General features: G+C 41.4%; 6 protein-coding genes across 8 annotated transcripts; 1 reads left to right on the top strand and 5 right to left on the bottom strand.

Moving 5' to 3' along the window:
• Window positions 1-1329: 1329 nt before the first annotated feature.
• On the bottom strand, window positions 1330-14804 carry RB195_009671 (uncharacterized protein; the record flags this gene model as incomplete). 2 transcript variants are annotated; one of them, XM_064190322.1, is made up of 14 exons in its annotated part: window positions 1330-1383; window positions 1971-2060; window positions 2120-2216; window positions 4438-4588; window positions 4648-4738; window positions 4803-4863; window positions 5338-5427; window positions 5482-5565; window positions 5637-5702; window positions 9244-9339; window positions 9392-9543; window positions 9596-9653; window positions 9718-9750; window positions 14704-14804. In XM_064190322.1, 14 exons carry the CDS (start codon window positions 14802-14804, stop codon window positions 1330-1332), a joined length of 1224 nt encoding a protein of 407 aa, XP_064047904.1. The 2 variants fall into 2 exon arrangements, with proteins under 2 accessions (XP_064047904.1, XP_064047905.1); XM_064190321.1 differs by lacking the exons at window positions 9718-9750; window positions 14704-14804 and having other exon boundaries at window positions 1977-2060; window positions 9596-9634.
• On the bottom strand, window positions 14200-22877 carry RB195_009670 (uncharacterized protein; the record flags this gene model as incomplete). Of its 2 annotated transcripts, XM_064190319.1 has the most annotated exons (12): window positions 14200-14325; window positions 14443-14551; window positions 14704-14806; window positions 15439-15649; window positions 15975-16037; window positions 17700-17816; window positions 21336-21428; window positions 21908-22024; window positions 22079-22203; window positions 22266-22350; window positions 22657-22697; window positions 22823-22877. In XM_064190319.1, the coding sequence occupies 12 exons, from the start codon at window positions 22875-22877 to the stop codon at window positions 14200-14202; spliced, it is 1245 nt and encodes a 414-aa protein (XP_064047902.1). The 2 variants fall into 2 exon arrangements, with proteins under 2 accessions (XP_064047902.1, XP_064047903.1); XM_064190320.1 differs by lacking the exons at window positions 14200-14325; window positions 14443-14551; window positions 14704-14806; ... (1 more) ...; window positions 15975-16037; window positions 17700-17816 and having other exon boundaries at window positions 21324-21428.
• Window positions 22878-37311: 14434 nt separating this feature from the next.
• Window positions 37312-42521, bottom strand: RB195_009669 (uncharacterized protein; the record flags this gene model as incomplete). Its single annotated transcript, XM_064190318.1, has 16 exons — window positions 37312-37488; window positions 37594-37704; window positions 37769-37878; window positions 37933-38163; window positions 38219-38272; window positions 39873-40004; window positions 40289-40405; window positions 40465-40561; window positions 40633-40716; window positions 40780-40912; window positions 41003-41163; window positions 41580-41693; window positions 41756-41890; window positions 42209-42307; window positions 42363-42419; window positions 42480-42521. The coding sequence occupies 16 exons, from the start codon at window positions 42519-42521 to the stop codon at window positions 37312-37314; spliced, it is 1854 nt and encodes a 617-aa protein (XP_064047901.1).
• A 3449-nt stretch (window positions 42522-45970) lies between these two features.
• Window positions 45971-49772, bottom strand: RB195_009668 (uncharacterized protein; the record flags this gene model as incomplete). The annotated part of the gene is made up of 6 exons (XM_064190317.1): window positions 45971-46013; window positions 46084-46196; window positions 47431-47571; window positions 47782-47906; window positions 48151-48263; window positions 49630-49772. The coding sequence occupies 6 exons, from the start codon at window positions 49770-49772 to the stop codon at window positions 45971-45973; spliced, it is 678 nt and encodes a 225-aa protein (XP_064047900.1).
• A 3675-nt stretch (window positions 49773-53447) lies between these two features.
• RB195_009667 (uncharacterized protein) lies at window positions 53448-53717 on the bottom strand (the record flags this gene model as incomplete). The annotated part of the gene is made up of 1 exon (XM_064190316.1): window positions 53448-53717. The coding sequence occupies one exon, from the start codon at window positions 53715-53717 to the stop codon at window positions 53448-53450; it is 270 nt and encodes an 89-aa protein (XP_064047899.1).
• Window positions 53718-57882: 4165 nt separating this feature from the next.
• On the top strand, window positions 57883-71865 carry RB195_009666 (uncharacterized protein; the record flags this gene model as incomplete). Its single annotated transcript, XM_064190315.1, has 17 exons — window positions 57883-58002; window positions 58680-58751; window positions 58847-58948; window positions 60897-60961; window positions 61156-61243; window positions 61874-62016; window positions 63524-63640; window positions 64455-64545; window positions 64597-64710; window positions 64767-64850; window positions 65251-65328; window positions 65408-65479; window positions 65592-65663; window positions 65732-65868; window positions 69670-69803; window positions 71575-71693; window positions 71761-71865. The coding sequence occupies 17 exons, from the start codon at window positions 57883-57885 to the stop codon at window positions 71863-71865; spliced, it is 1713 nt and encodes a 570-aa protein (XP_064047898.1).
• Window positions 71866-72089: the final 224 nt, after the last annotated feature.

Here is a 72089-nt window from a genome sequence, read left to right as displayed (position 1 = left end):
ACATTATTGTCTCTCTGTGGCGCCGAATCGCCAGAGGACTCAACTATCGAAGGTGTGAGATGCCTGGCAGACCGTGCCTGGGCCGCGATAACCATTCCAGCTATAGAATATCGCCTGCTCTATAAGAGGGCGGAGTCAGTGTTGAAATTTTGAAGTTTGTAAATAAAAGTGAATTCAACATCATTCGAAAGAGCGTCTCTTTGTGAGAAGAACTGGGTATTTGATGTATTGAAAAAATTCATAGAGGCTGCAAAAATTTCTGTTTTGTGAAAACAGACGAAAATTTCTCCAATTTGGTCACTCGAAAACCATGACCAACTGTCATCCAATGCTGGCGCCTAATTCATTTCTCGAAAAAGAAAGGAGAGTTCTAAGCAAGTACTGAATCGCGAGACTTAAACGTCAATTCTAAGCCGTTGACAGCTGCTCAAAAATTGGACCAAATAACGAAATAGAGTAATGTTGTAAGTTTGACACTGGAAAAACTAGACATTTTCAAAGCTAGAAGCTTACAATATAAACTATTGTCAAGTGCAAGTTGTTTGCTGAAAAATTTCCGAGGAGATTTTTCACAGTTTGGAAAGTATGGCTTTTTATTAATCTTCGATGGAACACTTTCGTGAATTTCTTAAGAGAATGGAAATTTCGAACCAACATATGATGTGAGGTATCAAAATGCTCTAAATAACCTCCTGATTACGGATGTAATAAACATTTTGTCCAATTTCGAGAAATAAGCGGAAACCCTCTGAACATCCCTTCCTTCCATGCAGATGTATCCGCGAGATATGCCAATGGCAGGATTGCGGAGGTGTGAAAGTAATTAACGAGACTTGAGGAAACTTTGCCCGTTTTCAGGCCACACATTTGTCAAAGGTAAATTCTCGAGGTATATTTGAAATCAGCAGCTCATTTACTTTCGAATAGTACTTTCAAAATTTAATTTTGACCCCTTCCAAGAATTCCGACGGTTTGCGACGGATTTTGGGACACAAGTTAGTAGCGGTGTTGTACTCCGAAGCCAGTCTTTTCAATTTCAAATGGAATCACTCAGCTTGTCTTTTGCTATGTTTACCTTACTGCAAATAATAGTTGCTAAGGCCCAAAATTTTATATACTTCGAGTCGAAAATCGAAAATGTCTTATCACCCAGGAAAACTTGGATTTTCTAGGACTCGCTACGGACTTAGTGGATCGAAGTGAGGAATTAAGAACAGAATGTGGGGAGATTGCTATGCACTTGTTATACATTCAGATATTGATTTTTAATGCAACAGAGTCATAAAAACTTTGAGAATTGTATTTCGTTTCCTTCTTCTAACCAGACTCTTAGCCCATCGCCAAGAGATTCCCTTCAAAAGACTTCACTTCGTCAAGCGAACTCTGAAATCTTTGGAGATTATTATGTATGCATTTCTATAGACGTGTGGGTCAAAGTAGCATTTTTCTAAGGACCGATTTGCCGATTAGCTGTCTAAGAAACATCATTTTCTTCTTTGAAGACTTCACTCAACGTTCCTGCCCCCTTTTTCAGTGCTGAAAATTAGGTGTTCTCTGAATGGGCAGTATTTTAAGTCAGCTTATGCTCTCAACTTTTTCTCTCGTTCTTAGTTGCCACTCCTTCAATTCCCTATTCCTCTGTAAGCTTCAGAACTCCAGAACTCTTCAGAACTATTCTTATATAACAAATAAAAACTGCTTTAAAAAATATTTCGAACTAAACGTCAGTAACTCCTAGTGCTCAATTTCCATATTAAATGATCCTAAATACGGTTGGCGCGAAATATGTTGAACCGCATGACCGCGTTACGTTCCCCACAACATTTCCCCCCTTCACACCCCCCCCCCTCAACCAAAAAAAAAAAAAACGTTTCGTTATTCTTTCTTAGAATCCGTCTGCATGTACTGCTATGTTCAACATAATCCAAGTTAATAGATTTTAATTAATGGCTAAGTACGGAATCATCCACATCTACTTCCTCCTCCATTTTCATTGACGCCAGGTTTGATTCGCCAAGTTCACCCACATATTGTGCCTTTCTCATTACTCGAGTATTTTGCTGGAAAATTTTGATAATGATGTTCTGGAAATGTTGACTTGAAAAGAGTAACTCCGTACCTGCCAATCAAAAGGCTCGTGCAGAGTTATACCAAGTTTTTCGGCGGCTTGATCTATTAGGGCATTGAAGACGTGATATTGCGGTCTTTCAGAAAATCTAAAAGTGTTGGGACACGTCCTTGCTTGAATGTTGGAATGGAGAGCCTCTCGAAGCCAGGCGCAAAGCAAGCAACTATCTTTTTTTTCAGATATTGTATACTATGTTATGCTATGCTTCGATGACATGCTTCGTTTCGGCATCGCTAAGCTTGTCAGACCCTCGGAAGTCAAAGGGTAATCTTGTTTTCTTCTTTATTTCTTTTCCTAGTTTTTCTAACGCCTCATCCACAATAAGTTGTAACCTAATAAGGGAATCATTTCTGAAGCAGGAAAAAAGAGACTATAATCTTCTATTGTTACCTAAAAACCCTTTCCGTGATGGATGAATGGATGTAGAATTACTTCATCAATATGTAGCAGTTAGGCTCCTCTATTCTAGTCCTACAAATCGAAACCCACCATGTGCTTCATCCAGAGCTACCACCGTCGTCACAGCTATGTACTCTAACTTTCTATCCATTTTTGGATTCTCAGGATTTCTCAACACCGTCTGCGAATAGTTTGAGGTTTATTAATGTGTGTAACGCCTTAAAATGACATACGGGGCACAACGATGCCAAGTTTCTGATCTCGGAGTCTGTTGCACCGGAAAGATGAGGGACTTGGTTAACACTGGTACGGCAGCGTACCACCGATCATGCAGTCACAATTGAACCTCTTACCGACCGCGCTACACACACCCAGAAGGAAGCATGTCGTGTCCGGCACGACTTACCCAGCCAACCGGCCGCATTCTCGCGCGCCGCTTAGGAAACATTGCCAATGGCAATGTATTACGGTAGCGTTCCCACGCGGCCGCCATACATAAGGACTGGCACCGAGCAGTCAGGGTTCCTGTTTTCCTTTCGCCACTCTTCCGATCTCGGTCCAGTCTCTTATCCGCATTGATCGTGGTGTCGTGTTGCATCGTGTTGTATTCCGCCTCGTTCGATAACTGCACCACACCACCGCAACCACTTAAACCCTCTGACTGACTGCTCCCGGGGTCCAAACCGCAACCCTTATCCATTCGCCGCCGAGAACCACTTAACCATCTAGCCATGAGTGGCCCCTTTGTTGATCCACCGTATGTCGTGTATATTATTGCCAGCCCGTGTCGTGTATTGGTGTCTTAAGGATAAACCCTATTGTATAACCCTTTAGCCACATTGCACCTTAGGGAATAGGATGGTGTCATGGGGCAGCCCCGAGGGCCCCAAAAGGGGGAATCGGGGCAGGGGGGAAGGGGCCCTCGAAGCGAGCCAGCAGGGTTCGGAGGGGCTAGTCCAGCGCAGGGCCCCTCCGGATCCGGGCAGTCGGCCCTGGGCCCCCCCACCGATGCCCGCCGCTCCTCTTCGGAGCGGACCCGGGGCACGACAGAGCACTAAGGCGTATCTCCACTGGGATTAATCAATGTACACCATTTCTGCCCATTCCATTGCTGTCGATTGTTCGAAACCGCCATAGAACCAACCAAGACTTTCATCTCATAGAGATAAATTGACTAAATCGATAGATAAATCGTTGGTATACCTCAGCTAGCCTCCGCAAGTCATTGTAATGGCCAGTGAACCAACGGAAGGGTGTAGTGTAGCTGTTAGAGGCTCCGTTTCCTGCGCGATAGATCGGAGGTTCGAATCCGCCCTAGTGCTCATCAAGCCTTTTATCGACCTCTAGGGTCGATATATTGGTGCCAGACTTGCCTGGGAGGATAAAAACACTGACAACACCGCAAGTCATTGTATGGGCTAGTTACACGTTCGTAAACTTCAAACGATTATGAATTGAAGTGAACGTGGGGCGCATTCCAAGCGGATTGATTAACGACAGACACTTTATCCTTTTATCCTTTATGAACCCCAACATTTCCGAAATGCACTCGAATGCGCCGGCGCATCTGAGGGGGACTGATATGCCAGGGAATTTACCCCCTATTCTTCCATTGCCTACAGCAAATTCCTAAAAAGACTCGTTGCACTCCTATTGGTTTTGTTATACATTGCAGAACCTCTCTTTTCTAACGGCACAATTGGTAGTCCCCACGTCTGAATTTGGGCCCTTCTGATCCTTCTTCAGAGCAAGATAGACATCTCCCAAGATTTCCCAGGTCCTGATAAAGACAGCAACGCCGATACCCCAATCTTAACATTTGAGTCGGGATGTCAAACAGAAAAGGTCACCACAGAGGCGGGGATTTGAGAGGATTTTGTGAATCGATGAAGAATACGGTAGTCGCATACGTCATTCCATCAATCTTCGACAAAATGAGATCGAATTCAGATGGCATTCCTTCCATGAACGCTGCACGATGTTCAGTACGGATCAAACGCTTTTGCTCGGCGATTTTTTGATGTTCCTTGTGACCGTCTATTTTGCACCAAGGAAGTGGACCTAAGCACGTAATATTTCACATGGCTCACTCGAATTCCAAGAAATTTCGGCAAACTAACCTTTTAACAGTTCTGCCGCCATGTAGAACCAGCTTTCTAGGTCGTCCTTTGGCGCTTGATCCTTGTGCTCATGACTTGCAAGTGAGGTATACTGAGGAACAGGTTTTTTCTAAGTATACTATTTAGTCTAACATATCCAAAAAGGACGATTCTACCTGAAATGTCCCAAGTAGAGCAGCTGCCTCTCGAGCAGGGATAATCGCTCCATTGGTCTCTCTGAAAAGCTGTGGGACTAGCAAGAAATTGACATTTTGGGAACTTCGATTGAAGCGCTTGGAAAACAAGGATCCCAGGTAGAGTTGGGAAATCCCGAAAAAAACTCTTTGTTCTTAGGTGTTTTCCTAATTCACAGCGTGAGCACGTTTAATGTTTTCAACACATCTACGTTAACGAGCCCACAAAAACCACGACCACGACCTTGACGTAAACATTAAATGGTCGTTGTGAGAAACATCGTCGACATACCCGCAAATGTTTACGCCATAAAAGTTACTATAAGATGCTCGTTAGTTTCGCCAACATCGTTTTCGAACGTTCGCTAGGACCCAGTTTTCAGAAAGAGGAAAGAGGGATCGAAAAAAGTGGCTGTAGAGCAGACTATTCTACAAGACGTTCTACACTAGGTTGCACTCTCTACCGCTGAAAATAACATTTCGAAGGAAACACCGAGAAAAAGATTGGTAAGCTCACTTGAATTTCCTGGCAAAACCAAAATCAAGCATATATATTACACCGCTTTCGTTCCCAAGACCAATACAAAAATTAGGAGCCTTCACATCACTGAAATTAATAGTAACAATAAGTTCGTCCTATAAATTCTGTGGCAATCCTAACCGGCACAGCCATCCTGCATCGTGTAGAACTTCTAGTCTCCGCAGAGTTTGCTGTAGAACTCGTAATGCAGTAGGAACCGAAAACCTAGAATATTGATCGAAAAAAAACTTGATAAATTGCTCTTCCCTTGTTAGAAAAAAACAACAAAGATTAACCTTTTATCGATCAGGCTCCGTCTCAATTTTCCCAAGTCAGGACCGACTAATTGCATTACGCAATATCTGAAGGATTATAATTTAAACAAGGGGAACACACAAGCGTCGTTCACTTCCAAACACATATGCCTTCCTCATGAATCTCATCTGCACCTGATGTAATTTCATTTATTTGGGGCTCTGCGTTTCTTTCTCGCCACATATTTTGATGAGAACAGCATGGTGACTTCTGTGTGATGAAAACGTTGTTGGCAACCGGTGAATCTCACTTCATACGGCTTTACGAACTACATAAGGAGTTCATGACAATCGTCCCGTTCTAGGAATTCATCAGTCCTCTTCGTTGCTGAGTTTTGCCATTGAAGGCATGAAAATGGATACGGAGTAGACAAGAAGAGAGCACTTTCTTCTACTGAATGTGATTATTTATTGGCCACTTGCATCCATACGGTCACCGGCCATCTTACTCAGTTAATCGGCTTCTTCAAAGCAAGCGAATGTGCCGGGAATAATTTGCAGAACTTACTAGCAAGCAGAGGATGTACCATGCAGATGGATGCGCGCTTCTTCGCCCAACTGGACTCATTCTAAATCCCGAGCACTTCAGTCCCCTGAATAAAGTATCTGGCGTATGACCATCTTTTTAAGATGCACCAACACATTCGACTCCAAGTTGGAATTATTTGAGGTTCATGAACGCGTATAAAAAGGATAAAGGATAAAGTCGCTGGCATATCAATCCCTTCGGGATGCACCAACGCGTTTTACTGCAATTCGTAATCGTTGAGGTTTTGGAACGTCTGTTGGCTATACAATGACTTGCGGGGGCCAGCCGATGATCAAGTCAGTGTTTCTATCCCTCAGGCAAGTTTGGTACCAATTTATAGACCTTGGAGGGATGAAAGGTTGGTTTGCACTAGGGCAGTTTCGAACTCTGGACCGTGTAGCTACAACGGACCTCTAACCGACTGCGCTACACCCCGTATATGTCTTCACAAAGATTTGCAGAGCAGCCATTGCGTGAAGTCAGTTATTTCATCTTCTTTGGCAGCAATTCATGGACACCAGGGATGAACCTGCCGCGTAACAAATTGTATCTCAGATACTCGGTTGTAGATTTGTTTTTCTCTTTTTTTAGGACTTCTGGGCGTGATCACGCTCATGCTCGTAAACAACACCTCTTGGTCTAATTTGACTTGAACGGCTGGGACACGTTATGGTCTAACGTAGTTTATCCACGTCTTCGCCAAACTTAGTCGTCCTCGAACATACTTGGTTGCATCCTGTATTCTCTCTTCCGCTAGAGCTCGCACAGAATCTGTCTATCGCATCAAGAAGGCTTATAGGCGTCACCCCACGAATCTGAGGTGGTACGGATTTGAGGTGGAGCATTCGTATACGGGATCGTAGATTATGGAGAGAGGGCTGATTCCATCCATTTCTTCTTAATTGCCGTAAAAAACGGTCCGGAAAATACGACGCCGAGCGTTCCGGCGCGCTATTTTCTACAAGGAGTTGGACTGGAGCGCGCCAGCCTTGTGCGTCTTCCGGGCCGTTTTTTTACGGCAATTAGAGAGAAATGGACGGAATCACCCTCTTCTCCATAATCTACTATCCCGTATAAGAATACTCCATCTGAAATCTGCACCACCTCAGATTCGTAAAGTGATGCCTTTATGATTTGAGAAGGCGAGCGCGTCTATTCGCAGATCTCCTCTGCACTAAACAGAAATTGAATTTTTTGTAGTCACTTGTGAGGGATGTGTTTGATTTTTGATTCAAAAAATTATCTCCTGGTAAAATATTCTTAGTTCTACCTTGTTTTGTAGGGTTCAGCCTTCCATTGCCATGGGAATTGTTCCCAATGTACGTATTCATTGGAGATATAGCGCTAGACTGAATTTCTTTCAGTTATGACTGGCTCAAAGTATATCAAGTTGAGTAAAAGATAGGTGGTTTCCGATGAACTTCACTTTTTTAAGAGTACGGTCAATTGCTACCTTTCTTCCTGATGTTTGCCGTTGTGCTATTTCCTTTGTTATGTTTGTTAGTTTTTAAATTCTCATCTTAGCGTACTTTTTAATTTTTAATCCTCTAGTGTTTGTTGCCGTAACAATAATATTGTTGTTACAATAACATAACCTGATCAATAAATGTGTATCAATTGAATGATCAATATCATTATATGATCAATAACTGCTCAGAATAGAGCTCCAAGGATGTCTGAGTCATTTATGGAATCAGAATCGATTGCGCTGTGGGCTGTACCAGAACGATTTGGTATTGATGAGTTTTTCATCTCAAGCGTTAGTTAGGCAGTGATAATCCCAATCACACATCAAAATTTTCGAATTCGACTGCAGTTGAGATGTATGCATATAATATTGGAACTAGTCTTCGTCATTCTAATCATTTCATTAATTTTTCCTTTCACACTTGTGCCGATCTCGTGTTTATCTTTATTCCCGTCGCTCACTGCTCTTGAGCGGTGCTCTCGTTGGTCGCTGTGGTTGAATATTCATAGAAATGTTACATTCCGTTGTCTGCGGTGGCTTCTCGCACCATCCAAATGACGCCAGTTTCGTTTTATAGTCGGGTCAAAACGATCTGAAGTTTTGTGCAGTCGCATAAACAGCGAGGATCGAAGAGGTGCGCTGGAGCATAGAGGTTGGGACCGAGGTGCGAAGATCGTCAACTGCAGCAATGACTGTGCTAACAAGGGTCCCTCGAAACTGTATCACCCCCTGAAATTGATGATTTCGTAAGTTAAGTAAGTTGGCTCAACAGAAGTAAGAAAAGTGCAGGTTATTTAGGTTAGCAGTACTCATAGTAATCTGTCCCACTTCGACTGCAACCGCTAGCCCCATTGCTCCCGCTTTGAGCGCAGCGGCTTGCGGAACTGCGCCAAACGTCGTGTCGTCTTGACCCGACTACAACGCCTGCAACCTGTCCGTATTCGAAAAAGCCACTGTCAGATAATGACTCTTTGCTATCAACACAGTAACCTCATAATACAGAAGTTAATAAGCTACTTGCTCATGGGAAATGCTCTTTGATATTGTTAAATGATGTTGTGTGCTTTGAGAAACATAGTCACAGCCACAGAGAAGTCAAAGTCTTGAAAAGATGATTTCGTGTTCATTCCTTTTCGCGCGATGTCGTTGGCGGTGATGACTGGATGCTGATAGCGATTTTATTTTTGAGAGGTTTGGTTTGTGAGCAGGTCATTCATGCAGGTTGCTACTATTGTGACATCAAGTAACTGTAGCTACTAAGCGCCTTCGCCAACGTCGCAATCAATTGTTAAAGTGCTCAGATCACCTGTAACAACTGCAGCAGTACGAACTGCTCGTCCATTAAATCATATAAATACAAAGTTACATCCATCTGCAAGTCCCAACAAGAAAATTTTGCTTTGATCGAATTCACATGTGGTTAGTGCAGTCAGAGGTATACGTTGTAGAAGTCGCCAAAAGTTTAGTATTTTATCTCCATTGTGACACTTTATAACGATAAGTTAGGCATTCCGTAACTAGCTTGACTTCATTTTGTCATTAACTATTGTAAGCGAAAAAGAGAAAGAGGACAGGACCCTTGGATACCTTACCTATATGTCCTCGTCCTTCCTGCAGCTATGAAAAGCGGGAATCCTACAGAACCTTTCACTGACATTAAAACAAGAACATCGAGCTTCAACACGGGTCTGAACATAGGTCTCAGATGTTCCCAATTACGTTTCATTCAATAAGGCTTACCTGATGTTTCCTTCTTGTCTCTCGCATTTCATGGCGTATTTTTGATTGGAATTTTCGACATCAGCGATTATAAATACATCTGAGAATGGCCCTGACGCAATGTTCCTCATCACTTTCCACCTCCCCACCTTATGTGTTACAATCATGCCAACCTGCAAACAACCTTCACCGTACACCTTAAAGTCAATTCTGTAATGAAATAACCTGTGGCATATCTGGATCATTTTTACACTTTGAACCCATTGAAGTAGTGAAAAATAATCTGAAAATGAGGAGTTCACGCAGATACTGAGCCTAGCGTAGTTCCCCGAAGAAAGCCGACTTACTTCTGTTCTACGAAAAGTAAAAAATGACCACACCTTAGTCCTCAACACACATTATGCCATATTTCTCATGGATAATGTGTGATAAAATGTTTTGGGTGACTACGTTGGCTAAATACATTTGGATAAGCCCTCTGTTTTTGCAAAAATTCTCACTGTATAGGTAGAATACTCTTTGTTCTGTAGTTTCTGTACGAGCGGGTTTTTGCAAATTTTTCATCGAATTTACTCTAATAATATTCAAGATTTCTCCCGTTCCAGAAAGGTTTCTTCTTCAATTACTTTATCTCGTAGTCCCCACTCGCTAGAGGGGTTCACCCGGTCAGTCGCGAGGCTACGTGCTTCCTACCCAGTTGGGAATAGAAGAGTAACCGTAAAAAAAAAACGGCAATGTACTTGCTTGAGACGTAAGTGGATTTAGGAGATAGACTCTCTGTTTCTACTGTGTCAGGATCGACATCGTATCGCCCACGCCGGTTTTACCAAAAACCTGGAATCAAGTGAATGGGCGGTGCAAGGGAGGCGGATTGGAGTCACCTCCAACAAATAACCTCCACCCGTCCACTCCGGAAGGGCTAAACGTTCTTCCAAAAATTAGAAACTGCAAACTGCCCATATGTTTTACAATTATATGCAAGTTACGGTAATAAGAAAGACTCTCCTGAATAAGAATGTCTTCGGAAGAAAGTCTGGTGTTATTTCGTCAGGAAAGACGGGGGTAAAAGAAGAGTCATTTAGGCTACCGAAACAAAAAAGGAGTAGGATGACGATCTGTACTTGCAGCTGACATAAGGCTGTATCGGAAGCGGCCTTTGAAGATCTGTTGATGCATGCCAAGAAGATTAAGTACGACGTCATCGGACTGACCGAGAAGTACTGTTCTTAGGAACCTGCGACGGCAGAAAAGTTATTGGAGTTGGTGTTCTCGTCAACACGAGTACGGCAAACAACATACATATACTACCCGAATTGAGCATCCATGGATAAGAAGATGTGGTCCAATTCCAGCTTTGAATATCTTACTATCCGCTTAAACCCCAACATCAGCAACGAGAAAAAAAAAGAAAAAGAAAAAAAAAGTCGAAGCTCGAAGAAGTAAGTCCTATGCACAACTAGAGAAGTCCTACAAAGAAGAACATACTTTCTGTAAGGTCAGTGTTGGTGATTTCAACGACAAAATTGATCCTAGAAGAAACCCTGAGGAACTTCTCATCGGAACCCACGCCCTAAATGGAACGGGGAGAAAGAGAAAAGCAGGATGAGAGGTATTTCGACTTTATCATTGCAGCAAAGAACATCTACGGAAACTATCAATTTTAAAAACCTGAAGTCCTAAAACTACCATTAACTGGTATTTCTTCGCAACGGTAGCCTTTGGGAAGATACCACAATAGACAACATCGACAAAAAATACTATCGGTTCCTCAAACACCTTCATGAGTGCACGAGAAAGGCTAGTTTTAAAACCGCTAAGAGACGCCCATATTCAGAAATGTTTCAACTAGAGCGTAGATCTGCACGAGTCGCAGGCAACCAGACACTCGCGTTCAAGCTCGCAAGACTTTGCTGAGAGGCGATAAAAGATTACTCACGGATAGAAGAGCAGTAATGTTAGCTGAGGGAGAGACGAGAAAGAGCATTCATTGTCCCTGTGGAAACTTCGCCAACCTAAGGCGAAGATGACTGTTCTCCGGGACCCAAATGGAACAGCCACTGTATTGTAAAGAGGAACGGAGAAAATCATCTACGACTTCTACTCTGATCTTTTGATAGACACGTCCACTTGCCCCTCACCATATGAAGGAAGACGAACATGTCATTCCAGAGGTTCTCCCGCCAAATGTACAGTACATGCTCTCACGACAACAAGAAATCGTACGGTACCCGGTCCCCAGAGGACACGATCTAAGCATCTGAAGAATCTTCCTAAAGTTCTTATCAACACTCTCTTTAAACGTTACCTGTCAGAGTGCAAAGTTCCCAAACAGTGGGAGACCAGGAAAACCGTGTTGTTGTATATGAGAGAGTACCAACATGACATCGGCAAATATCGCTCAATCCACCTACTACTCGTTATCTACAACTTTTTTTTACGGGAATGATCCATAACGGGATTGAAAATTAGATGAAGGACAATCATCTAAGAAGGAGGGTTTTGAAAAAGATTTACCATCACTGACTACATCTACACTGTTTCAAAACTCATCGGGGTATCGTGGGAGTACAAGATATCGATATTTCTCACCTTCATCGACTCAGTAGAGAGGGACGCGATCATGTAATCCTTGAACACCAAAAGCGTCCCTACCCTGTACATAAGGCGAAATCGAGAGGACATCGACGTGAGGGGAGTCCGACAGAATGATTCAATCTCACTTAAAATATTAAGGGCCGCTCTCGATTGCGCTTTGCTGTTTGCATCGTTCTGGTAACATCGAAAACCGGCCAAGCAGAACGAATCGTGACCGAGTTCGACGAAACATGTGAATGAACTTGCAAAAGACAGTGTTCATGAGTAAGGGAGGGGTCTAGGGTGCCCATACCCGCTCAACGGAACGAACATATCCGAATGCACCAGCTATTTTTATCTGGGTTGGAAAATAAATATGAAGAACGACCGGACCCCGACTTGGAGAGAAGGAAACGAGCGGCTTGCGGAACATATAAAAAGCATCGAGAATATAGAGAAGAGGACTAAGGACAACAGCTTCGTCCTCATATGTTTGGTACCACTCACTTCTTGCTTTAACCTATGCCTCAGAAACCTGGGTACTTCGCAAGCAGGAAGAAAATGCTGTGAGTGTCATTGAATGCACAATTGAAGGAGTGATGCTAGGAGTATCCTGCTTCACGAAATTGAGTGATGAGACGGAGGTTCTGTCCCACATTAGCGATCGAAGACTAAGAATGCTCCGCATTTGCCAAGTAAAGCAAAATAAAGTGGTCATAAGTGGCCTGAAACGTCGTAACGACAACCGTTGGACCAGAGACGTGAGCGATTGGATTCCACTCGATATTGAACACAGTACAGGAAAACTGCCGACCTGATGTTTCTGGCTCTCTAGGAAGTCCTTCAAAGAAAGATGTGATCCTCTTCGTGTTCCTCACGAAGGGAGAAACCACTGGGCGACTCTCGCACGTAATCGGGACAAATGGAGTTATTACCTGCGCCCGCCCGAGCAGATCGACCAACTATGAGACTCAATGTGATCTAGCTTCTTGTTTGAAATGAATTATTTGAAATGTTTGGAACAGAATAAACTACGCCAACATACTAAAGGCAGAGATGCCGCAGCTACAGCTTTCTCTAGAGCAAATACAATAAAGAGGGTATTCGACCAAATTCGGTCTTTTCGAGATCTTCTTCTGTGAAAATCATTGGAACTTTTCTATTCCTTAAGCTAACAAATACACTCAGCTTCAAACTAGCTGAAGGGGCAATGATGTAAACAGTAGCGGTCGAACTGGGACTCTTGCTTGTCGGACCGAGTTATGGCCCTTCCACGACACTGCGAGCGCAAGGGCTTCTGCAGTTCTATCACACTTCAGGTCTTCTTGATCAGACCGTACCATTAAGAAAGTCTCGCACGTAGTAGAGGTAAAGAAAAACATAAGTAGTAGCCACTCTTTCGTTTTATGCAGTCAAAAATAATAGGAGATTGTGGTAATCCAGATAATTTGCATTAATACTAAGACTATTACACATTAATTCTTCTGCCACTCCTACGCAGCTGAGCCAATTTTTCTGCACCGACTAAACCGAAAGATAGATACGTGATCAGTCTGGGAGGATAGGAACGCTGACCTGTTTTTTCAAATCTTTTTGTAGATTACGCACGCGTTCCTAAGCCTCTACAATCCCGATTAAGTTGGTTGAATTGGTGCATCCTGAGCGGATTAATTAATACCCTCTGTCCTTATTCACATACTGCGCATTGGCATGACCGATGTAGGGTCTCAAAAAAAAACTTCTCGCTTTGTTATGCTCTCTCCATCTGGTCGACCACGCATGCTACACTGTGAAGTTGACTTCAGTGCCGAGATCTGAAACTTATTCTTCTCCCATATTTCTAGATTTCAATTTCTATAGTGTTTCTTCCAGACATTTCTGGTCCATCGCAAACAATAGTGGTAATCAATGGATTATTTATTCGGAATGTGAAAAATCACTGAACGAAACCTGTACAAAAACAAGCAATTGCAGCATAAAATTGCATGAAAGTGAAAGTGGATTGGAATGAGGTGGTATAGAAATATGGTAAAGTGAAGGTAGTAAGTGCAGTGACTGATCCTGACGGAAAAAGGTTAAGCACGCAGCGGTCAACACTGTGAAAAAGCCATCCAATGATGTGTTAATTGAATATGCGTTCAATCATGGAAGCAGTAAATAATTCTCATTCAATCCTGAAGCTGTTTCACAGACGTATGGACATGGAGTTTGCCTCTCCAGTGCCATATACAACTATATTTTCGATTGCAAAAGCTTCACTGGAAGTCCTTATCATCGTAAGGTACGGTAACAGATTCGTCGATAGTAGGAGCCCTTCCGCCTCCACTCAGATTATTCTTCGTCTTTTCGGACAACTTCGCCATTTCCTCTTTTTTCAACTGCTTAAATGAAGAAATTTTTTTTTAAAAAGTGCAAATGAGCTGACAATTCTATCATTGCGAAAAGTTTTCTTTTATGAATCAACAACTGAGCAAAAATCAAAAAAAAAACAAGCAAACTTTTGTAGGAGAAATTAGTGGAAGAGCTGTATCTTCTTTTGTATTTCCACCTCTTTTAGTTCTCCTCGAGCCATTTTGAGCGAACTTCACCGTAGCAGAGCCCCTAACTCTGAAGTACCTCATCCTTAATTTTACTCAGAAGATCTCTTCTTCGTGATTCATCTTTTGAACAAGTTTCACGTTGAGACGCAACTTATACTTCCCGAAATTACTAGTTGCTTGTTACAAAACTATTAATTTGTTTTAGTAGTTGAATCAAACCTTTGCCTTAGACCAGTTGTTCCCTCAGCCTTCTCTACTACTTGAGATTCTTCGTCAAACTGGAATTCATGCATTGATCGAGATGGAGCTACACGAACCATTTCTAAACGAATAGTACATAGTTCCTAGTCTATCACTCGTTTGTGTATAGTAGGGTCAAAACGACATGAAGCACGCACGCAATTGCGTACGTTGCCTCTCTCAAGGCGCATCGGTGGAGCGTAGCGGCGAGGAGCGTGGTGAAACCCTTGCTGGCACCACCCATCGCTGCAGTTTGCGACGGTCTCAACTCTCAACTTCCAGCTGCTACCTACACCGCGTCGTTTCGAGCGCGTATGCAAACGCACCGCAACCACACTCGCGATTCATGTCGCCGTGACCCGACTATACACATGCGTTATATGTGCATTCAGTCATAGTGTTCTTCTCCATTTCATAATCGCTTGAAAATAAATTGCAGTAAACCATGTCATGGCTATTTTAAATTATTTGTCATATATTAGCGGGACTAACAGCACTGCTATTTTTAGCTTTTTTTTCCAAATAGTCTGAATTGTGACTGGAACTGTTTACTTATTCGTTTTCTCTCTTAAATCCTATGTGCATTCTATACGAATTACAGGCATACATCGAACTTTGCGCTAGTGCTGATGAATGAGTGAATAAATGAATGTTTGAATGAATGGGCGAATAAACGAGCAGCTATGTAAATGTAAATAAATAAAAATTAGAAACCTTGAGCAGTGTTTCTTTTGCTCCTTATTTGGACAACAACTGAAGTCGAAACCGTGGACGACGATAAATTTTCCGAAGATGTGGATTCCGTAGCCTTTGAGGTGCCCTCTTTTGTGGAATCCATTATACTTTCCTCTGAGTTTTGTCGACTTCTCGAAATTGGAGGGGAGCCCATGTGCAATGTTATTGGCAAAGACTCCAAATTATTTCCCTAAAAAAAGTAAAAATAGTGGTCACCTGGAAAATTTGCTAATTAAAAGATAAATAGTACTTCTTCCTTAGTAATTAATGTGACAGCTTAGCCGCTCTATCTAATTGCTGAGAAGATAGCACGTAAGGAAGAACAGCGCCTTTAAACCTACATGAAAAAACCACCCAACCTAAACCAGATGAACACAAGTTCGGCTCTGTCCACGTCTCTCAACTTTTCTTTGAGGAATTAGATCAGGCGCTACTTCAAACTTGGATAAATGACGAACTTATACTCGCTATTTCCTAGGGATACCTTACACAAAGAGTACATTTTGAAGAATTACCTTTTTCTTAAGTTCCAACTCATTCAGAAGCGTCAGATACTCATGTACGGTGAGATGGTAATCCTGAAATAGAAGACTTCACTCAGAAGAACGCATTCTTTGTTTTCTTTCACTTTGTAAAAAAAACAGTTGTACAAATGTTTCTTCTTCGTTTTCCTTGTCTTGTTTTTCTTCAGACTACTAACACATCGGTTTAACACAAGGGCAACATAATTTTACTGTGCTGGCGAAAAAAAGTGGAAAGTATAGACGAGATGGCGGTTTCCGAGCATTACTAATGAATGCACTCTTTTTTTTTTCTTTGAAAAGTAAACCCTTTTATTGCTGAGAAGAAAATACACAAGGAAGAGTGAACTTTACAAAACCACCAGTAAATATCTTTAATTTAAAAAGGCGTTCAAGATCTGGACAAATCTTCTGGAGGATATAAGAGTTACAGCGACACTTTAATACTACCCCAGTAGGTTCGCATCAGGTCCAGGAACGAAAAAAGCTAATCGCTAAGGGAACAAATACTAGTTAAAAGTGAAAATGATGAACTCAGAATTCACCCTACTTGTTTTTCAACTGAAATGCTTCTACTTCTGTTTTAAAGGCAGCGCATCACGAAACTAACGTAGTTGACAAACTTGTGAGAAAATACAGAGCTAGGTGTGTAGATTACGAATTTGGGTGTGTTCTTCTACTCAATTCCTACTACTCGTCTCGAAACACAGCGTGAGAGCGTCCTTTGTTCCTAAGAAGTCAGTTGGGACCCGCTCCTTGTACGCACTCCGGTCCCCTCAGGTTTACTAGGATACACGCCGAGGAAAACTTATTGATTGTCGACGTTCACGGACGCGGGCCGTGCATAAGGGTGAAGCGTTTACGCTTACCTCCTAAGAATAAATGCAATTTTCCACATCGCCGGTTTTAGGATGATTACGGAGAATTGAGGAGGGGGTAACCTGGTACTCGTAACCTACGCTCCAAGCTACATTTTCGCACACTCTTTCCTACTATGTCATTTTCGTGATATAATACCAGTTTATGCTGCTTGGCTGCTCACAAAAAAGACAGACTGTAATCATTCGAAACTCTGCGCTTAAATCTCCGAACACAAACCAGGATAGACTAGAAGTGTGAGAGCAAAAATGCTCTTTGAAGTTGTAACTGTGTTGATCTCCCTCTATTTACAAGAGAACACTCGCGGAAACTTCTGATGCCGTCCCTATCCTCCGTAATAGGTAGTGTTCATGACGTAGCTCCCGAGTATCGCAGCTAAAACGCGGAACACCCCTCCCGAATACAAAAAGTAGTAGATCAGTGGATCAACAGTGGACTGAGAGATGCCATTGAAAGTTCTGCTGTTAGTAGTTACCTGTTCGCTGGATTTCACTTGCACTTTAGCCTTATTCGGGTAGTCAATTCTATGCGTGTGACTAGTTGCCTCATCGGGAAAACTGATCATTTCTTCGCTCCTCATCCATTTATACTTGCTTGGGGTGTTTCACGATTTCCCTGTGGCACTTGTGAGCTACGTTCTGAACTTTACCAATTGGCTGATGAAACCCAGCAGCGAAAATTTCCGAATGCTGCCTTTGATCTTCTCCATCTTCATCAATCTACTAGGTATTTCTTACCGGCAAATACCGAAAACAACGCAATGTTTACATTGTTCTCTTGTTCTTTCTAAACGCCGATAGCCTTATGTAGTGTTTTCAGACAAATGCTAATTTTTTGCACCTTATCGAAGTCAACACCCTTGAAGATTTGTTTCAAGGTGAATCCGTCAGTGCTGCGTAGAATTTCGTGTTTGATCTCTTCGTAACTCACTTTCCCATCATGATTTGTGTCGAAAGCCTGTAAATGTTTACGTTTGTATGGGAATTACAGCTGCACATTATCAAACACCTCCACCGCATCCACGAGATGAGCGTATTAATGTGGATTTTTGTAGTAGTTTCACTGCTGATAATATTCGACGCATGGATGGGTAGTCCGCGATGAAAACAGTTTTTTTTTACTTGTAATTAATTGCTGACGTTCGGCATCGAAATGGAACCTCCTCGACATGAAATACGTCCATGATGAAGAGAAATCATTTTGAAGATAGTAAAAAGTAACTAAATTGCAACAACGAAATGTTGCATTACAATAAAACTGTAAACTGTTGAAAAGTTGAAATCGAAACCCCCTCTGTCAGATATATGTATAGAGAAGCTCTACAGAGAATTTCTTTATTGTGCATAACCGCAATAAGTGAATTTTTCTTCTTCTTTTTTCTTCGCAGATTGTCCGAGGTAAAGGTTTTTTTCTGAATTCGTTGCACAACCTTTACGCCACTACCAAGGAGGAAATCATCACTAATATATATTTAGTTCCGTAGTAAGCTTAGTTTAATATTTCGATGGATGCTATGGACGACTCTACATACAATGAGAAGCAGGGAAAGGTAAAATGTGCCGGATCAAGGTACCTATCGGTTGAACAACAACTAAAGTTATCTCTTTATCCTTATTTTGCGCAACAAAACAATCCACATTAAAGGCATCACTCCACGAATCTGATGTGGTACGGATTTCAGGTGGAGTATTCGTTTACGGGATAGTAGATTAGTGATGTGTAAGAAGTGAGAAGTGGTGATTCCGTCCATCTCTTTCTAATTGCCGTAGAAAACGGCCCAGAAGATACGGCTTCAGGCGTTCTGGCGCACTATTTCCTACAAGGAGTTCGACTGGAGCGCGCCAGCCTTGTGCGGCGCCGCCTCTTCCTGGCCATTTTCTACGGCAATTAGGAAGAAATGGACAGAATCACCCCTTCTCCATGATCTACTATCCCGTATACGAATACTCCACCTGAAATCTGCACCACCTCAGATTTGTGGGGTGATGCCTTTAAGATAGAATAGTAGCGTATGGGGAGAAGCGAGTAACCATCGATTATCATCGACAACTAGGTCAGAGGTTGAAAATACATTTCTAAACCCGATCTACGCCAAAGAAAGGTAAAGTTAAGGCAGACAAATGTTGTGAAGAAATTACCAAAATATACCAAGATTCAAGCAGTACTGTCAAAAAAGGAACAAACCTTTTTTCACGACAACGCGAAAGCTCACATTCTCACAAATTGAAGCATCTTTCGACTACTTGTTATCATTTTTTCACGCATCTCGCCAATTTTCTGCAGTTCCGCGTTTTTAGAAACAGTGTAGATACTTGAAGCGCTTTCGAAAAATTGACCAAACTATTTGGAAGCTCAGATTTTAACCATAATGGAGTAATCAATCTTGTTTTTTTGTTAGTAGAAGAACGTTGATTCCGGTGGTTTTTGTTGGATAAAGATCATGCGATAGTTGAGATACCTTATAACTTGATATATGCAATATTGTAGGCGAATTAGAGGCTTGGCAATGAGACACGGACTTGCTCCTACACTAGCTGTTGTTTCCATACATAAAAGGGGAAACCCCTACTTGAAAGCAAACTTCTTGCTTACTGTAGATATAAAGATGATTGTTGCATTGTATATTCAACGCAACCCAAAATGGAAACTTGCTTCGATCTCTTGAATGAGCAATCTCAGTACATTAGATTCACAAGGGAAAAACCTGAAGACAATTGTCTCCCGTTTCTCAATGTCTGTTTATTGGCACAGGGAAAATTGCAAAACAAAGTGCTGAGCATCATATGAAAACATTTTGCGCAAATCTGGAAAATCAAAAAATCAGTAATTGAAAATATGCTTAAGACAGCCGTAATGGTTTCATATGAAGCTCAAGTGCGCATTGCCTCCGCGTTAAAGTCATCACCTCACGAATCTGAGGTGGTACGGATTTCAGGTAGAGTATTCGTATAAGGGATCGTAGATTATGGAGAGAAGGGTGATCCCGTCCATTCCTTCTTAATCCTAATAAAAAACGGCCCGGACGATACGGTTTCGAGCGATCCGGCGCGCTATTTTCTACAACGAGTTCGATTGGAGCGCGCCAGCCTTGTGCACGCCCGCATCTTCCGGACGGTTTTTTGCGCCAATTAGAAAGAAATGGAAGGAATCACCTCTTCTCCATAATCTACTATCCCGCATAAGAATACTCCACTTGAAATCCGTACCACCTCAGATTCGTGGGGTTATGCCTTTAAATGTCTAGCCACGCCACAATAGTCAGTCTGATGGGTACCCAGCAAAAGGTTTCCATCCAAAACGGAGTCATGTAACAGAGCCCCGGTGCCTCACAGTAGAACAGACGGAAAGATCCCCTTCTGCCTTCGGATGATGACAACAATGCAGCGCGAGCAAGATTACCACAACTTATGTGAGAACCTGACTCCATCGTTTGTCCGAATGGAAGGCAAGGACTTTGTAGTATTGGAAGGTATTTATCTGATCACCTGTCAACTATGAGAGGCTGTGTACATTGGCGAAACAAGAAGAGCACTATGTACTTGAGCTTTTAGATGGGCTCGTAAAATCAAAAGCGTCAACGCCTTGAGGTCCTCATTGCAACATTGTCATGACAACACTCCATTCAGTATAGCAGTCACCGAACCCGAACCCGATGTTACAGACACTGGAAGCGTGTTACAAAACAGCCAAAAGTTCGATCATGAATCGTAAAGAACGTATCGCAGCGACCGACGAGCTGGAGCCTTACCAAGGTCTCCGCGAGTTTTCACCTGGGGGATCAGATGCAAGAAGCGTACCCATTTGTTATTACTAGCGCCGGAACTCTAACAAGCGGTGGTTCACTAACATCACTCCACGGCTATCAAGGTGAGCGCTATTGTGGTCTGCTGCTCCGGCGTTTTCTATGATATCTGCTGTCTGTTTGCTACTACACATACAACTACACATTATATGCTTGTGGGCTGAAGAGGCATTTTAGCAGATAGATTACACCTGTCTTTGGCTTTTTAGGCACTGAAAAAGGTGACGACGCCGAAGCGTTAGCCGGAATGAAGATCGATAACAATCTTAGTTTCGTAAAGATTAAATTCTTTACATGTAGTACAGAATTCAATCTAACAACAATTCAGTAACCTCACAAAGTAAAATTGACGAGAGAATTCTAGACTAGTAAGGTTGATGTACAATTACAAGCAATTAATTGATTTTGATAGAAATAAATCCACGGCCTAATTTCGCAGAGGAATCCATGTTACTAAAGTTAAGGAAGAATAGTAATTGCGAGATACCCTTTAGGAACAAAGCCATTCAACCATCAACATTTAGGAACAAAATGTCAACATGCAGTCTTCCATCACCATGTTGTCGTCTAATAGATATTTATGTTAGAGTTAGTTCTTTTTAAATAATTTATTTAACTGAATCCTGTTAGTACACCACAACCAACAACTCCACTAAAAAATTCTATTTTCCCACTGATAATCTCGTTCCTCCATTGGTGACTTGTCGAGTTCTCAGGTTAAGCATCAGTTCGGACATCTCATCTCCGCTTATCAAGCGATCTCCATTCTAAAGGCATGTCAGGGAATATTGGATGTATTCGTCTCTGGACGCGTTCAACTCGGCCGATGCGACGCGTTCGCGGCGAAGACGCATGACTGGTGGTCTGCGTCACTAGAGAAAGCGTCGATCGATGGGCCCCGCAGAGCATCAGCGTCCGCCTTCGCCGCATCGCGTCGCGTCAGTTTCGTTGAGTGCGCTCTGGGCGGCAATGAACAGTCGGATCAAAACGACACGAATCACGGTGCATTTGTGTACGCGCTCGAAACGGCGCGGTGGAGGCAGCAGTTGGAACCGTAATGGGACCATCCCAACCGCACCGATGGGTGGCGCCAGCAGGGGCTCCAGTGCGCTCCTAAGCGCTACGCTCTACCGCGCCGCCTCGATAGAAGCCGCGCACGCAATTGCACCGTGCTTCATGTCTTTCTGACCTTACTATGTCTAGTAACATACCCTATCATCGTTCTAGACAGAGAAACAAGGGATACCTGGTCAGATAAGGTGAACTCCTTAGAGCCTTCGTCCTTAAGGACTCCAAACTCGTTCTTTGCCAGCTGAAGAGCTTCATCCTCTGTTAGTTTTCCATCTTTGTTCACATCGTATTTCTATAAGAATTATCATATTAAATTCAGAAAAATAACGGAGAATTTGTATTTCACCTGTCGCAGTAAATCACCCTTCTTTTGAAGTGTCGATTTAAGAAGACCTCTCATCGGAATGCATTCATCTCCATCTAGCTCACTGTTGCGATCGACATCACCGGTCAAGAAGAGACGTTCCATTTCTATATTATTCTTGCTCCAAAGATGTTTAGTTGTGATTCGCGATACTAATTCGTAATCCTACCTGCTCTATCCAGATTCATCAAATTCAGCGCAAACACCGTGAATTCGCGGAAGTTAATCCCGCCATTGCTGTTGAGGTCATTGTCCTGAAGTTACATGAAGCTTCGAACAAGCCTTTTTCTTCACTTTTTGAAAAAAAAGAACGTTTGATAGAAAGTTTTTCAGAAACTAAACTATACAATACAAGGTTTTCGATTGCCAAAAAGCTTTTTTCTTTTTTTTCTACTTCGAAAAAAAGAGGAGATTAGAACGTAACCAGTTAAAGAATTCTTGTAATGTCGTATTACCTAAGTGAAAACAAAAATAAATTTGCTTCAGGAAAGCATGAACATGACGCTACGAACTTATCAAATAACACATTAAGAAAGCCCGAGGATGGTTCCTCGACTCACCTGGCAGCAAACTTGCAACCATGTGTCACCGGCTTCAGCAGCTGCAAATATGGTTTTAATAGAGGTATAGGGAAGATTGCAAAAGAATTTGTTTTCTTGTACCTTACAATAACCAAGGTAAAAAAGGAAATATGATAGGCTTTTTCTCAAGAGCATCTCAACTCACGAGGAAGCGGAGAAGCAAAGACAGTTGCCGCCAAACTTAGAAGAAGAAGGATCATTCTATCCAATTTGCACAAGGATAATGAATTGATGAGCAGTATACTGTAGATTACCTGAAGAACGCAAATAAAAATGTCATGCTTAAAACACACCGCCTTGACATGACAGCGCCAAACACAACGCAAAACAAGAGTCACAAAAAAAAACGAGTTCCTGCGAAGGTTGCGACACCGCAATAAACCTTCTGAAGTTGACTGCACAACGCAAATCACCGCTTGTGACTTCGTCGCACTAGCAATAAAAAAAGCACTGTTGCAGCGTTGGTTTCACTGAGAATGCACGGCCTTGATCTGATTGTTATATCAAACTTCAATTGCTGATGGCAAGAACAAGTGTAACCGAAGCAGCACGAGTCATCAGTATAAAAAAAACGGGTTACAGAAATAAATATGAACATTAATAACTAATATTATCATGATTATAGGGATGAGACTTTTGGCTGGGATTGCTGGTTGGTCGAACGGTTCGAAACTGCCCCAGGCTAACCAAGCACTTCATCCTCCGGTGTTGATAAATTGGCAGCATTCTTTACCAAGGCAAAAACACTGACTTGATACATCGCTCCTTTATTGGCTCTTTGATTACTTTTGGATGCATAAATAGCGTTCTAAGAACTGGAACACAAGGGAAAAAGGGAGAAAACCGATCTAGGCTCTAAAGCGCTTTCGTACAATACACCGAGCAATCGCAGCTAAACCTCCTACCACTGCGCTATGCCCAACGACCAACAATGGAATCAGCGAAGGATTCAATTCTGAGAGGTTCCATTTTTGCAGTGAAAGAACCGGACTATTACTTGAAATACGCATTTGCTTTCGAGATACAACTGAGCCTTCTTCACGCATGACAAATCTCTTCACGCTAACTGCAACCCTAGTTTCTTCCTTGACAAATGGAGCAAATAAAAGATACCGTATCACAAAGTTGACGATGTTAAGATCTTGTCACGACTAGATCAAAATAACGGTATAGTTTGTGAGTATAAGCGTGATCACGCGCAGTTCCATTTAGTTGGTCACAAAAAGCGTGAGAAACAACCTTGATTGCACCTGTGCCCCTTACTATGCAACTTGTTACACAATAGACAAATCTCGAAGAATTCTGCCGTCGATGAACTCTCGCAGTCCCACTAATATAACTCTAAAGAACGTGTGAAATCGGTCCACCTCCACAGGACGGATTGCGGCGGATTCTCATCGCCCCTACTACTCGTAATAAGTTGCATCGTAGCGGGAACTAGCGCAACCAAGGATCTTTCACCCGTCTTTTTGTAGATTTCATCTCATCTCTTTGGGAAAAAAGATTAGCAACTGTGAATACAATGTTAACGAAAATTATAACGTGGATTTGCAACAGATCTTTGCGTAACGCAGCAGTAATAATCCTGGTTGGAATGATTTGATGATACGTGATACTCTCTGTAGAAGGACCTGAGAGTTGTTTTACCACTAATTTACATTGAGTAAAATATTTTACTAGTGAGGAACTTCTTAGAGAAGCATTTGAAATTTTCGCATTATGGCGTCGAATTGACTCGAAACAGAAAAGTTCCTCATAATTTTTTCCGAATGAAATTAAAATAGATTGAAGGATTTTTGAGTTAAAGGCATCACCCCACGAATCTGAGGTGGTGCAGATTTCAGGTGGAGTATTCGTATACGGGATGGGAGACTACGGAGAGGGAGGTGGTTGTGAGCGGCGCCGCACAAGACTAGCGCGCTCCAATCGAACCTCTTGTACAAAATGGTGCGCCAAAACGAATGAAGCCGTATCTTCCGGGCCGTTTTTTACGGCAATTAGGAAGAAATGGACGGAATCACCCTCCTGTCCGTAGTCTCCCATCCTTTATACGAATACTCCACCTGAAATCTGCACCACCTCAGATTCGTGGGGTGATGCCTTTAACTCTGCACAAGTCCATATTTTATACTATTGTGTAGCTCTTACTCCACTATTATGTGGCAAACTGTCAAAAATGAAGATTTCGTCTGGCTGTAGTATTTGAAACGTTGAGCTACTGCGCTACACCCTACCCTTTTAAAATGGATGCATTTTTGCCGAAGCAAGGCCTGTCCATTCGACATTACAGTCAAGTCAAAGATTTGAGATATACACTTGCAAAATCTATGCTAATATAGGAATACATTGCTATCTACTGAAAAACGCCGAACTAGAGAGATTGACCACAAGGTAATTCCTTCAATAAACATCACAATTTTTCAGATCAACTGAACTCTGAGCAATTTTTTATTGTAGGTTTAGTGATGGGGTAGATTGTAGCGTAGTGGTGAGAGGAACCGAATGCAACTGCTGTGAGTGAGGTCAATGGGTCAAAGTTGTCGTAGTCCAGCCAACCGTTTCATCACTCCACGGTCAACAAATTTGTAGCAGGCGAGCAGGAGAGGGTAAAAGCATAGGTTTTACACATCGTTTGTCCCCCTCAAATCACTGCACACTATATACATGTACGCAAATCCCAAATAATTCTGGATTGAACTTGAACGTGTCGATAAATTCCAAATGGACTGATTAATCTCTACAACTCTTCATTTGTATACCTTAAGCAATAGTAAGTGAATATTGCATCTAAAATAGAGTAGAGAATTAGGCATCTACGCGTTAGTGATGAGCGTTTCGCTGCCAAAACAGCAATAAGCTTGCTTTCGCAAGGTTTTACAGCAAGCACTCTAATAGGAAAAACATGCACACCACGAAAGGGCATAACAAGCGACTGCGTAGGAAAATCGGGAATCGCTGCGAGATGATATCACTTCGCCGGGATCAAAACTGGAGCATATAGGCCGATATGCTTCAATCGAACTGAACTGGGTCAGATTACGTGGCGAAGAACAGTGAAGTATGTAGGTCTACGCTCGAAAACAAATCCACCTTTACGTTTGTGGTGTTTGAGAGCACTTGTTTACAACAAAGAGAAATTAGTATTCTAGAAAATAGACACTTCTCTTCTTTCTGATTAAGTAATATTCGACAGGCTATTTGTCAAGGGAGCAAACTGGAGTCTAAACAAGAAAATGGTGTTAAATGTGAGACCATGCACAAGCCTTTCCTCTGTTCACTCTGTTCACTTTCTCAAATCAATTCGAAAAATCAACTTAAAAATTTCAGAGTAGAGTAACACTGACCGTTTTAAAACAATGTAACAGTATGTAACAAGATTATCAACTGAATCGCAACAATAATTGTTTGCTTCTGCTTATTTCGGTGAGATATCGGAAATCTCAAAGTGGAAAATGTAAATGTGAATTTCAAGCAATCTTTTTTTACACTTGGAATTCGCCGAGTTTTCGATATCAGCTTTTACACATGCGCTATACTGCATCATGGGAAACTCCTCACTTAAATGAAATACTTCTTTGAAAGTTCAGCAATAGATAGAAACAATATGTAGCTGTTTGCACTTTCTTCCACCCATGTTTTAGCTAGGGGCTTTAACGACGTCACGGCAGTCAAAAGTTATGCATGTCAAGATAAACGCTGCTGTTATGCCTACGCCTACTTCTCCAACACGTTGTAGGGAACTTTTATATACTGATATTTTCTCTGTGGAAATGGTCTCTAATTCATTGACAATGAATCGAAAAAGCATTGTTCGATGAACGTCGTATGTGATTCTGAAGACGAATAGTTCTTTGGAAGGAACTCAAATACGGACACGACATCTTTGATGGATGTGACTGTTCTCGCCATTGACACTTTATTACAAAAACCCAACGCTTGAAATCTCAACAACATTTCTGATCCCTTAGGCTGCTGGACAACTCCTGCTCTCGGTAGGAATGAAATCCTCTATCACTTTATGCTTACTTCAATATTCCCAACTCATAAGAAATTTTCATAGAATAGTGATAGTCTTTCTGTGCAAAGGAACATTCTTTTCCTGACTATGAGAAAAAATCTCGTTCAAATGCGGACACATGTGATCGTGACTGACTGACTCTTACAATTTCCATCTTCTTCTATCTTTCACGTATCAAGTTACATTGGCAAACGACTTCAAACACATTTTTGCTCCCTTAGAGCGTTCAAAAATTGCGTGTGGCACCCGTGTTTCAGAGGCCATCGCGGGCAATTGGGAAAAGTTTTCAACCAGCAATAAACGCACCTCGGCAAAGCCTCATTGGTCACGTTATCGCCTCTGCGCAAAGCTAATCTGTGTAACTCAAGAAGGATACACAATTACAGGTGCTGCGTATCCTAGACAGGTAGGTGGATGCTGCGTAATGGGTAGAAAATTCTTCCATCGATTGCTGGGTCGCGATAATCACCGAAGAACATTTCGCACTCTCTTTACCAGCAGCCGCGCGGTGTTATCTGTCCTAAAAGTCGCTTGAGTGGTCGATTCCTTGACCAAGCACTATCCAGAGTTTTTCGTAACCGCAAGGAATAGACAATATTCAGAGTAGCGAGTAGCTAACAGCGAAGACTGTCTTTTCACAATTACTGGTATGGATTTAAAGACTGAAGAGCAAAGTTTCTCCCCAAAACGTGTGGTTTTTCCAGATGGAGGTACTGAAATTCTTTTTTATCATTTTCCATTTCTTCTATTTCTGAGCACAACTACCCTCCGGCAATCTCAATGGCTGCTCCCACATCCAGTGATTTCCCTCAAGTTAGCATCGATTCGTAAACCCCGATCAGTTATGGGGGAGGGCTCGCTCGCGTGTGGCGTCACGACAAGGTCGTCGAAATCATACTATACAGAATCATTTTTGTAGTGTGTATTTCGCAATCCCAACCAAAAAGCGACACCTGTCCACCGCGATGAACGGGAGACGGGCGAGTTGCGAGCGGGAAGAACGCGACTTGTCGCGCTGAGGACCGTGACATGCCCAAAAGGACATTTCGGCGACTCGCTCTTCTGAGCGGTATGAAATAGCTACAAGAAGAAGTGTAGTCATATCAACGTGTTGCCGACAGTTCTCTCGGCTCCTTGGTTAGCACTAGACGGGCTCGTAAAATCAAAAACCCATCCCCTTTGTTTAGGCTCATCGCAGACAGTGTCATGACAACACCCCTTTCAAAATAGTCTGATCTTCTAGCGCGAAAAACTTTGGAAGCGTTTTATATCACGGCCAAAAGTCCTTTATAGATTCAAACTGCGATCTGGTGATTTGACCATGGTAATCGTTTGAAGTCATCGGTTTTTCCAAATTCTGGGAAAGCTACGTGCGGCTAGTATGTGCTGCCAACCACACAAATGTTTGAAAACGATGTTGTTCTACAAGGACTTGACGAAAACTATCTTCAGTCGGAGGAACTTGGATTAGGCAGACAGCTACAAAACCGCCTCCACAAAAGGAATAGAATTAAAAACCTATTACCTGCGGTTCGTGCTTCTTCTCTTTTTTTTCATAGATAGGTTCTGAGGTTTTTACGTTTTTAACTATGTCCAATTGCCACGTTGTTGTTTCAACAACTAGTGAATTCAGAATTTTTGCATATACTTTATTATAAGTATTAGTTGACACACCTCTATGACTCCTTAATTTCGCAACAGCGGAATACTGCAGCAGAGCGTTCGTGCGCGATGACGAAATCGCTAGTCTTTGCGCCGAGACCTCCTCTCCTCATTCTCTTCTTGTGTTTTCTATCTCTGCATTCCTTCTAAGTAGTCTCTTTATTCTCAAGACCTCGTATTTTCTTTTTTTACGTCTTCCTTTCATCTAGGCATCTCTACATCGCTTACTTTTCAAGTTGTCTAAAGTAACCTTTTGACTTTTCGTTCTTTTCCGATTTTTTTTGCTGTTCTGAAGTTTTTCTCTCGTTTAATTCTCAGTGAGAGCTATCATTTTATCGTTTATTTTGCTACTATCTGAAACCTAATTTGTATGCGCTGGATTTCTTTATTTTTTTAAACTGTGCATGCTTAGTATTCCTTCATATTTGTAGTAGTACCAAAATACTTGCTAGAAACATCTTTCGGAACATTCCTCGATGCTCTCTTTTTCTTAGTCAAGCAGTCCTTATGTAGAATGATGCGAACACACTGGAAAACGCCTCTTTCGTTTCTTTGCAAAAACGTCTGGACAGCAACATGAGCTACACAACGTTTGCAGACAAAATATTAACACTTACAGGCTAGAACTAGGAGGTTGTATATGTTTAAAAATTACACTGTTGGGAATGAAAAGTTGTTTTTTTTCGGAAGGGAAAAGGAATAAGCACCAATTTTTACGAGAAATCGAGACTCTAGACCAAGCTCCTAATGTAGAATTATGCAAATACAGTAGGGAATCCCTTTCCTTGCTTTCGAGAGGACTGGGTATCGACAGAAGTTATAAAACTGATTCAGGCATAAAATTATCACCTAGAGGCTAGAACTTACCACACAGCTGGTCCCGCTCCTATCTTTTGCAACTTCTTCCGAGCTATGAACGCTATACTACTTATGTTTGAACTTTCACTTCTAACCATTTCAACAACAAAAATTTTCCGACATATGTAGTTTTACTGTTTCTTAGCCTTTTTCTTTTGTTGGAGTGACAAAAGAAAGAGTTGTATAGATCTCGGTAAGTATCGGTTTTAAGTTTTACAATTGGAGCCAGTTTCCAAAGTTAGAAGCACGTTTCTGGAATTTACAATTTGAAGTGTCTGTTATTTTAATTTTATTTCTCAACAAACTTCAAAATTTTAATTCTTTGCTCGCTTTTACATTTCGAGGGAGCAATGTTCAGTTGAAACTGTGAGAAGCGACTTAAGGTATTCCCGACCTGTTCAAAAGACACACGAGTTTCACGAGTTTGTTGAAAGCCTTCTAATTTGAATGGATAGCCCCTACTATAGAATACGACGAAAAAGCGCAAATCTCGTTCACCCGTTTCAATCCGTTCTAATCGACTAATGGCAAAGTATTGAGGTAGTGTCTGTGACGGTTATTGATACGACGAAGTGTACAACGTCAACGTTCTCAGAAAACATTCTGAAAACACTATTGTCTGCTTTAGGATGTTCTAATTACAGTAAAGGTCGTCGCTGAGAAAGACCCATGGAAGGTTGCATTGTAGAGGTGCTGCAGTGAGGTCTGTCAAAACTCAACAAAATATGTGTGAGATGGATAAGGCTGTTGCTTTCATGCAAAGTGCTCAACTTGACATGCCCTCACCGAACCTAAGAAAAAATTCCATGAAAATCAATAATATCGACACGTCCCTCAGCCTCCCTTTACTTCAATTTATTCGTAGTCATTGTACAGTGAAACTCAAGTTCCCAAAGTTCCGTTGGTTGATAGTTTATTGATGTGGTAAATTGATATTTCCTCGCAACGATTATCATATTTGTAATCAATGTATGCTAAAATTCCAGTTGAGAAGGTTTCATTGCCTCTTTGAAAGGGGTGCATAAGAAGAATAGAAAAAAAGTATTAGAAATATAACGTTAAAAAGACCGAGTATTTCGAAATACGGTCAAATCACCAGATCGCAGTTCGAAACGATATGGATCAGCTCGTGCACCAAGGAGCCGAGAGAACTGTCGGCAACACGTTGATATGACTACACTCCTTTTTGTAGCTATTTCATACCGCTCAGAAGAGCGAGTCGCTGACATCCCCTTTCGGGCATGTCACGGTCCTCAGCGCGACAAGTCGCGTTCTTCCCGCTCGCAACTCGCCCGTCTCCCGTTCATCGCGGTGGACAGGTGTCGCTTTTTAGTTGGGATTGCGAAATACACACTACAGAAATGATTCTGTATAGTATGATTTCGACGAACTTGTCGCGATGCCACACGCGAGCGAGCCCTGCGCCGTATCTGATCGGCGTTTCCGAATCGATGCTAGCATGAGGAAAATCGTTGGATGAGGGAGCAACCATTGAGATTGCTAGAGGGTAGTTGTGCTCAGAAATAGGAGGAATGGAAAATGATGAAAAAACTGAAAGTACTTCCATCTAGGAAAACCACACGTTTTGGGAAGAAACGTTGCTCTTCAGTCTTTAAATCCATACCAGTAATTGTGAAAAGACAGTCTTCGCTGTTAGCTACTCGCTACTCTGAATATTGTCTATTCCTTGCGGTTACGAAAAACTCTGGATAGTGCTTGGTCAAGGAATCGACCACTCAAGCGACTTTTAGGACAGATAACACCGCGCGGCTGCTGGTAAAGAGAGTGCGAAATGTTCTTCGGTGATTATCGCGACCCAGCAATCGATCGAAAAATTTCCTACCCATGACGCAGCATCCACCTACCTGTCTAGGATATGCAGCACTTGTAATTGTATGATTTTTTGAGAGCATGAAATTCGCTTAATATTTCTTTTGAAGAAGTTCGTTACAAAGCCTGACCAATATGTCAGCGATATCTCTGTAGTGCCCTTAAAGGAAAAGCCACTGGGCATTTCTTGCTCGCGACTGGAACGACGAAATTCTCCATCACTATTCGACTTCCATTTTTCCAGCTCACTTTCATGGAATAGTGATAGTCTCTTTGTGAAAAGAAACACTTTTTTCCTGACTATGAGACAAAAAAAAAACCCGCTTGTTAAACGTCGTATACAATAAAAAGACGAATTTTTGCTCGCGGAGGACTCAGATGCGGACCGAACAGATGTGGCTGACCGACTCTTACAATTTCCGCCACCTTTCACATATCAAGTTCATTTCTGCTCCCTTGGAGCGTTCAAAAATTGCGTATGGCACCCGTGTTTCAGGGGCCATCGCGGGCAATTGGGAAAAGTTTTCAACCAGCAATAAACGCACCTCGGCAAAGCCTCATTGGTCACGTTATCGCCTCTGCGCAAAGCTGATCTGTGTACCTCAACAAGGGTACACAATTACAGGTGCTGCGTATCCTAGACAGGTAGGTGGATGCTGCGTCATGGGTAGGAAATTTTTCGATCGATTGCTGGGTCGCGATAATCACCGAAGAACATTTCGCACTCTCTTTACCAGCAGCCGCGCGGTGTTATCTGTCCTAAAAGTCGCTTGAGTGGTCGATTCCTTGACCAAGCACTATCCAGAGTTTTTCGTAACCGCAAGGAATAGACAATATTCAGAGTAGCGAGTAGCTAACAGCGAAGACTGTCTTTTCACAATTACTGGTATGGATTTAAAGACTGAAGAGCAACGTTTCTTCCCAAAACGTGTGGTTTTTCCAGATGGAGGTACTGAAATTCTTTTTTATCATTTTCCATTCCTCCTATTTCTGAGCACAACTACCCTCTAGCAATCTCAATGGTTGCTCCCTCATCCAACGATTTTCCTCATGCTAGCATCGATTCGGAAACGCCGATCAGATACGGCGCAGGGCTCGCTCGCGTGTGGCATCGCGACAAGTTCGTCGAAATCATACTATACAGAATCATTTCTGTAGTGTGTATTTCGCAATCCCAACTAAAAAGCGACACCTGTCCACCGCGATGAACGGGAGACGGGCGAGTTGCGAGCGGGAAGAACGCGACTTGTCGCGCTGAGGACCGTGACATGCCCGAAAGGGGTGTCAGCGACTCGCTCTTCTGAGCGGTATGAAATAGCTACAAAAAGGAGTGTAGTCATATCAACGTGTTGCCGACAGTTCTCTCGGCTCCTTGGTGCACGAGCTGATCCATATCGTTTCGAACTGCGATCTGGTGATTTGACCGTATTTCGAAATACTTCGTCTTTTTAACGTTATACTTCTAATACTTTTTTTTCTATTCTTCTCATGCACCCCTTTCATAGAGGCAATGAAACCTTCTCAACTGGAATTTTAGCATACATTGATTACAAATATGATAATCGTTGCGAGGAAATATCAATTTACCACATCAATAAACTATCAACCAACGGAACTTTGGGAACTTGGGTTTCACCGTACAATGACTACGAATGAATTGAAGTAAAGGGAGGTGGAGGGACGTGTCGATATTATTGATTTTCATGGAATTTTTTCTTAGGTTCGGTGAGGGCATGTCAAGTTGAGCACTTTGCATGAAAGCAACAGCCTTATCCATCTCACACATACTTTGTTGAGTTTTGACAGAGCTCACTGCAGCACCTCTACAATGCAACCTTCTATGGGTCTTTCTCAGCGACGATCTTTTCTGTAATTAGAACATCCTAAAGCAGACAATAGTGTTTTCAGAATATTTTCTGAGAACGTATCAATAACCGTCACAGACACTACCTCAATACTTTGCCATTAGTCGATTAGAACGGATTGAAACGGGTGAACGAGATTTGCGCTTTTTCGTCGTGTTCTATAGTAGGGGCTATCCATTCAAATTAGAAGGCTTTCAACAAACTCGTGAAACTCGTGTGTCTTTTGAACAGGTCGGGAATACCTTAAGTCGCTTCTCACAGTTTCAACTGAACATTGCTCCCTCGAAATGTAAAAGCGAGCAAAGAATTAAAATTTTGAAGTTTGTTGAAAAATGAAATTAAAATAACAAACACTTCAAATTGTAAATTCCAAAAACGTGCTTCTAACTTTGGAAACTGGCTCCAATTGTAAACTTAAAACCGATACTTACCGAGATCTATACAACTCTTTCTTTTGTCACTCCAACAAAAGAAAAAAGGCTAAGAAACAGTAAAACTACATATGTCGGAAAATTTTTGTTGTTGAAATGGTTAGAAGTGAAAGTTCAAACATAAGTAGTATAGCGTTCACAGCTCGGAAGAAGTTGCAAAAGATAGGAGCGGGACCAGCTGTGTGGTAAGTTCTAGCCTCTAGGTGATAATTTTATGCCTGAATCAGTTTTATAACTTCTGTCGATACCCAGTCCTCTCGAAAGCAAGGAAAGAGATTCCCTACTGTATTTGCATAATTCTACATTAGGAGCTTGGTCTAGAGTCTCGATTTCTCGTAAAAATTGGTGCTTATTCCTTTTCCCTTCCGAAAAAAAAACAACTTTTCATTCCCAACAGTGTAATTTTCAAACATATACAACCTCCTAGTTCTAGCCTGTAAGTGTTAATATTTTGTCTGCAAACGTTCTGTAGCTCATGTTGCTGTCCAGACGTTTTTGCAAAGAAACGAAAGAGGCGTTTTCCAGTGTGTTCGCATCAGTCTACATAAGGACTGCTTGACTAAGAAAAAGAGAGCATCGAGGAATGTTCCGAAAGATGTTTCTAGCAAGTATTTTGGTACTACTACAAATATGAAGGAATACTAAGCATGCACAGTTTAAAAAAATAAAGAAATCCAGCGCATACAAATTAGGTTTCAGATAGTAGCAAAATAAACGATAAAATGATAGCTCTCACTGAGAATTAAACGAGAGAAAAACTTCAGAACAGCAAAAAAAAAATCGGAAAAGAACGAAAAGTCAAAAGGTTACTTTAGACAAGTTGAAAAGTAAGCGATGTAGAGATGCCTAGATGAAAGGAAGACGTAAAAAAAAGAAAAATACGAGGTCTTGAGAACAGAGAGACTACTTAGAAGGAATGCAGAGATAGAAAACACAAGAAGAGAATGAGGAGAGGAGGTCTCGGCGCAAAGACTAGCGATTTCGTCATCGCGCACGAACGCTCTGCTGCAGTATTCCGCTGTTGCGAAATTAAGGAGTCATAGAGGTGTGTCAACTAATACTTATAATAAAGTATATGCAAAAATTTTGAATTCACTAGTTGTTGAAACAACAACGTGGCAATTGGACATAGTTAAAAACGTAAAAACCTCAGAACCTATCTATCAAAAAAAAGAGAAGAAGCACGAACCGCAGGTAATAGGTTTTTAATTCTATTCCTTTTGTGGAGGCGGTTTTGTAGCTGTCTGTCTAATCCAAGTTCCTCCGACTGAAGATAGTTTTCGTCAAGTCCTTGTAGAACAACATCGTTTTCAAACATTTGTGTAGTTGGCAGCACATACTAGCCGCACGTAGCTTTCCCAGAATTTGGAAAAACCGATGACTTCAAACGATTACCATGGTCAAGTCGCCAGATCGCAGTTTGAAACGATATGGATCAGCTCGTGCACCAAGGAGCCGAGAGAACTGTCGGCAACACGTATTCTATAGTAGGGGCTATCCATTCAAATTAGAAGGCTTTCAACAAACTCGTGAAACTCGTGTGTCTTTTGAACAGGTCGGGAATACCTTAAGTCGCTTCTCACAGTTTCAACTGAACATTGCTCCCTCGAAATGTAAAAGCGAGCAAAGAATTAAAATTTTGAAGTTTGGTGAAAAATGAAATTAAAATAACAAACACTTCAAATTGTAAATTCCAAAAACGTGCTTATAACTTTGGAAACTGGCTCCAATTGTAAACTTAAAACCGATACTTACCGAGATCTATACAACTCTTTCTTTTGTCACTCCAACAAAAGAAAAAGGCCAAGAAACAGTAAAACTACAAATGTCGGAAAATTTTTGTTGTTGAAATGGTTAGAAGTTAGAAGTTCAAACATAAGTAGTATAGCGTTCACAGCTCGGAAGAAGTTGCAAAAGATAGGAGGGGGACCAGCTGTGTGGTAAGTTCTAGCCTCTAGGTGATAATTTTATGCCTGCATCAGTTTTATAACTTCTGTCGATACCCAGTCCTCTCGAAAGCAAGGAAAGGAAGAGAAAGGAAAAATCCCTTACTGTATTTGCATAATTCTACATTAGGACTGTTTGAGGAAGCAAAATAAGCAATGTTTGGATGTTTTTAGTGTGAGGTGGTATGGAAATGGCCTAGGTTTTGAAATCACGATCCAAAGAATTCTTTTATTTGTAAAATGAAATTTTTATCACGAACAGTGCAAATCCCCTGGCCATTTCATGGATTTTGTGATCAATTGCAAAGGAAAAATAGAGCGTTCTTCATATTGATTTACATCTGTTCCAAAAATTCACGGAAGGCGTTCAATACTTTGTGTTTTCACTAATTTCACTAAGGCCGCAATAAGCAAGCTCCAACTACCAATCGAATGTCCGCTCTTAGCAGGACATCCATGTTAACGTCGGAATTGAGACCATCACTAGCCCGCCCATCTCCGTAGTTAGCGTGTTATCCATTTTGGAAGAAGTCAGCTAGTTAAATGTTCTTGAGGTTAAACAATTCTTCGGAAGTCATCGAAATCTAAGAAGACGTTATCAGTTTCTCCATATGTGTCTTGTACAAGAAGGCGGGAATAAAATTTCCCGTGAATGTCTACTGATCCTATATTCTCGATTTCTTGCAAACATAATGATTATTCCTTTTCTCTTCCAAAAAAAAAAACAGTCTAATTTCCTTTCCTAACAGTTTAATTTTCGAGCAGATACTACATCATAGACTTCTTTTCATCTACTATACCGGTTATTTCATGTTATTTCACTCCATACTAACTTTCAGCGCATATGCTTACGTTTTTGATCTCTTTGTGTGATATTATCCACTGACATCCACATCTCACTCCGAAATGATACATGACTACATGCAGGATGACTCAGCCGAGACTCCGTGGATGTTATATGGTGCTCCAATAACTCCGTTAAACCAGATAATTCATGCGATTTCCGCCAGCGCATGTAGCAGGCCTCTTTGTTATACTTTTCGCACTTCTACTATCCTTAAAGGCACCATACCACGAATCTGACATGGTGAGCGCACCTGCGAGAAAAGCTAGAGAAGGGCACTAGATGGTGTGGTTCCGCTCATCTCTCCCTCATCGTCGTAAGAAGTATCGCCGTCGTCCTCTCCGACGATTTCAGTTGCAAAGCGCCACCCTTGCGCACGCGCAACTTCCAAGTGCGAGTGGACAAAGAATAGTTATGTCGTCTCGCTTCTATACTGCTGAGGGGACCGGAACATGTAGATGGAGGAGCATTCCAACCGCGCAGAAACTAAAGCGGTTCTCACCCCGTTTTCCTTTACGATGGTTAGGGAGAGATAGAGCCACCACGGTCTACAACCTTTTCTCGCGGATTACCTCACCAGGTCGGATTCGAGGTATGCTGCTTTAAACTTACACTACCTTTGCCCTGTTCTCATGAAAAGAAATCATCTCAAGTGTCTCTCGAACCCAAGTTAATATCGTACGGAAAATGCGAGAGAGGAAGGGAGCTCTCTCAGCAAAAGAATTTTAAACCTTTATGTAATATCTAAATTACAGACATTTCAACGTTTATGATATGGGTGCATCCAAGAAAAGCAGGCGTATGAAAAACTAGCAAATTCTTTGCAAGTGAATATGACGACATGTTATATTGAAGCGACAAAGTTTACAGATATAACGTAAAGTGCAAACATTAAGTATGAAACGTTTTGCGAGAAAAAAAGGAGATTATGCTACATCGGATGAATCTCCACATCTGTAAGATACGTAGTTGTAAAAGAACATCCCGATCAGCAAAATAACAACGCAATATCTATGTATTTTTCAAAGAGCATGCCACAACCATCCCTCATTTATTTGTACACGCTTCTAAAGCAATAAAAGTAAACTATAGCAAGGGTATCGTATTTTGAATAATGGCTCAGGCATTACACAAATACACAAAACCTAAATCTGAGGAAGAAATTACAGGAAAGCTGATCCTAGCTACCAGATTCTTTTTCCTTATTTTTGTCAACTAACTCAGTTGCTGAAGAAAGTATTGATTCATAGGCATCTATTTTCGGTTTAATTTCTGTTGAAAGCAACTCCTCGTAAAAGTGACGCATTTGCGCACAATTGTCATCCGTGGTTCCAGCTAAGGTGATCGTTCCATCAAACTGAAAAGAGAAATTAGACTTAGAAAAAACAGCCCAAGTGTTTCTCTTCTCAATCTTGAATTCCAGAAAACATCAAAAATATGAAAAATAATACAGAGGACTTACAGTTTTCGCTTTTGGGCTCCACGTAAATGCCTTATATGAGGTGAGCAGAAATTGTTGGAGGACAAAATCCAACAACTCTTTGTTCTCAGGCACGCAGAAGGGGTATGCTAACTGAAATTATGATTGATTATGCCCTGGAGCAATGCTATGCTCCACCAATGCTGTTGTTACATACGATCTTCTTTAGTCGGCCACTTTCAAATGCCTCCCGCATGCCGCTGGCCATGCCCACCCGTACACGCTTGTCTACTGAATCCTCCATATCAGTAACAACGTAGATCACATCTGAAATTAACGCTATTTCGTGTGAATATTCGTAACAATTTACTTCGTGACAACCTGGTTTTCCTTTTGAAGTCGCCAAAATTCCATTTTTGTATGGACTAAACATGCAAACTCTATGCAGTTCTTTCCCAGAGCCATCCGAGAGGATCTTTTTGGCAACATCAGAAATCGGTATTCCTGTTGCTCCAACATCAACTATCACAGCGTCATAATCATCTCTCCCGATCACTTTGAGCACTGGCTCTTCACTGATCAACACTTTCTTCATATACAGCTGAGCTTCTTCTGCAGAATCATACGATAATTTGTAACTACAACAACGAAGTTGTGAAGAATTCACCTGCTTCCTTCTTTTTTTGATCCGTACGAACTTGCTTTTCGAGAATACTGGAAACTGAAAATGGAAATTTTTAGAAGAATATATATAAATATAATGAAAATCATTTCGTGTCTTTCCAGATCAACATTTTTATTTTGCCAAATCGAATTCAACGTAGTGATTCGGGATACATTCAGGGCTAACTAATCTCGAACAAAGAGGTACAAAAAAAAGAAATGTGCGAAAAGTTGTCGCTTTCAATCAACATCAAAACCAGGTATCAAGATATTCCTGCACAATATCATTTGATTTTTCACTGAACCAAAACGTCACGTCTACAACGTGTTTGGACGACTTACGTGACTTAATCGGCGGACTGATCTTGCTCGCATCTTCTTCCTTAATCATAGCTCTGCCCATCATTCTCGATCTTCTGCGAGAGTTTGCACAGAGTCAATCCAATCGTCGCCACTCCACATCCTGCGAAACCTCAAGTCTCGCTTGAGCTGCCTAGCCATGCCAAGTGTTCTCAAGTCCTCTTTCACCAAATCAGCCAAATCAGTCCAGAACTTCCATTTTCGGCAAGATGGTCTTTTCTAGGTTGAACCCGACAAACCCCTCTGAACTCGTTGAGCAAGAGGATCTGCAGCCCTCAGTATATATGTATATATATACTATATGTCATATGCCGGTTTACCACATCGGTTTCTGCGTAAAGATAAGATCTTCATTGTAGCATATCCTAGGCCAAAAAGGCCGAAAGTAGCCAAGAATACGTCCAAGCAGCTGTCTTTCTGTGCAGTCAAAGCCCTCCATCACAGTAGATGGTGCTCCCCAAGTCTCCGATCCGTATATCATAATAGGCCGAATTGTAGATAGGCAGCCTCGCAGCTTGACTTCGTGGGACCCAGATCTGCTTGCACTTATCAGGTAGTAGACGTAGTCTATAGGCTGCAACCAGCTTCGATACAAGGACGTTTTGTGTATTGAAGGTTTCCACGAATATAACAACATGTCGTGCTCAAGATCGGTGAAGGGGCACCGCGATGGTTCTAAGACTATGTCGCCAGGACAGTGATCGTTCTTCGCATGACGTCATCGAAGATGAACAGAAAGGATCGCCACTGTCTCTTGTCTTGCTCCAGTTACCACCTCAAATGGTGTTCTACATACGACTGGTGTTTGGTGAACTGCAGCAGTTGTTCACTGATTCATGTCATCAAGCGAACGAACTTTCCTGGTACTACAGAGGCGTTATGAAAACCTCGAGAAAGTCGAAAACGGCTTCAAAGTCCAAATAGACCTGTTGTATTGCCTTCGAACACCGCTACCAGACTTCGATCACTCTCCTGACGATGAACAGCTCATAGATCGACCAGGACGAAAGCTACCTTGCTTGTATTGCACTGTTCTTTTGTGATGTTTAATAAGTAGATCCAGGATAAACCATGTACAAAACCTTGCACATAAGAGCAGCGCGAGACCCCTGGATAGTTCCCAGCGTCCGTGACGGAGGGGAATTATGATAGTGTGCCTTCACGAGCCAGGTATCCTTTCTTTTGTGAAGTAAATATTGGACGAATGATCTTCTCACGAATCCCAGACAGAGGAAGATATTTTTTGATTAATGATCAAATAATTTTCCAATATGGATTGAAATGAACTGCAAAGTTACCATCACTGCATCTTCTGGAGAAGTTAGATGACATTCGATTTCGATCCTTAGAGGTTGTAGAAGAACGTTTAATTATACCGGCTGGAGTTCGGGTTGGAAGATCGGCAGTCAAATTGTTGTTCGATCCACGCACTAAAACCAACGAAAATTCTACGGAACCGACGGGGAGAAAATAGAGAAGGAACAAATACCAAAAAGGTAACAAGTAAAATTTTAGTATTTTGATCTCAGCCCAGATTGAGGTGATTAAACTGCTAATAACTGAATTAACAATAATAACTTTGGTTCCTGATACAAGCTTTCTTTTACATCAGGAAAAGAAATAGACCTTCGAAAAAACATTTTGAAAACAAGCAGCTAAGAATGAAGCAATGTCGATGAATAAGACATAGAACAAGCAGTAAGTAAATACTCACAACCTAATCCTTTCTTCAAGGCAGAAGAAACTCTCTTTTGTACACTTGATGAGCTCACCGATGACCTCCGCAATCCCCTCCCTGTTGGAGTTATCCCCTCTTCGTTGGTCGCATGTTCTGAAATGGTGACGATCGCTATAATGCTTAATGCGGTGATCTAAACCTACAAACCCTACCTACTGTGCTAACAGAAAGAGGAGTTGAGTTGCCGTCAACTCTTTTCTTTGAACTGAATATCTTCGACTTAGACCGTAGTGTTGACCACACCAAACTCTGAAATCATCAAATTACATGTCACAACTCATCGATGCGACAAGTAGACAAGAAGAAAAATGAAATCTTACAGTCCTTCGACTCGATCCTTCTGCGATGTGAGTCGGTGTGGAAGTTTCGTCAGTTACTTCACCGCAAGCTGGAGGAGGTGCAAGCTTAAAGTCATCATATCAACAAAGAATAATGGTGCGTTGTTGGAATAAGGAGAAAATGGAAACCTCTTCCTCGGGTAACTCTGCCATACTGGCACTCAGCAAGAGCTTCTCCCTCAATCTCATGGATCGTTCACGAGTGAATCGTTGAGGACTGCCAACAGTATCAGAAACAGAGGAGAATGTACGTCGGATAGCGCTGCAGCACAAAATATTAGAATTAATACTATAAATAACGAAGGAATCAAGAGGACTGTATCTGGATTTCTATGGATTATTAAAAAGACACCTATTACACAATCCACGTATAAGATCAGATTGCGGGGGCATGCTGCGAGAGCTTCCGCGGTTCGATTTCTCACGTTGGAACTCTCTGGCTGGTGTACAAAGAGAAGCAGCACTACCTAGACGGCAAGGACTGTCTCCTGAAGAGGCTGATTCGGTTGTGAACTGAAATTAGTACTAAGAATTTCGTTCGAAGAAATAAAGAAATAGAGCAAAAATCTTAAGTTGAATGAGTGACTGATTAAGTTTGACACTGCTAATGAACTTACATGGAAGTCAATGGAGTTCTTTTCCAAATTAAAGAGTATAAATTACATCTAACAAAATTATTACGAATATATGCAGCATTGCTCTAGAGCCTACTCTAAACCTGGCCACGAAAATGCAAACGACTCAGACAGACCAAACTGTAACCTTATTTAAAAAGGAAAACAGTTACATTTCATTACGATTTCGAGCACGAAAATTACTATTGTTAATGAAATATGTTTTTACAACGAAATGAAAAGAGGGAAATGTAGAAACAACGAACAAGTAGAAAGATAGTTCTCGAAGGACCAAATGGATAGATGTGAACTTACTGAAATCCCTTCATCCCAGTTCCGCTTCTCCAATCCTTTTCCAACAAGTCTAACAAGATCTTTATTACGATTGAAGGAAGGAGGTAAAACGCAACTGTCCCCGGATATTGCACTCTACAAAATATATGCTTATGATATCCACAAAATATTTGTATATTCAACAATAAAGCACCCACAGAATCGCTGCGGTATGATATCTGATCTTCAGGCATAGTGTCAAGGGTGATATTAAGAGATGGATGCTTGAAGACAGGCATGGCACTTGTACTTGACGATATGGCAGACGCTGCACTGTCTCGACTGTTACGGTCCTAGAAATTAAATATGAATGTCTCATACAAATACTGCCCTGTTGGTAATCTGATGCAATCTTCTTCATATTCTAGAAAAGTTTTGGGGAAGCTAAACCTACGGCAGAACTACTGCAAAAATATGGAGTCTGGAAGAAGCGCAAAATTAATGCTTTCGCTCAGCTTGTTTCATAACCAGCCGGCGAATTTTTATGTGCGTGCGAAGATTGAAGTGCGAAGATTTCCGCATTTCAAGAAACATAGCCCGCTCGTTTTCTTTGAAAGGACTAAATAGTAGTGAACAAATAGCAAGTAAGTAAATCTGGTTGTACAAAATACCTTGAGGGCAGAAGAGCTTCGCATCTTTTTCAGCAAACCCTTTCCTAGTCCTACGATACTTTTTCGTCGGCTCTTTTCGGATGGATCCTTCAGGCCAGCCTTGAAAATTTATTAAATTCCAAATGTAATATTTTATGGCCACATTCACACCCACCTCTTCGGCGTACCATGGTCGATCTTTCTTAGGCGGGAGTGTACTGTTAAGATCGATCTAAATCTATGGAAATTAACACAAAAGCACCAGTAGTTAATCACGACAAGTAAACAGTACGTTCACATCAGATTTCCTTTTCTTTTGAGCAGACTTCATCATTTCCTGCGAAGACCTTCGGTAGGAGCTGAGGAATTACTGATGAAGAATGAGTAACCAACCGAATAATCTACAAATGCTGAAAAACTTATGTGAGAGTCGCGTCTCTTTAACTCTTGGAGACACACGAATTCGACATGGCTTAAAAGTATTATCATAAATATAACAGCTGAATCCCAGGTTAAAAAAGAAAAAAGGACAAGTATAAAAACACTAGCAAAATAAACACAAGAAATATGAGCAGATTTGTAGAAAGCTAGAAATAGAACTGATACTTTAAATATGCACTCCTATCTAAACAAGGCGTAGCACAATCAAATTAAATTCAGATACAACAGCTCCAAAAAAAGGAAGAAAAAGGCGACGGAACTAATCAAAGTGATCCGCTAGCATTCGAATTTCTTGTTTTTCGCTCCATCACCGATAGAGCGCGATATTGAAGAACACCGTATCCGAACACAAAAGTTCACGTTAGTCCAGCGTTTTCCGCACAGAACCTCTTGGATTTCAAGAGATAATCTGACTTTCTTCGGAGGAGGTGGTAGGTTCTACAAATAGAGTAAATGTGGACTGTGAATACATTGTTTATGACGGAAAAACAGTCGTACCAGTCGGTCAAGATGAAAGAAAATCAGTGTAGAATTGCTGTAACAATTTACTGTTAGCTAATAACGATGATAGGAGCAAATGAATCCAAACTTTGCTGAGGATTTTGTGTATATAAGGTATACCTAGCACTAATTTTCAAGTTAACAGGTTAAAGGGAAAAAACCCTCTAACCTGCTCCTAATCACGAACTGGCCAGGATGAGCACCTAAAAACTGCTCTATTGGGAAGGTGCAAAGAAAGAGAAAAAAAGCGATAAATGCAGATATCAGATGGTTCCGAGAGTAGAGTTGACGACCACGCACTATCTTCAGAAATGATATTAAAACCATAAATAAATTGGGTAACGTAGTATTAGTCGAGGGATATGTTCGGCGTTCGGCGGATACCGTCAAATATAGTCGACTGAAACAGATCGATACGGCCGCTTCTAACTCATCCAGAGGCAAATATCACACGCATAAGGCCACCACTTTCCGTATATCGATATAGCGATATCTAGAGCAGCATATGAATGTCGCTGGAAATCAGCTATTAATTGGCGAGCAATGCCTGTCGCATTTTTGAGTTCAATAAAAGAAAATTAGCGCGAAAGTAGTAACATTTCTTCCACAACAGTTTGGTCCTCTCTCGTTAGGAAAATTTACTGTTTTTTCTCCGGCTTCTGTGTCTTCCTCCTTGCTGTTTTTCCTCTTCCTTTTCTCAGCAAAAAAAAAACAGTACGAAACTAAAGTTCAGGCTACTACGAAGATAATAGAAAGCACGCAGAATGATCGCTGCAAGATTGGAAACTGTATTCTTATTGACTGTAGTTATTTGACCTACCTGCATATCAGAATACCCACCTACACCGCTTCAAATATCGAACAAAAGAGTTTTGAAATGGGAAAATTGTTTCGAACTCAAAAAAAATGTGGGAAAGTCCTGTAGATGACGCTATGTATGAGGGCAGAATCACTTATTGTGATACGTTCTGAGTGTGTGTGTGTGTGTGGATGGCACGACACGCAATGTAATACGTTAGTGTCCATAATCTGTGTGGGAACGTGAATATAGTTGGCTGTTGGGCGCTTTCATCTCAGTTGCACGTATCAAGAAGGCACTTTTTTAAAATGTAGAGTGTAGTTTCGAGTCGTAGCAGTTAACTGAGTTCATTGTAGCCTCGTTTTCATACAGAGAAGATGTATGTGTTGATTTCTGGAAGATGTCAGTAGATTCTTAGTCATTTAAATTTGAAAAACCTAGAAATGTGGATAGGCAACGTAGAAACTCTCTCTCTCTCTCTCTCTCTATATATATATATATATATATATATATATATATATATATATATATATATAGCATAAAATTCATTTGTTATAGAAGCCATAGTTACGCATTATCAGTTGAAGGATTTCATTCATTGTTTCCATTGAAATGTGCGAATGCCATTTCTATCATCCCATGTAGATAACTATTAAAAGTAATAAAGGGGCGGGTGGAGCGTAGTCGGCAAGAGGTTCAAGTGTGACTGCGCGATCTATCGATTGTATGAACCCGCATTGCTGCCAACCAACCCTTCCCTCCGTCTGGGGTAGATAAATTGCTACCAGATTTTCTGGAAGTATAAAAACTTTGACTTGATACATCGGCTAGCCCACGCAAGTCATTGCATAGAAACGCGTTCGTGAACCTCAAACGATTTTGAATTGAACTTATCTTACTTTATCTTTTATGTGGATCTTTACTAAAAATAAATTCGAAGTTCACAATTCTATGGTTTTTTAAACGAGTTCTTCCTATACGACCCGTAGAATACTGCATTTCCGTAACAGAAAAGGTGGTAGATTGTTGAAATTATTTTTCGAAAATTATTCGCTTTGAAAACGACGTGTTACTGACTGCCCACACAGAAGATAGTTTCTATGAAATAGCCTGAGGTGCGTGACGAATTATAATGTCAGATATCCTTAAAGGCGTCCATTTCTTCCTAATTGCCGTAAAAAAACAGCCCGGAAGATGCAGCGCCGCACAAGGCTAGCGCGCTCCAGTCCAACTCCTTGTAGAAAATAATGCGCCAGGACGCCTGAAGCCGTGTCTTCCGGGCCGTTTTTTTACGGCAATTAGGAAGAAATGGATGGAATCACTCCCTTTCCATAATCTTCTATCCCGTATACGAATACTCCACCCGAAATCCGTACCACCTCAGATTCGTGGAGTGATGCCTTTAAATTAATAACTGATAGGCTAGTAGTCCTTAAAATCCCATCAAAGTATGTCTGATGCATTGCTAGAAGTAGTAAATGCATTCCGAGAGACAAAAATGAAGTAAAACAATTAAAAAAAGGATTTAAATTGTCACAATTTCTTACTTTCGTTTCTTTTTGTCCTGTCATCTATTTCAACGGAAGGCGAATTTTAAGAAAGTGATGGAACACATATAAGGGTAAATATAGTCGAGTCAAAACGACCTGAAGCACGGTGCGTTGCGTAAGATAGCGGTTGGAATCGAGATGAGACTATCAAGAACTGCAGCGAACGCTGGTAGCAGGGGTCCTCACTCGATCCTAACCGCTACGCTTCACCGCACAGCTTCGAGGGCAACCGCTTACACAACTGCACCGTGCTTCATGTCGTTTTGACACTACTATACTAGTGCTGGCATGACGGGACGGGGCTTCTTTAATATGTGAATTTTTTTAGAGACAATGACGAAATCACGAAAGACCGTACGTCAAGTCCGACGTAACATGAGTATTCCCTGTATAACTATGTTTGCAACACTGTTTGGTGTAATTCACTGCCTCTGTTCTTCGCAATTTCGAAGGATAAGTCTGCTCGGAAAGTTTATTCATCAATCAACACGTTTAAAGGTACCGCAGGAGGGTCATTGCCATACCGCGTCGTTTCCTGAAATATATAAGTTTTTCTAAACGTGAACTTAAGTCAGGAAGAGAATCAAGAAAGGACTTACTAATACCTAATAATAAATCTGTACAAGGCACGCGCGACGAATGGCCAGACGAGAATAAAGAATAACACCGGGAGGAATCGCAAGATCCGAGTTAACGAGTAGAACGGTCTCTGTCGAGCCTGTAAATTTCGAATTTTCATTCCCTTCCCTAAGGGGTATGAGAGCCAACTAAAAAAAAATACGATGAAATGTAGTACGGTCAAAACGACGGTGCAGTTACGTAAGCGGCTGCGCTCGAAGTGGTGCGGTGGACCGTAGCGGTTAGTATCGAGGGAGGATCCTTGCTAGCACCGTTCTTCGTTGCAGTTCGCGATGGTCCCACCTCAATCCAACCGCTTTCTCTACCGTTTCGAGCTCAGCCGCTTATGCAACTGCACCGTGCTGCATGTCCTTTTGACCCTACCATACGTGGAATACACTGCAATGCCGCGCGGTGAAAAAAGTTGTGGTTCAACATTGCGTAAGCGACAAGGAACTCGAACAGGAAGGTGGTTAAAGCTGGAAAAACTAGAGAAGCCGCCTGAAAAGCTAGAGATGGGGTTGTAGATTGCGGGATCAGGGCTGGTTCCACTCATCTCTCCCTAATCGTCGTAAAAAAAGTTTGAATACGATGTTTTTTTTACGACAATTTCAGTTGCAACGCGACATCGAGTGCGATCGGTCGAAGATCAGTGATGCCTTCACATCAGCCTATTCAAGTGAAACCAATCAATAGACTGCTGAAGGGACCGGAATATGTACATAGAGGAGCGTTCCAATGTATCTCGCAGAAACTAAAGCAGTTCCCAAACCGTTTTTTTACAACGGTTAGAGAGAGGTGAGCGGAACCGCTTTGGATCCTGGAGTCTACAACCCCATCTCAGCTTTTTACACAGATTCCCTCACCACCTCAGATCACCTCGTGGTACGCTGATTTTAAGGAAGGATCGCACCACGTGGGCGTTTACTGTAGATCCATCCGTCGGAAGCACGATGGAACGCGACGCGGGCCACGAATATTTGACCGGACTGTAGTTTTGCGGCAGATACACCGTTTTTCTGGTGCACTAGTAACTAATCAGTGGGACATTCGTCGTGAGGCTCATTTTCATGCTCTTTTTTTGGAATGCTTCGAATCAATTCCGGTTTGAGAACTGTGCTGTTTCTGCTCCAGTGGTCATAGAATAAATATTGTAGACGCGGCAAGGAGGTTGTACATCATGTTTTTCTGTAATATTGGGACTGAAGAAATTTTCGAAAGTTCCGCAGCGTATGAAAAAGAGGACGTGGAGGAGGATCGGGACAATGTTTTGCTATCAAATATGTGCAGTGTTGAGAACATTCAGCAGAGCTAATTAAACTGCAAATTCTCACCTTAATCAGTTTATTCAATAGCTGTGCTATAATCTTCAGTTGTAATGAATTAGTGGATTCAATTTCGTACAGTTGACGACTCAACATCTGCATTTGTTGATTGATTTGAATTAGAACCGGATAATGAGTGACTTCTTGAAACTGAAATTGAGTCATTCCTTAAACCAAGAACATGAAGAAGAGGAGAAACGAGAGGAAAAAACGAAAAGGAGTGGGTAACTTTCTCCTTCCTTTCCGAACGAGAATTCTGTTCAAAAATGAGGAAATGTAGATGGAAAAAGTAACAACCGCAGTTAGTTCTGTTGGAATTGTAACAAAAAGATATTGTAGATTTCAGAAAAAAGCACCAACAGTGTAGTTCATCATCTTCCAGTCTTCTGGCGACTCTGAGAGATCGCTGCCACTCTTTTGTCCATTTCTTCTTACACGCTCAGGCCTGCTTGATGTCTGTCGACGACTTCGAATACTCGCTTGACCTAAGCAGAGGATTACTAGGCGTTAAAATGCGACCGCTGAATATGTTCAACCGGATGATCGCGATGCGATTCCGATTGGAACAGAACAGTGGGAAGAAAGATGTGAAGCAAAGAGCGTAACGGCATCCGCGTCGCGTCCACGCGGTCGAACACATTTGGCGGTTAGTATATGCATTATTAAACACGTTTGTATTTTGACACGTTTGAGCAACTTGAAAGAGTTTCTATTTGTAACATTTTATACCTTCTCCTACTTTTTCTATGCTTGAATGTTCGCTGCTACTCGATCGCTTGTGCTTTGTTGTAGATGTAGGAGAATGCAGCAACGGTGGAAGTACTATGGCCTGTGGTCGCGGCCTAAATCTTTGGTATTTTTTACTAATGAGAATTATAGAAACGTATACATGAAATTGAAAGAATGTACACAATTATAACATAAATGATGTCTATATCATTTGTTTAGTATCGAAAATTGCTGCAATCAGTGGCTCACTTGCTTAAGAATCCAAACTATGGCTGTTGCAACTACCCATATGTACAACTCTCAACAAAACAGATTTTAATTTCAAAACAATATTTCATGTAGATACTTTAAAATAGAAGTAGGATTAAAGTTACATTGAGGTCGCATAAAATTTAGAAGACCACGTTTCTACGATGGAAGAATATTCCAGAAGTTTTGGCAATAGGAATCAAAAAGAAACATCTAACATTAATCTAACGTTAGATCATCTAACGTTCAACATAAAATTTACAAAAAAGATAACTTATGAAGATTCAGCTTCAACGAAGCGTTCGCGAAATTTCCAAAGTTAGGTGTTTTCCAATATTACACAGCATTCGGGAAGTGGTTTGCAAGTACCACAAAGAAACTCGAAACAGCTTCTTGAAATTTAGGGAATGGATGGAATGGATGGATCAGCAGAATGACCAGTGTACGGGACGAAACAACTCTGTACATATGTACGAGTTATGAAATGTAAACGGAGTAACGTGACTCCCCTTGAAAAGGTGATGGAAAACTGTTTCTTCGACGATTTCCTCTATCTCTCTACATTATTTCGCCAGTCGTGCGGACGCAAGGAGTGACAATGTCGGATAAACTGATCAGCCCGCTGCTGCTGATCCATCTGATTTCTTGATTTATAGTATTTTAAATTTCCGTTCTTATACCTGGAAATTGTGTTACGAAGCCTATTTATAGTAGGGTCAAAACGACATGATGCACGAACGCAACTGCGTACACAGCTTTCCTCGAGGCGCCTCGGTAGCGGCTAGGAGCGTGCTGAAACACTTGCGAGCACAGCGGCTAGGAGCGTGGCGAAACCCTTGCTGGTACCACCCATCGCTGCAGTTTTCGACGGTCCCACCTCGGTTCCAACCGCTGTCTCTGCAGTGCCTTTTTGAGCGCGTACGCAAATGCACTGCAACTACACTTGTGATTCATGTCGTTTTGACCCGACTATAATACTGATAACAACTAACTTCGATAGCGAATGACGATAATTTGATGGGCCGGTGTACTTGTGCATAACAGAGAAAGAAGTCAATATATAACAGATTTGCGCAGATATATAATAATGCACTTTGAGGTACAGGTGAGGTATGTGGAGCAGCTGGTAACTCAGAGAAAGGAGGAACATGATGGAAACTCGTTCTTAGTAAAAAGAACATAGATAAAGCACGAATGAAGCAAAACAAAAAGCGTGAGAAATAGCTCTACCGTTCCCTTGTGAGGTGTTCAGAAGCGACCTCACACAGACGTTTCAGCTCCGATTCACTTTCATCGAGCGCATCTTCATACGCTGACAAAGCTTCCAGATCGAGTTCACCTGAACTCGGGGGTGAGTTTGACGTAGAAGCCATAACCTGCAATGATGTGGAATGGTTCCATGGATGTCGTTAGTGAAAATAAACGAAAATGAGGAAGTTATAAATTGAGTTTTTGTACTACATCAGAGTGATAACCTGGTATAGATTTCAAGTTCACAAGAATCAATATAAGACATCAATTATCTAGACGCGTTGACCCGATAATGGCTACATGGCAGTTTGTTATGATCGTAAAAAGAGGCTCATAGTAACCCACTAAATAATGTATAGCAGGATACAAGTACAAGAGGGTGTACGGGAACAGAAACGTATTTTTCAAATTTTTAAAGTTTCAGAGATTAATCAATCGTCAGAATATGATTCCTGAATGTCGTGCAACTTGTTTAATCTGCTGCATTCTCTGACAGAAAAGAACACGAATCAATTGGTAGGAAAGAAAATGAAGGCGAACAGACGTGACATTGTCATGACCCGGGTGTTCACACTAAGTAAGTAGGGCAAGTAGGGCTGAATAGCTAATGTCAGTAAAAGTCCCCCTTTTGCTATACTATCTTGGAAGTTGGTTAATTGATTGGACGTTGCAGTGACTGACTGATATTACTTCTTCCCGATTGGAACGGTAGTAAGAAGAAGTGTTGATGGCAGAAAGAGCGCTTCGAATCAGTCGCCTTCACATGTTTGAAAATGGTTGACTGTTTGTAGTCTGCCGTTCTGAACCCTTATCAAGTGACGATGCGAAATTTCATCTTCTTATTGTTTTCTGCCTTGTTAAAACATTACCATCCGCCCCGAAACACACGGTCGGCGCCAGTGCCTTAAAACTAGTGTGACCGCGATGCGACTTCGAAAGCACGTACGTTGCAACAGACGCGTATGTTCAACATAGTTCAAATAATTCACTATGTTGTCTCCTAGTTTCATTAGTTTGTTTCTTTTTGTGCGAATATGTTATGTAGCAATGTACTGTACAATGAGTTTTCATCTCAAAGCAAGCGAAAACCCGAAACCAGTTGTTTTTCGGTGTTGCAAGCTGAAAACCCTATCATAGCTGAAGTCAGAAAGCACTATCTTACGGAGTAATTACGGCTATCATCTGTTTGGGAAGCAGTTTCTTGAAATCGTACGCCTATGTTCTTTTGCGCACTCTTCAGCAGATATCACATGTGAGTTTGTAGGTGGTGTATGACTATCACACACAGTAGTACATGCATAAACTAATCTCATTTGTGAAGAAGAATGAATCAGTATGAGGGCTTGATTGAGGGCCACAAACGAAGCTGGAGAGCTGTTTTATTCACAGATATGTAACAAGAATACATCGAACTGGGAAATTAGAGGCCTAGCGGTCACGTGCATGGCTTCAAGGTTGTGAGTTTATATGAAAATATGTAAAGAAACGCAGGTGAGGGACAAGAGGCAACTTTTTTTTTGTAATTTTGAAAAAAAAATATATATATGAGGAAACGCAGGTGGGCCACCTACGATGACTACTTCCGATTTACACAATAACGAACATTTGCACAGCTCACTGTGATTACTCGGTAGATCAAAAGTACTGCAATGTTCCACCTCAATTTTTTGGCGTAGCAATATAGAGAAATAATTTTATGAATCATACAAGTGATTCACAAAGTGTGGTTAGTAACATAAACCGAACATTTCTTAGGAAAAAAATAAAAAGAAATAGGAAAGAACGACTTATACATAGATTACAATTAATTGCGGATATCCTCAAGAGATCGTTTTACAATTGGGAATTTGGCCAGAAAAAGGGCCAAAAGTCGAGAGGAGCTGTCCTATTGGGGTTGCTGTAATCAATCAATGCCGACTGATTCGATCACTTGCACTGTTGATAAGAAACGACTGCTGTTCGCGACTTCCCAGCAATGATGCATCATGCAGTCGTTCCATCACGGCGATAACTACAGGGCGCAGCCATTTGGGCTATTAACCAGGCGGCTCCGTGGGGTCAAACCCTCTATAGATCTGAAAGAGAAAGGTAATGTTTCTGTTGTTAAAATATGTCCTTAAAAAACAAAAATAATGGGTTATAAATAAATTAAGAAAAAAGAAAGAAAATAAACTAGAATTGATAAATTAAGAAGTTACACACATATGTTAAAGGTATGTAGATGACCCACCGGAAGTAGTAAAACTTTTTAAAAGTTTAAAAGTTTCACAGGTCTTTCAAAAAAAAAGAAAGATCGGGAAAACTGCACTTTTCTCCATTTCGTTTGCTTTTTTCCCATTCATTCTTGTGAGCGGAATGTTGGGAGCAGTTTCTGCATTAAGAAGGGAAATAACAATGTGTTCGAAAAACTGTAACGTATAAACATCGATCCCTCTTTCTTCACGGATTTACCAGACCAGTTTTTTTCACTGTAAATCGATAGAATCTTTGGCTTCGTTGGCTAGTGCCTTCCAGGTTTATGAATAACTATTTCCTTCTTGAAGCATAATTTGTGAGCACGGATTTCTTCCTTGGGTTCATACACTTTTCCAACCAGCGAATATAGAAAATATAAAAATACATTTATCTATCTAACTCTAACTCTTCTAACTCTTCTCAGGCACCTAGAAACTCGTCTTTCGTCTTGGCTTTCGGTCTCTATTTGTTTTTATTTGAAGAACCTCGTGCAAACGAAAAATGTTTCTTAACGTTCCACAGTCAGCAGTCTTCCTGCAGTCGCTCACCCCTCTAGTCCAACAGTTGTCGTTAGGACATATAACGTAATTTTATTTTCCCTGGCATATGCGACAACGTCTGTGATCTTCGATCGTGACGTAGGAGTGAACTTCTCTGACTTGCTTAAAGAGGGGTACTCTTTGCATCACCCTTTCATGTGGGCGTTCTATAACGCTGATCGCATTTTCCTTCTGCATGCGAAGTACTTCTTGCTTTGAGGCATAGCTCAAAGCAAGAAGTACAGTGGTATTAATAAGGTGAGGACAGAGCCATTGTCTTCTACACTATATTCTCGATGCTTTTACATGCTCCTCGAGCTGTTCGTTTCCTTCTGCCCAGCGAGGAGCATGTAAAACGGATGTCAGGTCGTTCTTCATTTTGATTTCCCGATCTAGATATAAATAGCTGGAACACTCGGTTATATTCGTTCCGTTGAGCGTGTATGGTAAATCCGAGACTCCGTTTTGCATAAACATCGTCTTGTCTCGTCTTGTCTGTCACGACGATGTTATCACCGAAACGAAGATGGTGCAAATCCCAACCATGAACTTTCACTCCCACGTTATCCCATTACAATCCTCGCATCGCGTACTCGAGAGTGGCATTGAATATTTTGGGTAAGATTGTGTCACCCTGAAGAACCCCTCTATCCACGTCGATTGTGACATAATTGTAGGGAAACTTATGTCGTGAAGTTGCTATACAACTCACGAAGTATCTTCATGTATAGATTAGGGATGCTTTGGTTCTCCAAAGCCTCCATGACCTCTTCAGTCCCAACTGAATCGAAAGCTTTCCTCAGTTCGATGAAAGTGAGACACAGCCGCATCTTGTACTCTCGCGATTCTTCTATGACTTTTGAAAAAGTGGTCAATCGTATTGAACACTTTTTGAAATCCTTGTTCAGGATTACTCTTGTGAAGAGCTTGTAGATGACAGACAGCAAGCAGATTGTTGCGATAGTTGCCGATGTCTTGTGGGTCTCCCTTCTTGTGAAACAGCATGGTCTTGATGGTTTTCCATTACTTGGGAAACGTGTATTCCGACAAATAACGAGTGAAGAGCCTCGCCACTGAGTTGATGAGGACTGGCGGTAGGTACTCTAGAGGTTCAGGCTTAACTCTGTTGGAACCGGATGGAGTACGATTCTTCACCGACATCATGTCATGGCTTCGGAAGGGAGGACCATTGGACTGACACGTCCATCTTCCTTCAGATGGTGAGGAGGCAAGTGGACGAGGACTGTCGAAGACATTAGAGTAGAGGTCGTGAATGACCTTTCCCATCCCCATCTTGATGCTGTAGTTGTTCCTTCTTCGGAGTGCAATCGTTACTGTTTTACGATTGGCGAAGTTCCGGATGGCGCAATGAATGCTCTGTCCAGCCTTCGCAACTTCAGCTAGCACTTCTGCTCTTCTCTCTTTGAAGTCTTTTTTATCGCCTCTATGCAATGCCTTCCGAGCTCGGATGTGAGTTCTTTTTTGCCTGCAGCTCGCGCAGCTTCACGCTGACGTATCAGCTGTAGAGTTCCAGGAGACAGGAGTCTCTTAGTCGTCTTGAAACTCTTCGCTTTCCTCGTACAGTCGTGAAGATGCTCTACAAGCCGTTCATATTTGTCGTCGATGTTTTTAAGAAGGCGATTATCCCGTATAAAACTTTTTGTAACAGCGACACTCGTCAGTCAAAAATTTTATTGGCGATGACCTGGTCAATTTCATTACGGTACCCTCCACTGGTGACTCCTAAGTCCAACGTAGAGACGAGGGCTTTGCTTCTGATATTGCGAGTCACCATGGATGGTCTTAGCCGTCATGATGAACTCGGAAACCCTCTCTTCCTGCTCAATTCACTGAAGACCGATGTGAAGTTATTCGGGAGTTCTTATGATCTTCTCTCTATATCTCTATAGAACTTCTTCAGGCCCATACAAAAAGTTTCGACGTTTTCTTCTCCGTAGCTTAATATCGGAACGTAAACGACGAAGATTGCCAAAGCTGGCGTAGAACCACATCTTCTCAGAGTCCGATTTGGGTCGTAAGTTGTTCGTAAGAGTCAATGTTTTCTGCCATACTTGTGTTGACGAGGACCTCGAATCCGCCAACTCATTTACTGTCGCATGTTCCTAAGAACAGTTCTCCTTCGGTTTCATATATGGTGTTCAGTAGGTGGCGGAGTCTCGTCTCGGACAGTTCGATGAAGTCGTACGTAATGATGTTAGTTTGCATCATCAGATCTTCAATGGCCTTTTCCGGTGCAAGCGTGCGTGAGTTGAAAGTAGAGACCGTCATCCTAGTCCTTTTCCATTTGGGTAGTCTAGAGGGCTCCTGCAACTGCTATCTCCATAAGAAATACACAGCAATATACCAAATGCAATAAAAAACATAATAAACAACCAATAGTAACATTTCCAATTTAATGCGTAATCCATTTAATATAGGATCGGTCTGTAAATATAATTCTTTACTGCGCTTAAAATCATAGATTACGATCTTGAGGATCATTGCTTAGCTCTTTGCTTCTGGAACCTTAGCTCTCTATCCGCCACCTGTGGACGCGGGTAATGCTGTGAAAGATCACCAGCGACGATACAGCGTTTGATCTGGACACAAACAATATCAGAGCGTTACAAGAAGTAAGAGCTCATTGGTTATCGGCAAGCATTCATTTTTGTCATTCATTGAAGATTTTCTTCTTGTTAGGAACAGGTAAAACGACAGATATGTTATTGTGAAAGATGTGTTATTTGTCCTAACGGGCGACTGCGCAGAAATGGGGGTAACATATGGGATTAAATGTATGATGTGACATGCAACTTACATTTGCGAAGCCAGTAAGAATTGTGGTAAGGATTACTGAACACATGGGAAGAAAACGGCGTGGAAGCTTGATAACGCCACTCCGAGGCATGGGTCACGAAACCGAAGTATCGGCAAGGAAGTTTTGAAGTTTCGAGAAGTTTTAGGTTCTCAAAAGAAACCCTTCAATGAATAATAGGAGTGAATACTTGCCGATAACGAATGAGTTATTGCCAATTGCACTTATTGTTATGTGACCTATAATTTCCTGAAAGTATGTGGAAATGAAATTACCTATATCGTCGCTGGTGATCCTACGCAGCAACACTCATTCATTCGTACACTGAGCAGCGACAATTTTTTTTAAACCCAAAATCAGACTTTAGATTCGTACGTGTCAATGAGCCTATGACTATTACTTGACTTATGTGGACTACACAATGATTGGTGCTATTGCCAGGTGATTGATCTAAACGATCTGTTGAAAGAAGGGTGGTTCCAGGCCATCGACCGTGTAAAAGCTCCTGCCATTATGTTAAATCTGCTCTTAAATAAAGAAAATTTACCAAACACAGGGCTCAAAACGGCGCGCTGGAGCGTAGCAGTGAGGATCGAGTGAAGACTCTGCTAGCACCATTATTCACAACAAATCGTGATGGTCCTAGCTCGATTCCAACTCCTGTCTTCATCGCGCCTCCTCAAGCGCAGCGCTTACGCAACTGCACTGCGCTTCATGTCGTCTTGACCATGCTGTACATACACATGTCCCGCACTACTTCCTTGCAAATGTGCGAATTCTGTGTTCAACAACTGTACTTGTTTACTATTTCAATGCCTGGGCTATTAAGTACTTATGCACGTTAAAGAAAAAGATGTTTTGGAGTATATTGTGAGTCACAATCATGTTTTAATGTAGGAAGGTCGCATCTGTCCCGCGCTCTCCCTACTAACCTGTTTGCCTTGTTGAGAAGACTTCGGTGTAAAATTGCCACAAAACGCCTCCAAATTGATTTCTCGCAGTTCCTATCTATAATGCCATGGGAACTTTTATCTCTTCTCCCCTTAAAACGTTGAATTTCTCTCTTTTCTGGCATGAATTGATCCTTTTCGTATCTGAACATTAATTTTTTTGACAGGACCAATTCTAAGAGTTTCAGCAATTTTTCATGGGTTTTTGTTTTTGTGACGTTTGTTGATTAACAGCTCTCAGCCGAAATCAGCAGCAGCAGCCCGAATCAAGATCTTAGTAGCGCTCAAAATCTTGTCATTTCTGTCATTTTGTTCTTATTTAATACTTTGTCTCTTTTCCTTGCAGAAAACTTTACTCCGATTGTTTTGTTGTAGTGTGCCTACAAACTATTTTTACTCCGATTTTTTTTTTTGAAGCTTTGGACCATTCATAATTTTTTTACTGTATGAAAAAAAATCCGGCTCTTTCCTGGTGATCTATACTTGCGATCGGAGATCCCGAACTCCTCCCAAAAAGCTTTACCACTCCATTCCCTTTCAGTTGAACATCTTCCTTAACCTAGCCTCCATAAACGAATCAATACAGTGAATAGCAACTCTAAAGATAGATCCTCAAAATAATGCCACTGATTACGACAGTATACATAAGCGATTTCCTCTGGATAGGACTGACAACACTCACACTCACTCAACCACTTTTTTCTGAAGATAATCATGGAAAAACCAATGATGTTCATGGTAATGACAAAACGTGAGAGGTCCGAACCGCTACGTTGCACCGCTTCGCTTTGAGTACAGCCGCTCCCGTAACTGAACTAAGCTTCATGTCGTTTTGACCCCACTATGCTTTTCTTTTGGAAGGCAAACTCAAGGGAGAATACGGTCAAGAAACAGCAGAGTATCCGGGTATCACTTTACAACAAAATCGTTTTGATTGAAGAGTATTTACAAGACAGGTTTGTATTCTTCATTGGACGTGCTAATGCTTGCAAAACACCCTTTATTTGTGGGCTATCCTTTTCATTATTTATTGCTCAGAGATGGAGAGTTTTGAAGCACAATGTACAACAAGTTGCTCCCCAATTCGAGGAGTGTTACAGAATAATTCTTTTCCGCTAGAAGAATTTTTTTACTTTCTTTTCTTAGCACTGTGAAAAGCTTTCCTTCTGTTTTATCTAATTTTACTAGTTCACGTCCAAGGTGTTGTGAACTTAAGTTATCAGATAAAAAAAGGAAATGTACTTTGTCTAGATTTTTCAAATAAAGAGAAATCTAATGTAACTCATTTTTTTAATGTTATAGTCGAGACTAGACCGTGCGAACGAAAGGCATCTACTGCAGCACGCATATTCTCTGCCTGATAGACATTCTCCTTTTACTATGAATTCCTTCAGTTTAAGTCGCATCGTGAACACACGGACAGATTCGTCGTCGACTAAATTGCGTACAAATACTCTGCATCATTTATTTGTCATTGAGAGTCATTTTATAAGCCGTCCACGAGTTCATTGCATGAGCTCAACAATATCGAACTTCAGTGGAACAGTTGGTGTATCTCATGCTGATGGATACGCCGGAGAGCTCATCCTCCTTTATCTTTTGTGTTTTATTCTTCGTTGTAGTATTAACAATTTCTGATTTTCAATAGGATAAAATTACAGTGGGGCGTCCCTGCAGCACAAAACGAGAAGGGATGTCCGTTACTGGGCATTCAGATGTCGACATGGAGTCGGCATCTGCCTTTTCGCCCTCGGAACCATCGGTCGATGGAGTATTTGTGTCGAAGCATAACCAGAGTGCAGAAATGTATCAGGTGAAATTTCAGTGGGATTTCCATAGAAATTCTCAGCAAAACTTACCATCGAGCGAGAAATGCCAAATGTATTGTTTATTTACAAAATTAGGCGAAAGGTTTCAGCCGCTGATGTTAAAATATCGTGACGAATTCAGAAATAGCCGTACCTGGAGGTTAAACATACCACAGCATTGATGATGTTGAAATCTCCTCAGAAATAGGATTATGGGGTGAAGATCACGAGAATGAGCGCGACTACGTTTGATCCTCTCCCAATCGTTCTGAGAAACGGCTTGAGAAAGTGTGTCGAATTTTCCTACGAGGCACTTAACTACGTGGCAAGTATGTGAGCGCAAGTATACGCGCCTCGTCTATCAGAGAGCGGGAGAGATAGGATTAGAAGCCCATTCATATCCAATGTGTCTCGTATGCGCGACACATTGTTGGGCGCCTCCTAGGGAAATTCGAGGGCGTTTCCCATTCAGGAGTCGTTTCAGGGTAATCTGGGGGACTCGGGCGTAACTGCACCCGTACTCGTGATCTGCACTTTCAACTCTATTATTTCGTAGGAAGACGTCCTCAGCGTCGTAAATTTCGTGGAATGCTGCCTTTTTAGCATTCAAAGCCTTTAAACATCCTTTAAACATACTAATCTCGCCCTTGTCACTCCTATATTAGGATAAGGATTTGTTCAGATGTTTAAAGAAGACGTAGACTCGCTGCTATCAGGTCGAACACCACAACACGAACAGCCTGTATTAATTCAGGTAACGTTCAGATTCAATTTACGCTTCGTTTGAAGTGGGTTGAGAACAAGTTTCACATATCCAGGATGTGCATTTGTGTAATCTATTATTTTCAGAGGATTTTACATACTTGTGAGAATATGTATGTCGTTTTCGAGGACGAGAAACAACACCTAATGGGTGATGTTCTACTATCGTGGGCAATGAAACAGCAAAAGGTGATTTAAAGTTTATTCCGATAAACTCGAGAAAAAAACAAGGAAAAAACTGCAGAAGCGTTTCCTTAAAGTTTATTTGCTAGCTGACACCACCTAACTATTTGTTTCAAGAGGTGGACTCAACTATGAGACTTTGCACTATCAAAAAATATGTACGTTAGATTAGACATCAAATATCTGGAATGTTGATAATCCATCCTCCATGTTACGTTCAAGTTAACATTCAGATTTTATCTAGAAAATCTAACTGTATGTATTCTGATTTTCCTTCATGCACCTCAGAGTAACAAACTAAGTATTGGGAAGTGTCTTCACAAAAAACAAATCCCAGAAGAAATCTACGGTGAAATCCTCGCGTTTGATTCCGCAACACATTATTTTCTATCTGCATTATTTTTTATCTTTTCTTTCTATTTTCTATCGCATTAGTAGGAAATAAGTTTGTAAGTGGATAAGAATTCAGGTTTCAGTTCTTTTTTCCTGTACAACTAGGAGGGATATCCATTTACCTCTGGGTTCTGTGAAGGAATCTTAGCTTTTTCTGTTTGAAAAAAACTAAAAAAAAGTGTTTTCTAAGAGCGTTAAAGTTAAAGCGCATACAAGAGTGCTGTTGCTTTTTTCTCGTATTGTGCCTCGCTTAAAGGCATCACCTCACGAATCTGAGGTGGTGCAGATTTCAGGTGGATTATTCGTATACGGGATGGGAGATTATGGAGAGGGGGGTGATTCCGTCCATTTCTTCCTAATTGCCGCAAAAAACGACCCGGAAGATGCGGCGCCGCACAAGGCTGGCGCGCTCCAGTCGAACCCCTTGTAGAAAATAGTGCGCCAGAACGCCTGAATTCGTATCTTCCGGGCCGTTTTTTTAAGGCAATTAAGAAGAAATGGACAGAATCACCCCCTCTCCATAGTCTCCCATCCCGTTTACGAATACTCCACCTGAAATCCGTACCACCTCAGATTCGTGGAGTGATGCCTTTAAGTAGTTGTCAATCTGCTAAATTATTGACCACACATATAGATCGCATATTCACAGCAGTGACGTTCAACTGCGGCTAGGCAGAGATCCGGGAAAATGTAAAGAAAGTGGAGAGGATGCGTCGCGGGGCATTCGCCCAGAATAACATAGACATGGGGTTTATCTCGGGTTAGAAATTTGCCTATATTACTTCCTCAACCAAGAAGAAAGGGTAGAGGAAAGAATTACAGAGAGACATTGATATCTACCTGGATACTTTGTTGTATTTGGCAAATGCTGCGGATCCAATCATAACTTGCTTACAATATAAATCTTCGAAAAGACATTATGATCTTTTTAATGAGGGTTTTTAATGAGATTCGCGAAGAATACGGTGATCATTGATTTGCTGCCCCGCATTTGTACCACACCTAACAAACACATCATGCCATAAAATGATTATTTGTATTACCCCTGAATTGCTTAATATCGATCGTTCGCATACGTGACAAGTCACGTACTTCGTAGGAAGATGTCTTAGAGGAAGCATACCACGATGTTGACGATGTTGGGATCTTTCCACAAGAAGATAAGTTCAGCGGCGTAGCTCATGATTGTGTTTTACGACGTTCAATTCTTCTCTTACCTGAATGTCCTGAAAAGAACGGCATGAGAAACGGTCTTTCCGGTCGATTTTTCCTGCGAGACACTTAACAACGTGTCGTGTGTGTCTGCGTTCGCATACGTGACAAGTCACGTACTTCGTAGGAAGATTCGATCAATACCGCTGTTCCTCACACCGTTTCTTCAGGGCAGTAAGAGGGAACTAAGCGTCATTATGCGCATTCTTGTGATTCACACCCCTAACCCTATTTTTTCCTAACATCGTCAACGGTAGTATGCTCTTTTCTACTGCTAGATGCATTGATTTATTTTACGTAATTGGTAATTTCTATTTAAAAGTGATCATTAACGAATATTGTTTTTAAGGTGAGCATCGGAACACTTTGGACACAACAACTTCATTACAAACAACTCGACATGATTCACCTTCAGTGAGACAGTTTTTCGTAGTGCTTCTTCTTATACCTCACCACACTTACGTAATTGTTTCGCTGACGTAAGAATATATTTTGTGTTTGTCACCGACTTAAAAACGTACATCATATAGTCGAAACAGGTTTGAGAAATGGTGGCGAACTTAATTGACGACCTTGGACTGTGCACAATCTAATCGACCAAAATTTAGATTCGAATACTTTGGAGAACTTCTACAACAAACACTTTCCGGGTTGACGTATTTGAAACAGTATTTTCCTAACACTTCATTTGATGAGGTGGGAGTTTTCCTTTCCATTTTTGCTAAAGTAAAACTTTAATGGAAGTTCTTCTGCAGTTGTCGTTTTTCCCGAATGGATGAGTTTCAGAATGTTCTGAGCGTAATCTATTGTATGACGAAGTTTTTTTTTGACTGGAATTGGATTCTCGCTCAGAGAGTAGATGCAATGATGAATTGATGAAAGAGTGGAAAAGGAACTAAATCAATAACTGTAGGAACTTGCTGCGAAATAAAGTGAACATGAACGGGACTAGAATTAAAGGACGTAGGAGAAGCAGCTAATACAAAATGTAGCAGATGCAGAGGCAGAAATGAGTAAAATGAATGCGAAATATTGATCAAATTATCTTCCAAAAAATTTACAAAATATGAACTGAATTCTCGGAAGCTTTATTTTTTAAGGCAACACATATATGGTTGGATAAAAACAACCAGATTTGTAGTGCAATTGCGAAAGCGGTTGCGTTCGCGACGGGACCCTTGATGACTCCAATCTGCTGCGGAGTACTCACCACTCCAACCGCTTGCGCTGTCGCACCACAAGTCACATCTTTTTGACAGGGCTGTAGCAAACTGTTGAGATCTTACACTGCTTTTGTGGGATTAAATTGAGAATTTTTTATTTCAGGCTTACAGCAAATTCTGCAATATGGCACACTATTTCCTCTACTATTCAGTTATTGTCAGTAGGCAACCACCATCCGTAATCGTGAAGTGCGGAGAGGCTGAAAATCATCGAAGGAGTCGTTTCTGGTTCAACACTGAAATAAGGTATTCAGTTTGTAAATATGCTTGAAAATTAGGAATACAATTACGAACATTTGGAATAATGGAACACTCTTTCATGACTTTGGTCTCCGTTAACACTAGATTTGTTCAGTAAACCTTCTACGACTCTTCAAGTGACTTTTAATAGGGCGCTTTGAGAGGCGGACGGTATTTATGCCAATGCTTTCAGTACAATATGCGATTATTGGCGACAACTGCTAATAATAAGTAGTAATAGTACCTCTAGAATCATTGGTACTATTATTACTTATTATTAGGGGCAGCGTAGCGCAGTCGGTAATGGCTATAATCAATCGGAGCCCTAGTGCAAACCAAACCTTTCATCTCTGCGGGGTCGATAAACTGGTACCAGACTCGTCTGGAAGGATAAAAACACTGACGTCGCAGATCCGCAAACCTCCGCAAATCATTGTAAGGCTGCGAATCTCAAACGAGGTCTGAAGACGAACGCGTGAGCGCATCCCCATAGGGATTGATCAACGCCGTGCCCTTTATCCTTTATCCTTTATATTAGGGTGTTCGGGAAGCATCTGCCGAAAATTTCGCAGTAGCTCAGATTTTTTGAGATGTTCTGGAAGTTCCCGTTTTAAATATATTATATAAGGACACTACCGCTTGTATACACATAACATATCGGGTTCTCTTCCTTGCCTATTTCATCCTATAATGGCCGAACATTCCACCCATATTCGACTGGCTGGACACCATTGTCACTGGAGATGAAAAATGGGTCCTCTACGTCAACCACACCCACAGACGTGCGTGGTGCGCTGGCGATGAAATGCCGGATCCTTTCGTGAAAAGTGAAATCCATGAGAAGAAGGTCATGCTGAGCGTCTGGTGGGGAATTCATGGAATGCACCGTTTCGAACTGCTGCCGGACAACACGACACTTACTGCTGAGGTCTACTGCGCTCAACTGCAAAGACTGGCCGACAAGATCCGCAAGAAGCACCCGAAGCTCGACAACGTTCGCCTGCTGCACGATAACGCGCGCCCTCACATCGCGAAGAAGACTTCCCAGAAAACTCTGGAGCTTGGATGGGGAGTTCTACCGCACCCACCGTGCAGCCCGGTGGTGGCCCCGAGCGACCTCCACCTCTTCCGATCATTTCAGCATCACCTAGAAGAGAAGCGCTACGATGATCAAAATGACCTTCGGGCTTTCTTCGCCTCCAAGTCGCCGAAGTTCTACGCTAAAGGACTTCGTGATCTTGTGAGACGTTGTCGATGTTGATGGAGTTTATTTCGTCGAATAATAAAATGTTGTTAAGAAGTTGTGTTGTTTTGAAAATTTGCCGTATTTCGGTAGATACTTTCCGAACACCCTAATGGACTCATTGGTACTGATGCACTTGAACCACAACCCAATTTTTTAATCTTCTATTGCAGTGGTGGCGCAAAATACAGTTTCCTGTTTATTGCTACATAGCCAGTAAACATTACTCTTTCAACTAAAAGTTAACGAACTTCACGTTTACACTTTTAGAGTGTTGGGCGGTCAAGCGTTCGGTGTGGAAGCAGTTGGAGATGGTAACGATGTTAAGTGTTATCTCATAACGGACGACACTGCTAAACAACTACTCAACAACGCTTACTTAGAAATGTATGTTGTAATTTATTTTTGTGGATTTTCTACACGAAACCAAACCAGACCGGGAGCCTTCCAAAAATTATGTTACTGCACTTCTATTAACACCCTTCCGTTTCGCGTTGAAGGAAGGAGCGCGTCGAAGGAAACAAAGAAGAACTTAAAATGAATTGAAATACTCAATTAAATCAATCTAAGCCATTAAATTCAACAGAGATTTCGTCGTGGTCGTCTCGTTATTGAGCGTTTTCGTCTTTTGGTGAGGTACTTCTGTACTTCTAGAGAAAATTTGTATTCGCAAAATGTTAAAAATGGGTTAACTTGACTGGATTAATCAGATTGGAGAAAGTGGAAAATACTTAATATTATAGTGTCATACAAGATCCAATAAGTAACTTGAAATTTTCACGGTATTTTCTCTTTGTTTAGGACAAATGAATTTTGGACAAGATTGAAAGTCTCTCAGAAAGTGGGAGAACACTCTTTAAGTGAGTAGAGGAGAATTTAGACTAAGAAGAATCAGTTCTGCTCATTATTGAAAAATGAAAGAAGTATAGAATATCGCATACAATTATTTATGGGATGAGCTAGTGACTTAAGGTTAAGGCTAAGGTCGGAACGATGCGGAAATGAGCAGATAAAATCATTCCTAAACTAGAACATTTCAGTACTTGTAACGAATGATTTCATTCTTCTTGAAACCGTTGAGGTACACTTCAAAGAGATACTTCACGTTATGGGAATAAGGAATCAACTCACAATGAACATATTGCTATCATGTTGGTCTTGTAAACAGATGGATTACACGACTTTCTTTTGCTGCTTTTAGATTTGAATCTGAAGAGTTTTGTATTGAACCGCCATCGGCAGTATTTCAGAAGAAGGACACGAGAGGATTGCGAGCGAAATTCGACGACATGGTAGCTGCTATTTATTACAACATGACATTTTTTCTGAGCTTTTCTTTTCAGCGAGTTGCGAAGAAGGTGCAGCTTCGACGAGACTCGGTAGCATCGAAACGTTACTGCCTTTGCTATAGTATTCATCTGAAAACAAATTGTGGCCTGGAACTTGTTGGAAAAAAGGCATCTTCGCAACGTTTATTCTATAGCACGTGCGCAACTCATCACTCAGTTTTAAGGTTTCGCTTCCGTTTGCCGTTCTAGTTGGTCCGAAATCAGATGTCGAGGCAAGACTATTCTTGGAAAGGTCGTTCGCTGATCTGGTACTGGAATTTCCTGTGTTTTTTTTCGAAAGTGCATTTCCTTTCCTTTACAATTCCATCTCATAAAACCGTATCAATGATAATTTCATTTCGCGCCATAAAATTTTACATAATCTTGTAGAACATCTTGTAAAATGACATCAGTTTAGAGTGCAGTTCTGCTTTTATAACTGGAGCCCATCGTTTTCGTTAAGTAGTTTTCGTTCCTTAGCTACAATGCATGAAAACTATGTGTTCTGCCCCGATATACGCGGCACAAGTATTTTTCCCTCCCAATTTTTCTGCTGGATGGTTTTTTTTTTGTTTTTTTGTTCTCTCTGTAGACCAGCAAACTTGCGTTGGCGAAATGCTTAAAATCTGAAACTATGATGATATTACTTCCCAGGGAATTAATTTTCAGGTGCGACATCCTCTTTCTGACATTCCTTCCCATGTTCCATGTACAGAGATGGCAGACGCTCTGGAAATGAAATTCCAGGTGCTTCTATAAAATATCTTTAGGATTCTTTCATTAACGAGTTCTGCTGCTGTAATGTGGGAAACAGAGAACATTTGAGGCTATAGTGGAGACGCCACAGAAGAACACCGATGGACCAGCTGTCGTTCAACCGCGAATGTTCACCATGCAGGTAGTCGATTTCACATAACAGATCACCCTTGTTTTGAAATGACTATTAAAATCCTGTAATTATTGTTATTATTCGTTTCATATTTCACTCGACAATTAGTTTAATTTTCGAGGCCAAGCAGCACCTCATCAATCGATTAAAGCCAAATCCCCAAGGATTCGTTGCACTGGAAAATTTCATGAAAGTAAGTTTTTGTACATTAACAGAATCTACACCACTTTTATTCACAATTATCTCAAATTATTTCTAAAGCTTCCTGTGGCGGAAGAGTATCAACTTCGAAAAAATTCTACAACGGAAGGAGAATGGAAGCTGGTGCCTTACTTCGATTGGTTCCTGAAATTAGCAGAAATAGTGAATAAATACCTTTACAGCATGTGGTATGACGGGTGAGAAGACTTTCACAGTACAGCATTACTTTTTTTCACAAAAGGGATATGGGGATGAGAAATCGTAGAAACTGAGCAACATGATCGAGCACACCAGTGGATTGCTGAATACATCGGTAGAATTTTATATATTGCATTTATGACCAACAAAAGGATAAAAGGATAAAGTGTCTGGCGTTAATCGATCAGCTCGGGATGCGCCCCCACGTTCACTTCAGTTCAGAATCGTTTGAGGTTTACGAACGTGTAACTGACCTATACAATGACTTGCGGAGGGTAGCCGATGTATCAAATCGGTGTTTTTATACTGCAGGACGAGTCTGGTATCAATTAATCGACTCCGGAGGGATGATGGGCCTGGTGAGCGCTAGGGGGGATTCGAACTTCCGAGTGATCGTGTAGGAAGCGGGACCTCTACCTTCTACACTACACCCACAGATAGAGCTATGTCTTCGTGTGTGCGGGTTACACACACAAAGCTTTCTTCTTGTGGTTTCTGCGGTTTTGGGCACACATATTTGTTTCTGATATACTTGTTCCGAAAGTCTGCATACACACTCCTCTAGTGCGGTTCTGTTCAGATGAAATTTGTGTATGGGACAACACGCACAGATCACACCTGGAAAAGGTGTGATCTACCCACGCCTACCTACACGGATGTTATCATTCCAGCGGTTATCTTCTCACGTCTCCTTTGACATCGTTTGCTGTACCCGCAGTCATTCTTTGTTCGACCGTTGGATGAACCATTGGGGTGGAGGCCTAACACACGTCTGACCCGTTCTTCCCTGATATCTCACAAACAAGTAAGAACATGTTAAACGAACATGCAAACCTGTCAGGACGCAGAGCATCCGCTAGTCCGCATACGTATGGCCACCGGGTGCTCTGCTTGCTTGCAGGCTTACATGTTCGTTCTAACACGTTCTTACTCGTTTGGGAGATAGCAGGGAAGAACGGGTCAGACGTGTGTCAGGCCTCCACCCCAGTGGTTCGTCAAATGATTTGCGCGGACATATTCGTACGAGAACAAAGGACGACAGAAGGTACAGCAAACGATGTCAAAAGAATCGCGAAAAGAAGCGAAACGGTGAAGCCGAGACATCGCACGTAATCGCATGCATTAGAGAACACGATGTACATCTAGGAAAAAAACAGTGTAGGAATGTGAATGGAAACGCCCAGCACGAGTGTATAAGAGACAAACATGTAACCACAGAAATCACAAGGAAGAAAACCTACCTGAAGGGTAGTGGAAACCTAGAAAACGTAGAAATCAACATCAGACCACATTATTTTGCACGTCGTAGATGGGTGTGCGGTGTATCTAGCCTGCACCACACACAATAACATCACTCTAAAGCATAAAAGGAACTTTTAGAATAATTTTAACTTACAATTCTCCAGCGAATCAAAGCAAACAGTTTTCAAAGTAGTGGGAAATATAATGTTGAAAACCTGCTGGTTCGATATTTATGGTCAGAAATATTAACTGTGTTCGAAATGTGGTCAAATGATCAGATCGAAGTAGAATGATGAGCTCGTGGAACAACTAGCATCTCCTCTCCAGCACATATAGTCGGGTCAAAACGATATGAATCACGAGTGTAGTTGCGCATTTGCGTACGCGCTCGAGACGGCGCGGCGGAGGCAGCAAATGGGACCGAGGTGGGACCGTCGCAAGCTGCAGAGATGGGTGGTGCCAGCAAGACTTTCAACACGTCTTAGCCCCTACTTTCCACCGAAGCGCTTCGAGAGAAGCCGCATATGTGCTTTTTGTTGTTTTATACCAACGCTCCTAATTGCTTGTAACATATTGATACGAAGTTTCTCTTCTTTCCAGTTCTTTTATATACTGCTCAGAAGAGCGAGTCACCGACACGTCCTCTCGGATATGTCACGGTCCTCAGCGCGACAAGTTGCGTTCTTCCCGCTCGCAACTCGCCCGTCTCCCGTTCATCGCGGTGGACAGGTGTCGCTTTTCGGTTGGGATTGCGAAATACACACTACAGAAATGATCTGTATAGTATGATTTCGCTGAGAAAGACACAACTCTAGTCGCTAATAAGGCTTTCACCGTACCTGATCGGCGTATACGAAGTGATGCTAATGTTAGGGAAATCGCTCGCTGTGTGTTGTAGGAAATAGGAGGAATGGAAAATGATGAAAAAAGAACTTCAGTACTTCCATGTGGGAAAACCACACGTTTTGGGAAGAAACGTTGCTCTTCAGTCTTTGAATCCATATCAGTAATTGTGAAAAGACAGTCTTCCTTGCGGTTACGAAAAACTCTGGATAGTGCTTGGTCAAGGAATCGACCACTCAAGCAACTTTTAGGAAAGATAACACTGCGCGGCTGCTGGCAAAGAGAGTGCCAAATGTTCTTCGGTGATTATCGCGATCCAGCAATCGATCGAAGAATTTTCTACCCATCACGCAGCATCCACCTACCTGTTTAGGATACGCAGCACCTGTAATTGTGTATCCTTCTTGAGTTAAACAGATCAGCTTTGCGCAGAGGCGATAACGTGACCAATGAGGCTTTGCCGAGGTGCGTTTATTGCTGGTTGAAAACTTTTCCCAATTGCCCGCGATGGCCCCTGAAACACGGGTGCCATACGCAATTTTTGAACGCTCCAAGGGAGCAGAAATGTGTTCGAAGTGCTTATCACTCTAAATTGATAGGTGGAAGGTAGCGGAAATTATAAGAGTCACAATCCGCATTGAAGTATTCTCCAAGCAAAAATTCGTCTTCAGTATCGTATACGACGTTTAAGGAGCGTTGCTTTAGTCGAGAAAAAAAGAATAGCTTTCTTACAGGAGGCTTATTACTACTCTCTCAAAATCCTTCACAGTCTCCTACAAGTTAAAGTGTTCAGCTATCCTTATTTTCATCGGCAAATGTGGCAGAGTCCCTATTTTTTGATTTCGACGTTCGAAGGAACGAATTTTAGTACGCAAATATCTTGACAATAACTGTGTTGTCTCAAGTTGTGGTAACCACATGAAACTTGGTAATTACGCCCACGTAGAAATAGGATACAAGTGAACGAAACGCTATAGTAAGGTACAAGTTTCGGCAAGAGACAGTAAAACAATATATTAAATAAAGGATGAAGTACTCTGCATTGGTCGATTCTTCTGGGAAGCGCCGCTTTTGGCTTCAATTCATAATAGTTCGGTTTTATGAAAAGTTAGTACACAGCGAGTTACGGAAGGAAATCGATGTATTAAGTCAGTGTTTTTACTTTTGAAATCAAGTATTCTGCCATTTTATCGGCTCAGGAGGAATGAAAGTCTTGGTTGGGATAGGGCGGTTTGGAACTATCGTCCGTGCAAGCGCAATGGGATATTGATCGCTAATACGCTATCTCTACAATCTTATAAATAAAATAACAAAATAATAGCGAGAATAAACCAAAGTTAATTGTGGAGCAATAAATGGATATGTTCGACAACTCTGCAAGAGTGAAACTAATAACTTAAATCAGCGCTACCGTAATAATCAATGAACAACAGTAATCTCCCCATTGATGCCGTTGACCATCGGAGCTGTGCGCAGTGTTTGCAACAAATGGAACTGAAGGGAACATAATAGTGGAAACTTTAGTATCTCTGTAGTTTTATCCTGCTTTATCCTGACACCTTTATTAAATCACAACATTTCCATTCTCATTGCGAATGTACATAGGAAAGTTCCTGTAAATCATTCCAACTAGGATAAAGTATTACTTATTAGGGTCACTCCAGAATTTTACCTTCGCTGAAATAAGATAAAGGGTTGCATATTTTGATATTCAGACTGGTGTTCGGGTTCTGCAGCAAAGAAGACTCAGAGAATCTCTTACGATGCATTCCACGACCTGTTCTGCTTGTACGCTTTTCAGATATCGAATACGCCAAGATAAAAATTTCCGTGAAGGATAGAAACGGAGGTCAGCCACAACTTATGTGCTAGAATTTACCGTTACAAAAGAATATTTCTGAAATTTAAAACATAAATTGAACGAATATTCTCTGAAGTGCTTCTTGTCAACGCTCAATGGAGTACATAGTTTGGAGGTGTCTTGCATTGAGCGATGCGGAAATCGATACAAGTGTACTCGAATAAACTGCCTCACCCACGTATGCTGTCACCTGCTCAGTGATCGTAAATGCGATCAAACGATAACATGGATGTGATCATGGTGGTCATGGTGCCAGACTATGTATATGACCAGTTACAAATAAGAAGGATGACATTCTTTTTTTCTGTCCTAGAAACTAGGTGTTAGGCCAAGCTTAGTATGAATCGTGAATGGTTTCTTCGGCAGTCTTAAAGTGCCCACTAGTACAATAGCTAGCATTTATTTTTATAAAATCACCAATCAATCACCAAATTCTCTTCTCTCTATGTGTTGATTATTCACGAATGATGCTGCGACTATGAAATATATGAGTTTAGTACTCGCGTGTAAAGATGTTTAGATATTTCGTTCTGAAAAATAGTTTAAAGGCATAACCCCACGAATTTGAGGTGGCGTGGACTTCAGGTGGAGTATTCGTATAAGGGATCGTAGATTATGGAGAGGGGTGTGAATCCGTCCATTTCTTCCTAATTGCTGTAAAAAAAACGGCCCGGAAGATACGGCGCCGCACAGGGCTGGCGCGCTCCAGTCGAACTAATTGTAGAAAATAGTGCGCCGGAACGCTCGAAGCCGCATCTTCCGGGCCGTTTTCTACGGCAATTAGGAAGAAATGAACGGAATCACCCTCCTCCCCATAATCTACGACCCCTTATACGAATACTCCACCGGAAATCCGTACCACTCCAGATTCGTGGGACGATGCCTTTAAGATTTTGTGCAAGCTAGTGTAAAAGTAAAAGTGAACTCAACTTATTCAGTTCTCGAATAGAAAAACTCGGTATGACAGCTTTGACGTCTAAAACCATCTTTTTAACATTCGTGCTTCGATGGTATATTCGATGCTTCGACAAGTGTACACCTCTAATTATATTAGAGAGGTGTACACTTGTCGCCAAATACAACACAGGCTGCTTTTCTTTAAATGCAAAAGTCTGTCGGTTTAGGTTCATGGTTTGTTCTCTATCATCATCAAAATTCGTATTCGGGCTCTAGCGCTGTCAAGAGATAAAGAAACGGAACATTCGGTAATATTCAAAGAGTCTGACCAGAAAAAAAAAAGATTTTATATTGGACATTATTCTATCCTGTAAATACAAGAATACGGTCCAGTCCAATTGGATTCGGGGAATGTTTTCCATCATGGACAAGTAGAATTTGGAATAACGAAAGTGTGAAATACTGCATTATTTATGCGATAACTCTGTATTTTGTTCGGGATGAACATGTAGTAAAAAAATTTATTTTCTTAATTTTGCTTTCGATTGGGATTTTCTTCGACTTTAACTTTATCAAAAACCATGGGCGGATGAAGCAATCAGAAAAAAGGAAGTTAACTGGGATTTTTCGGCGAATAATATTACTGAAAGATGCAGGTTAGTTTGGTCGTGATTATCCAGAAATGATAAGAAAAAGATTTATTTGCAATCGCAAAAAAGACAAAATGGTTTACGCCTTACACCAATATATCATGTTTTGTTCATCTCAACACTTATGGTATTTAGAGAGGATTAATTCATCATGCCACTTTATTTTGCTTTCCTCTTAACTTTTTTGTCATTTACAAAAGCATTCCATTTAGATATCCGCCATCATTGGTACGAACACAGCGATTTGAATGCACGTGTACTTTCCAAGGAATTGCTAGTCAATCAGCGCTTTGCACAAGTGGATTTAATCTATCCGGATATTGATATGGAGGTACGTAAACCCTTACTGGCGTAGACTCAATTCAGAACATTAGTTGAAAGCAACAAAAATGTCCTAGGTCGCACTTGGAGGACGAGAAAAACCAAGAGTGAGAGTGCCACGGAATCTGCAACCGGACGAAATCTACTTCGACAATCAAGGTGCCGCCACGTCGGCTTTTTAGCTGTCACCTACTTGACGTTGGAGCTTCTCCTCGAATTCCATTATTGTCCAGAAGAAGCCTGAGGATTTATAAAACAATAAATGAGATTAACAGGAAAATAGCTCGGACAGTTATAAGAGGAATCTCGTTGCAATAAATGAAGAACACCGCCATTTCCAACCTGGTTGCTGGATCTCCGCGCGGATGTGAAAGTTTGTTGCAGTTCCAGAGCTGTGTGAGGAGCG

Source organism: Necator americanus, chromosome III (assembly GCF_031761385.1).
Source record: "Necator americanus strain Aroian chromosome III, whole genome shotgun sequence".
NCBI classification, from domain to species: Eukaryota; Metazoa; Nematoda; class Chromadorea; order Rhabditida; family Ancylostomatidae; genus Necator; species Necator americanus.
This window is presented reverse-complemented; position numbering and strand designations above follow the sequence as displayed.